Raw genomic sequence first — 72,089 nt, 5'->3', positions numbered from 1 at the left:
ATTGTGGGGCTTAGATAAGTGTGCTCGTTAAGGGCACACTTCTACTCGAGTTTCAGTTTTCTCAGCTGTACAATGTGGGCAAGGGTAGCATGAGGATTAAGATCTTCTGCATCTTTTAAAAGCATTTTATTCGTCCCAGTATTGCCCTCAGCCCCATCCCTATATTCACTGCTCAATGGCTGTGTGTTCTTTATTAATGTTTGTTAATTTTTTTCCTAGGATTCTCTGCTCCCTCCCTCCCACAGGCCTCCGTCCTCTTTATCCAGCTCATTTTTTAGATCTCGATTCAAGCATTTCATCCTCTGAGTGCCCTTATCCTACAGTCTAATCCAAGTCCCTTTATTTTACATACTGGTGGAACTGTATTTCCATTTGCTGCCAACCATTTATTTCAATATGCGTGTATATATGCATGTGTGTAACGTGTATGTGATTAATAACTGGAAAGCTCCATGAAAGCTAGCTGGGTGATTTAGGTAACCATTTGTCCATCAGAGTGCTTTCAGTCTATTTAGACCCTTAGGTTAGGGGTCATTAAAGCCTCAGGTCCTCTGTCTTGTTCCCCTTTCTAATCCTTTGCTTTACTACTAAAAATGCTCTACTACTTCTAAGTCACCTGACTCTCAATAGTGGCTGGGGCGGGGCGTTAAGTAAGGGCTGCCTTTTCAGTCTTCCTTGGGGTGCAAGGTTGTCCTCTGTTTTCCCTTTTGTTTTGTAACATCTAGTTAAATTCTCAGATCTGTTCACTATTTTGCATGTCTTTAGAGGGAATTTCCTTCTCCACCCTGTTCTGAAAGACAAGATTATTTCAGAAGAGTGTCTTAGCTTTCACTGATCTACATTTGAATACCAGTTCCATCTTTCACTGGCTGTCTTTAAGTCATCTAACTTCTCCAAGCACTGTGCATTTGTAAACCAGATGCAATTGTATGAAAACAGGAATACCAATAGCTCCCTTTATTAATTGAGATAACATAATGATCCTTGGAACATATATAAACTTTTCTAGCCAGACAGAGATGTATGGGCCGTTTTGTTAATACATGTTGTTGGCTATTTTGGATAATTTGTAAATTATTCTTCTTATTAGAAAATAACTGGATATTCTAATAGAATCAAGACAGTGTGACACACTTCTCAGTTGATTAAAACAAAAAAAAATGAACTTCTGTTTCTTAGCAGTTGTCTAATTGAGCCTCAAATCTTTGTGAATTAGTGAGGTAGCAATATTCTCCCCATGTATGGATGAGAAATTGAAGACATGGCCAGGATTACACAACAAGTTAGTGGCAAAACCTGTAATGCACTGATTTTGTGGCCAGTTGATTTATTTATCCTTGGAAACAAATCTTTTTTCCTACTCATCATTTTCAGGATTAACTTTGCTCCAAATGAGTGGGTTCTAAACCTGATCATAGAACACCATTGCATCTTGGTGGGTAATGACAAAACTTGTACCAGGAATTTCACTCATAATGTTACCTAACCAAACTTGGGTCTGCTAGCCTGCTGTGCAGCAAAGCCAGTCTACTGACACCAGGTTGAGGTGAAGGAGTCCAGCATTTACTGTAGGGCGTCAAATAGGGAGAACGGACAGCTTATGCTCAAAAGACCAGAAATCTCAGGTGGCTTTCAGGGGAGAGTTTTTTTTTTTTTAAAGCATTATATATAATTCCTTCTCTCCTTTATTTTTTATTTATTTTTTTTTGCGGTACGCGGGCCTCTCACTGTTGTGGACTCTTCCATTGTGGACACAGGCTCTGGACGCGCAGGCTCAGCGGCCATGGCTCATGGGCCCAGCCGCTCCGCGGGATGTGGGATCTTCCCGGACCGGGGCACGAACCCGTGTCCCCTGCATTGGCAGGCGGACTCTCAACCACTGCGCCACCAGGGAAGCCCTCTCCTTTATTTTTATAGGCAAAATACTTTAGATGATCCTAAAATATTTTTCCCATTTGATTTTTTATTGGAGTATAATCGCTTTACAATGGTGTGTTAGTATCTGCTTTATAACGAAGTGAATCAGTTATACATATACATATACATATATCCCCATATCTCTTCCCTCTTGTGTCTCCCTCCCTCCCTATCCCACCCTTCTAGCTGGTCACAAAGCACCCAGCTGATCTCCCTGTGCTATGCAACTCCTTCCTAGCTTTCTAAAGGGGAGGGTTTTGAAAGGCAACATTTGGGGTGAAGGTTGCAGCTCATGGACTTTCTTCTGATTGGTTGCTGGTGAGGTAACAGGGTGATGTTTTGGAAATCTGAATCATCAATCTTCTGGTTCCAACTAGTCTAGGGTCTGTGTGATTGTGGTCAGCATGTAGTCCACATCCTCCACCTGGGTGGGGTTCTTAGTTTCTGCAGAACAGCCCAAAGATATGCATCAGGTTGTTATACTGTTTAAGCTATCATTACTTTCTTGCTTGACCGCTTTTGCTTTGTTTCTCTATTCCCTCACTTCCCTAATTAGTAACTGCTTGAGTCTGCTCTTTGGAACCCATGGAAGGCCTAGAAGACTAAAGCCTTTTACTACAAAAAAGAAATGGGGGACACTGAGGGGCTTTTGTACCTGGGAGGGGCCTGCATGGTACTGCTTGGTTTCAGTCCCCCCTTTTCTCTAATACTTCTTAATCCTGAGAGGACCAGGGGCAGAATGAGAAAGAGAATAAAGCTTTGGCTAGAGAGGTTAATCATAAACTTGGCAGGGGAGCTCGGTTTTAGGGGGACTCAGTTTCAATCATAAAGTCTAATAATGATCTCCTCTGTGCGTGTGTGAGCAGGTTCAAGACTCCCATAACAATTCTTCTCTCATGTAAGAATAGAGTTCTAGCTGTGACTTCAGGAAATATGCATAATCTGAATCTAGTTCTGTTACAGTTTGGATTTGTGTAATATGGAAGAAAATAGCAACTTGTTGGCTATTTTCTGTTTTCTTTGCAGGTATCCATTGATGAAGGAATATATAGACTCCTCAGCTGGCTCTTAAAATTGTGTTCTTTTCATTACTTTATTTTGTAAATACATATTAGAAATCCCATGTAAGGTTTTAAGCCCCTAAAAATTTATTGAATGAGGACTTCCCTGGTGGCGCAGTGGTTGGGAGTCCGCTTGCCGATGCAGGGGACACGGGTTCGTTCCCTGGTCCGGAAGGATCCCATATGCCGCAGAATGGCTGGGCCCGTGAGCCATGGCCGCTGAGCCTGTGCGTCCGGAGCCTGTGCTCCGCAACGGGAGAGGCCACAATGGTGAGAGTCCCGCGTACAGCAAAAAAAAAAAAATTTATTGAATGAGAATTTTAATACTATTTTTGTAAATACAATTTAAATGATTTTAATATAATTATAAAAGTAATCACCAGAATCCCCCTCCTCCTTTTTTTTTAAAGATACACAATAGAATCAAACATTTGAAATTGGGATCATCATAGCCGTGTTGGCTATTAGTATTTTTTAAATCACCATCAGGATGGAAGTATGTTGAGTTTAGAAAAATCTACATATTTAGAACCAGAAATTCATGAAGTTCAAGAAGTTCATGAGCTAGAAATAAATCAGTGTCTTATCATGATACATGATGCTTTGTCATATGGGACTTTTTGTTTTGTCTTGAAGGAGTTTGAAAATACCAATGAAGTGAATCTTCAGGGAAACAACAAATTTCCAAGAGAGAGAAATTTAAAACAAACAAAAGCACCAGTATCTGGACATATTAAATGAGAAATTAATTTATTCATGAAAGTATTTGTGGTAGCTAAAATTTTAGCCACATAGTTTATTTGTTAAAGATATTTGTGGTCAGACTAATTCTCATCATTGATTTTAAGTATTATACTTACTTAATAAGTATATATGGTGAATGGAGTACAAAAGATTCAGTTTGAGCTTGTGTAAGTATGTTCAGATTACTCCTTAAAGAAGGCACTTTAAAATGGTTGCTAATTAAAGGTTTCTCACTTGGCTCTAACTTTCAGTATTTAAAAATAAATGTAATTATCAGTAGTTCTTGGCATGTCACAGCTTGATCTTTGGATGAAAATATTTTTATCTTCCAATTATATTTTACAAGGTGAAGTAAACAGATGATTCCATGAAAGTTCAAACATGCATTCTTTCTTAAGAAAGAATATAACACTTTCCTCATCTGATATATAGAGATACATCTACAGGACTGCATGTAACAATTCTCTACAAAGATCAGTTTTTCTAATTTTTCTCTTGAATGAGTATAAATTAGAGCATGAAAATTTCAAAACACACTTGAAAATCTATTTGATGCAATAATAGTGCCACTTTGCTTGCTTTTTTTTTGTGTGTGTGTGTGTGTGTGTGTGTGTGTTATGCAGGCCTCTCACTGTTGCGGCCTCTCCTGTTGCAGAGCACAGGCTCCGGATCAGCGGCCATTGCTCACGGGCCCAGCCGCTCCGCGGCATGTAGGATCTTCCCGCACTGGGGCACGAACCCATGTCCCCTGCATCAGCAGGCGGACTCTCAACCACTGCGCCACCACGGAAGCCCGACTTGAATGTTTTTAATGTTTCACCTTAATTTTGATATTTGTATTAGGTTACGTTAATTCACTTCCTTTCCAAGTGTACTAAGACTTTTTGTCATGGATTTATGTTGAATTTAATCAACACATTTTTTCTTTTTTTTGGATATCTTTTGAGATGAGTGTATAAATTTTTCTTTTTCACAATGATAATTATATTAAATGATATTCTAATATTAGACTAATCTTACATTTTTGAAATTTGTAATATTAGTCAGTAGTAGAGTTTTCAACTCGTATATCTATATATATTCAGTTTATATTCATAGCATGTTTGGCCTGTATTTCTGCAATTTGCCTATTCGGGTATAATTTCTAGATTAGACCTGCCTTATAAAATGAGCTGAGTTTTTAATCTCTGAAATAGGCTGTGTTATACTTAAACAATCTTTTACTTTCATCTTTCAAACTCAAAGGAAAACCAGTTGGTTTTGATACTTTGTTTTGTGGGAGATTTTAAAGTACTGATTCAATTTTTTTTATTGTTATAGGACTATTTAGATTTTAAAAAATGCATCCTTATGTCAGTTTTAATAAATTTTTTAAAATGCATTTTTCCATTTCATCTAAGTTTTCAATTATTGGCATAGTTCTTCCTAGTATTTTCTTATTACCTTTTTGAATCTGTGCGACATTTATAGATATGACTTTTTTTCAACTCTTAATATTATTTATTTGTGCTTACCTTATATTTTTTTCTTATTGACATTGACAGAGATATGTCAATTTTACCTGTATTTTCAAAGAATAAACCTTCAGCTTTGGCAATCATTTCTTGTATATATGTTTTATGTTTCATTAATTCTGTTCTTACTTAGTATAATTTCCTCTTTTACCTTCCTGGTGTCTATTTTGCGGTTCTTTGAAACATTTTCAGTTGAATACTTAATTTATTGATGTTCAACCTTTCTTCTTTTCTAATATGAGTATTTAAAACCATAAATTTCCTTCTAAGAGCCACTTCAACTAGATCTCACAAGTTTGGAGAAGTGTTTTAGTTATCATTAATATCTTAATATTTTCTAATTTCTATGTTTTCATCTTTGAACCTTGGAGCTATTTAGGGGTATTTTTAAAATTCCAAATTTAAAAGTTATTCCACTATCAGTCTGATCTGATTTTCTAACTTACCTCCATTGTGATCAGATAATGTGGTTTGTATGACACTAGTCATTTGGCAATTGTTGAGGCTTCCTTTATAGTCTATTATGTGGTCAATTTTTATAAATGTTCTGTGTTTATTGGAAAAAATTGTATTCAGTTGTTGGGTTTAATGATCTTATATTTGTTCATTAGTTCAAGTTTGTTAATTGTTTGGCTAAAATCGCCTTTATCCTTAATTTAGTCTTATTTTGTCTGCAATCTTTATTAATTGCTGGGAAAGGAATGTTAGATTACCTCACTATAGTGGTGGATTATTTTTATTTCCCTTTGGAATTCTGTCAGTTTCTTCTTCCTGTAGCTTGGAGCTCTCTTTTAGAGGTAGTGGTTTGGAACCTAAAAAAAATGGATTCCTACTTAACAATGTCAGTGATACACTTAAAAGATTATATTATATTTGGTTCAAAGTGAATTTAACATTAATTTGCTCCCAAGTAATTATCTTAGCATTTTTATAAGTGACTAAGAATATTGTACACTGTGATTTTTATTTGGGAATTAAAGTTTTCCTTCTAAATCTAAAGCTAGTGCTTATACATCCTCTAAGGGTCTCTAAGTTTATCATCTCATGAAATCCTCATAGCCTCTAGCACAGTGCTGGCTCTTTGATCTGTATCTTTAAAATACCAAAGGCTTCATTAACCATCTACTGACAGAAAGAGATAGTACACATTTCCTTGTTTGGTTATAGTAATGAAACTTTACCTGATTTGCCTCTGATTATTATATTTTGTTTCTCTAGATTTTCAACACATCATTATTTGAACCACCTCCTCCAGGATATGAAAATGTTTCAGATGTTCCACCTTTTAGTGCCTTTTCTCCACAAGGTATGCCAGAGGTAAAAATGCTGCAATAAAATAAAAATAACAAAGAGAACTTCCTTATACATACAAGCAATAATTAAAGAGGTATTAAGAAGGTTTTTGATGTAATCCAAATTCATCTTTTTTTACATTTAAGAAATAGAATTTCTTAGTAATAAAAAGGAATAAGATAAAATTTACTGCACTGAGATGGAGAAATCCAAAATGTACATTTATTTACTTTTGACAAATGCATACACCTGTGTAATTCAAACTCCATCAACATATAGAATACTACTATCACTTCAGAAAGTACTTTTAAGCCCCTTGTCAATCAACTCCACACACTCTCACGGCAATATTTCTTCTGATTTATTTTTTGCCACCTTTGATTAGTTTTGCCTATACTAGAAATTCATATAGATAGAATTGATAGCATGTAATCATTTGTGTCTATTTTCTTTCACTAAGCATAGGGTCTGTGAAATTCACATGTTTTGCATTTATCAGTAGATTGTTCCTTTTTACTGCCAAGTAATTTCCATTGTATGAAAGTACTACATATCTTACTACCACTGTATAACTTGGATTAATTTTCAAAGAACTTGAATGAGAATTTGAAATTGTTGCCATTTTCAAGTGAAGAGTATGAATATCCGTTTTAGAAAATGTTATGTGGTTTACTCAATAAAGCAGTGTGGGGGCTTCCCTGGTGGCGCAGTGGTTGAGAGTCCGCCTGCCGATGCAGGGGACTCGGGTTCGTGCCCCGGTCCGGGAGGATCCCACATGCCGCGGAGCGGCTGGGCCTGTGAGTCATGGCCGCTGAGCCTGCGCGTCCGGGGCCTGTGCTCCGCAATGGGAGAGGCCACAACAGTGACAGGCCCGTGTACCGCAAAAAAAAAAAAAAAAAAGAATAAAACAGTGTGTATAACTATCATCTAAGATTTCACAGTAAATCCCCAGATTCTAGCATTGTAGTTTCTTTTTTTATAAAAAAGTTAAATTTGAAACAGTTGAATATAATTTATTAATGTCTTTTAAAATGTTATGTCTCCTACCATAATATTTAACATTAAGTAGATTCAGTTTTGGACATACTGAGTTTGAGGTGCCTAGGATATATTCCAAGAAGTTGCTAATAGACAATTGGGCATATTGAAGTATCACTCAATAGGGAGATAAGGGCTTGACTATCATCAGGAACATGCTAAGTAAAAAATTTACATTTAGAATTGAATTTACTTACTTACTTACTTATTTATTTATTTATTTATGGAAAAAAGGAAAAATAGCTCTTATTTTTCTTTAATCTGAAGAAATGACAGAAAATGTGTTTTTATTTTGAGGTGGAGTTTACATGTAACAAAATGCACAGGTCTTGAGGTAATTCAATAAATTTTTTAAATTGCATGTATCTATATCACTCAAAATAAGATATAGGACATTTCTATGACTCCAGAAAGTTCTCTGGTGCCCCTTTCTGGTCAATTTTTACCATATCCCCCTAGAAGCAACCACTTCCTGATATCTGTCATCATTGATTAGTTTGGTTTTGAACTTCATATAAATGGAATCAGATAGTAACTATTCTTTTGTGTGTTGGTGGAAAATCAAATAACAGTCAAGCTAAGAAGAAAGAAAAGAGAATTTTATTTGAGTCAAACTGAGGATTATAACCCAGGGAACAGATTTGCAGAAGCTCTGAGAACTGTTGCATTGGTCAGGAGTTAGAGATGCAATTTTATACATTTCTGAGACAAAGAATTTCTGTGTTATATTGACAGGTTAGCATTCTACATAAAGTTGATCAAAGATGTTTTGGTCAATACAGCTCCCTGTATGGGATGAAAAAGAAATTAAAATAACCTTAAAACTACAACGTTGGTGTCTGAATAAAGCAACCATTTTTCTTAAAGGTTGATTACATCCTCCTGTTTGAGGAGGTCTGGTTAATGTACAATACAGATGCACATTGCACATTGGGAAAGGCCTACCACAAAGCGGGCATACTGTTTTTTTCCTTTCTTAGATTGATTTCCCGGTCATAGAAAAATTTATGATTTTCCCTCATCATTTGCCTTGCTGCTCTCACTCAGTACAACGATTACAGATTATTCATGTTATTGTGTGTGTTAATAGTTTCTTCCCTTTACTTGCTGAGTAGAATTCTATTATGGGACTGTTCTACAAATTGCTTATTCATTCTCCTATTTACAAATAGCTGGACTGTGTCCCATATGGGCTACCTAGATTCAGCTGCTATGAGCAATTTTGTGCAGGTCTTTTTGTGGACATATGTTTCCATCTTTCTTGGGTAAATACCTAGGAGTGTAATTGTTCTGCCATAGGGCATAATTCTGCATAACATTATTTTTCAAAGAAGTTATTTAAAGTGACTCTCTAATTATACATTCTTACAAGAATGTATGAGAGTTTCAGTTGCTCCACATTTTCGCTAACATTTGAAACTGTCTGTCTTTCTAATTGTAACAGTTCTAGTAGATGCAGTTTACGAATGTGTGTGTGTTTTAACACCTTTATTAGAGTATAATTGCTTTACAATGGTGTGTTAGTTTCTGCTTTACAACAAAATGAATCAGTTATATATATACATATGTTCCCATATATCTTCCCTCTTGTGTCTTCCTCCCTCCCACCCTCCGTATCCCACCCCTCCAGGCGGTCACAAAGCACCGAGCTGATCCCCCTGTGCTATGCGGCTGCTTCCAACTAGCTATCTACCTTAGGTTTGGTAGTGTATATATGTCCATGCCTCTCTCTCGCTTTGTCACAGCTTACTCTTACCCTTCCCGATATCCTCAAGTCCATTCTCTAGTAGGTCTGTGTCTTTATTCCTATCTTACCCCTAGGTTCTTCATGACATTTTTTTTTCTTAAATTCCATATATATGTGTTAGCATACAGTATTTGTATTTCTCTTTCTGACTTACTTTACTCTATATGACAGGCTCTAGGTCCATGCACCTCACTACAAATAACTAACTCAGTTTCGTTCCTTTCTATGACTGAGTGATATTCCATTGTATATATGTGCCACATCTGCTTTATCCATTCATCCTGTTGATGGACACTTTGGTTGCTTCCATGTCCTGGCTATTGTAAAAAGAGATGCAATGAACATTTTGGTACATGACTCTTTTTGAATTATGGTTTCCTCAGGGTATATGCCCAGTAGTGGGATTGCTGGGTCGTATGGTAGTTGTATTTGTAGTTTTTTAAGGAACCTCCTTACTGTTCTCCATAGTGGCTGTATCAATTTACATTCTCACCAACTGTGCAAGAGGGTTCCCTTTTCTCCACACCCTCTCCAGCATTTATTGTTTGTAGATTTTTTGATGATGGCCGTTGTGACTGGTGTGAGATGATATCTCAGTGTAGCTTTGATTTGCATTTCTCTAGTGATAAACGATGTTGAGCATTCTTTCATGTGTCTGCTGGCAATCTGTATATCTTCTTTGGAGAAATGTCTGTTTAGGTCTTCTGCCCATTTTTGGAGTGGGTTGTTTGTTTTTATAATGTTGAGCTGCATGAGCTGGTTGTAAATTTTGGAGATTAATCCTTTGTCAGTTGCTTCATATGCAAATATTTTTTCCGATTCCGAGTGAACCCTATATTTCTAATAATTTGTCTATCAATGCAAATTAATGATTAGATTTTAATTAGAATGTTTCAAGTATTTACACATTAAGGATAATGCTTGTTAAGGATGTGTCTATTTGTGTTCTGTACTTTTTTCCTGCTTTTGGTTACATCGGCATTCTTTCTATAATGGTAGATTTTTATCTGCGTCCCCTGTTTTATTATAACGTGATATGCTTGTACTTTTCTCTTTTCTCTTATGCTTATGTTTTTACACTTTTTTACACTCCGCTGCGACTCGCGGAGAGGGCAGGCGCGACAGGCTCCTCGCGGCTGCGGGGCTGGGGAGACGGGACATCCGGGCGTCCCCGCCCCCTTGGGCTCGCCATCGGGGTCACCGCATGCGCACGCACACGTATACGCGCGGCCCCGCGCCGGACGCAGGCCTGGCGGGACCCTCCCCCGACTCAGAGCGGGGAGGCGCGGCCCGCGGTAGGCAAAGAGCGGCGCTCGGCCCCACCACAGGGCCGGCGCAAGCCCTCCTGCGAAGGCGAGGGGCTGTGCCCCACGTGCTCTGGCAGTGGCCACCGTGACCACTGCACGCTTGAGAGGGGTAGCGGCTGGGGTCCGGTACCCCAAGGCTCCCTCTCGGACAGCTAGCGAAGGCTTTCTCACCGACGGTGAGTCATCCCCCACCCATCGACTCTCCCCTTTGGGCCCACGGAGGCGCTCCACGAGCCGCCAAGTCCACGACTGGGCGGGGGGTGGGCGGGGGGGTCTGCGGTATGGGTAAGAACACGGCCCACAGGAGAGTTCGCGGCCACAACCGGGGGCACAACCTCTCCCTCCCCCAGGCTTGTCCATCGGGCTCCGGAAGGAGGGAGCACGCCCCAGAAGCGCGACAGACCCTCTTCTCACAGGCCCCGGCCCAACACGATTATACGGTTGAATACTTTACAGCACTGAAACAGAGGAGTCCAGCTGCATGCAAAGACGTAAGTGATGAAAAAATACACCAAAAATACAGTAAAGGACATAAATACAATTGTGTTTCTTCAAGGTTATATAAAGTTTTCAAAAATGGACAGAGTTTTAATTTTATAATGTTTCCCCAAATTACTATGTGAATAGTTAGGATAAGGTCAGTCCAGGAGGCAGAAGGGGCTGTAATCTGGGCAGAAGAGCACAAGTCAGGCAGCCAGGTGCCTGGCAATGTTACATTTCTTGACCTGGGTAGTGGTTCCACTTCTGCTCACTCTATAGTTATTTGTTGAAGTGTACATATATGCTTTATAGATTTCTGTGAACACTTTATATTTCATAATTTAAAATATTTTTAAAAGTGCTCTAAAAGATTATGTCACATAGTGGTTCATAGAATCATTTGGTTTATAATGTGCTGTATGGTAGACTGTTTCCAAAACTCAGAGTATGTTTCAAATTTTTTTCATTCTAATATTGTTTATTAATGCCTTCTCCTGTTTATTTATTATTTACAATATTATACTTAGTAATACCTAAACTTTTGGGCAGTTTTAGATTTACAGAGCATTAAGCACGTGGATCAGGGAGTATTGACCCGACCCCACTCCCATGTCCCCCTATTAGTAACATCTTAATTCCCGTGATATATTGATGACAATTAATGAACCAATGTCAATATGTTATTGTCTACTAAAGGCTATCCTTAGTTCAGATTTCCTCACCTTTTACCCAACTTCCTTTTTCTGTTCCAAGATCTCATCTAAATTATCAAATTACATTTAGCTTTCATGTCTCCTTAGATTTCTCTTGGCTGTAACAGATTCTCAGACTTTCCTTGTTTTTGACCAAAAGTTTGTATAGAAACCTGACAGTCTGGGGGAATACTGGTCAGGTATATTGTAGGATGCCCCTCTATTGGAATTTGATGCTTTTCTTATGATTATCTTGGGTTTCTCTGTTTTTTTGGAGGAAGATTACGGAGGGAATTTTGTCACATTTTAATCACATCATATCAAGGACATATACTATCCAAGTAATTTATGGCTTTTTTTTTTTTTTTTGGCCACGCCTCACAGTCTGTGGGATCTTAGTTCCCTGGCCAGGGATCGAACCTGGGCCCTAGGTAGTGAAAGTGCGGAGTGCTAACCATGGACTGCCAGGGAATTCCCCGTTTATGACTCTTGATGTTGACCTGGTTAAAATGGGGTTTGGCAGGGTCCACCTCTATAAAATGACTACCCCTCCCCGAGTCCCATCACCAGTTGCCACTCTGCACCAGCTTCTCCCATGCAGGGAGCACTCTCTTCCTGTAGCAGGGAGTACTATATAATTTATTAACCAGTTCTTTCTTTATTTTATTTTTTAAGTAACAGACTTCTATTTTATTAATCATTTATACTTTTGTATATGGTTGTTTTCCCTTTTGTTTTTTGAATTGTTCTATCATTTTTATCTTTTTTTTCTTTCAAATAATTCTGAGGTATTTTGGTTTAGTTTTTACTAACTACTTGCAGACAACATAAAAATCAATAGATTTTTAGCTATTATATGGATATTGTTGTAGGTGTTATGTGGATATTCATTTTTAAATAAATATGGTGGTGGTCCCTTTTTTCGTTATTGACTTTCAATTTTATTTCATGATTGAAATAAAAGATTGATCAAGAGGGTACTCGATACATAGATTCTGTGGAATTTTTATTGAGATTTATTATGTGGTCTTAACAGTGGTAAATTTTTGTAAATGTTTTATATGTGTTGAAAAGCATTTTGCTATGTGGTTGCTGCAGGAAATATAATCGAAGTTGTTAACTTTATTGTTTATACTTTTGTAACATTATTAATTTTCTTCTGTCCTCATGTATCAGTTTCTGGAAGAATGGTGTTTGAAAAAAAAACCTCACACCATGATTACAGACATGTCAGTTTTACCTTATAATTCTCAGTTTTTGTGTTCTGTGTCTCAGTGCTATGTGTCTAGGTGCGTAAAGTGCATCATTGTAATCTTTCCCACGAGTTTTTCTTTTTCATAACTATAAGCTGCCCTTCTTTTACCTTATAAATACATTCGATATTAATTGCTGCTAGACCAGGTTTCGTTTAATAATTGCTTGGTTTGACTTTCCCACTCCTTTTATTTGCAACCTCTTAGTTCGCTGTAAGACTGGTTTAAAAACTCAAAGGGGCGCAGACAAAGTGGGCTGACCAACGAGAGCAGTTACCATTGACTGGTGCTGATCAGATTATACCTTTGCCCAGGTAGAAAGCCAGAGCCGTCAGGACATGGGTCTGCATTTGGAGGCCAGCTGCCCAGAGAACACTGTCTCTCTCTCTGGGTCCTTGAATATCTCCAACTGGAATCAGGATTTTGTTGGTAGAAGGTAGGTCACTTTATTTCTGTAATTTGTGCTTATGAGCAAAAGAGTTATTTTCCTACCAGAAGTTTTAAAAAGTGACACTGTTTATGCATATAGAGAGAGAGAGAGCGAGAGAGAGGGTACTATACATTGGGATATCCTTTCCTTGAGTTTTTATTTTTAAACTATTTTCCCACTTGTGAAGTTAATTGTTTTCTTAATATTTTCTTGGTAAGAATCACAAAAATTTTCAGGAAAAAGCACCTCATTTAGTGCACTGCGATGTAATGGGAATGAGAGGGTTTCTAGAACTGGGTAAGGAGTGTGTCAATTGGAAGGGACTTGAAAAATATGTGGGATCAAATTAGAGATTTTGATTGGATATGAGGGTATTAGATTTGGGGTGGTACTGATTGAATTGAAATTGGTGTGGGACATATATAGCCAGACTTTGAGCACAGCCTGTTTCATTCAGAGGCTGAATCCTTCAAGGAAACCATTTTCTGGGTCCTGTGTATCATCATTTGGGATTAAGATTTTAGACCGGCAGAAGGCAGGCACTTTTCTGGCCTTTTTTTTTTTTCCTTTAAAGCATAAAGATGAAAAGGATGACATTTTATGCCAGAAAGCAACTTTTTTCCCCTGGTAAAATTCACATTTATTTATGCATTTAAAGTACAAGCATTGCATGCATATCATTTTTAGATTTCTTCATTGGGGCCATGTATTTCTGTTATTAAAGGGATTAAAACCTTTTTATTCTTTCACTTTATAATTGATTGTTAACTGGTGTATGGGATCTATAGATTTTGTTTGCTAATCAGTGTCTAGAAACTTGATTGAACCCTATATTTCTTTTTTTTTTTTTAACATCTTTCTTGGAGTATAATTGCTTTAGAATGGTGTGTTAGTTTCTGCTTTATGACTAAGTGAATCAGTTATACATATGTGCCCACATCTATTCCCTCTTGCAACTGCCTCCCTCCCACCCTCCCTATCCTGCCCCTCTAGATGGTCACAAAGCACTGAGCGGATCTCCCTGTGCTTTGTGGCTGCTGCCCACTAGCTATCTATTTTACGTTTGGTAGCGTATGTATGTCCACGCCACTCTCTCACTTTGTCCCAGGTTACCCTTCCCCCTCCCATATCCTCAAGTCCATTCTCTAGTAGGTCTGCATCTTTATTCCCATCTTGCCCGTAGGTTCTTCATGACAATTTATTTTTTTTTTTTAGATTCCATATATATGTGTTAGCATACAGTATTTGTATTTCTCTTTCTGACTCACTTCACTCTATATGACAGGCTCTAGGTCCATGCACCTCACTACAAATAACTAACTCAGTTTCGTTCCTTTCTATGACTGAGTGATATTCCATTGTATATATGTGCCACATCTGCTTTATCCATTCATCCTGTTGATGGACACTTTGGTTGCTTCCATGTCCTGGCTATTGTAAAAAGAGATGCAATGAACATTTTGGTACATGACTCTTTTTGAATTATGGTTTCCTCAGGGTATATGCCCAGTAGTGGGATTGCTGGGTCGTATGGTAGTTGTATTTGTAGTTTTTTAAGGAACCTCCTTACTGTTCTCCATAGTGGCTGTATCAATTTACATTCTCACCAACTGTGCAAGAGGGTTCCCTTTTCTCCACACCCTCTCCAGCATTTATTGTTTGTAGATTTTTTGATGATGGCCGTTGTGACCGGTGTGAGATGATATCTCAGTGTAGCTTTGATTTGCATTTCTCTAATGATAAACGATGTTGAGCATTCTTTCATGTGTCTGCTGGCAATCTGTATATCTTCTTTGGAGAAATGTCTATTTAGGTCTTCTGCCCATTTATGGAGTGGGTTGTTTGTTTTTATAAAGTTGAGCTGCAAGAACTGCTTGTAAATTTTGGAGATTAATACTTTGTCGGTCGCTTCGTTTGCAAATGTTTTCTCCCTTTCCGAGTGAACCCTATATTTCTAATAATTTGTCTATCAATGCAAATTAATGATTAGATTTTAATTAGAATGTTTCAGGTTTTTACACATTAAGGATACTGCTTGTTAAGGATGTGTCTATTTGTGTTCTGTACTTTTTTCCTGGTTTTCTTTATATAGACACTCTTTCTATAATGGTAGATTTTTATTTGCGACCCCTGTTTTACTATAACGTGATATGATTGTACTTTTCTCTTTTTTCTTTTATGCTTATGTTTTTACACTTTTCATGGTCTACAAATTGCATTTTGGTTTCAGTCATTATTTCTATTGGGTGTTATGTTTTCCTTTGTAATTGTTTCAGCTTATTTCATTGTTTTTCTTTTCCTAATTTATCTTTTGGGTTAAACCATCCAATTTCTTGAGTTGAGTGCTTAACTCCTTTCTTTTCAAGCTTGCTTAATGTCCTTACTGTTCAGTTAAGTTTTAATTCCTCTTTTTCTGTCTTATGATTTGTCCTAATACTTTATTTTTAAATTTCAGCTTTATTGCTGTATAATTGACTTTTAAAAGTGTAAAATATTCGGTCAACTTTGTGGTGATTTGATATACATTGTGATAGGATTTCCCCCTCTAGTTAATTAACACATTTCCTTCATATATTTACTTTTTTTGGTAAGAACATTTAAATCCTACTCTTCTGGAAAACTTCAACTATACATCACATTGTTATCAACTATAGTCACTGTGGTTAACATTAGCTCCTGAGACTTTATTCACTGTGTACCCTTTTACCCTCCCTTCCCTGCCCTCCCCCACAACCACTTTTCTACTCTGGTTCTGTAAGTTTTACTCTTTTTTTTTTTTTTTAACATTCCACATGTAAGTGATACCATGCCATATTTGTCTTTCTCTGTCTTACTTTACTGGACATAATACCCTCCAGGACCATCCATATTGTTGCAAATGACAAAATTTCATTCTTTTTATGGCTGAGTAGTATTCCATTGTATCTATGTACCACATCTTCTGTATCCATTCAACCATCACTGGACATGTTGGTTGTTTCCATATCTTATCCATTGTGAATGTGGGAGGGCGGATATCTCCTTGATATTCTGTTTTTATTTCCTTTAGCTATATACCCAGAAGTGAGACTGCAGCATCATATGGTGGTTCTAGTTACAATTTTTGAGGAACCTCCATACTGTTTTCCATAGTATGCACCATAGCTGCACCAGTTTACATGCCTACCAAAAGAGTGTACTTTTTGCCCTTAAATTCAAACTTTGAAATTAAGATTACTATACAATTTTCTTTTACTTGACGTTAAATCAGTTTGTTCTGTCATCCACTGATTTTCAATATTTTGTACTTTCTTTAGGTTTGGCTTGGAAACTTCCATGAAGAGACTTTCTGCTACAGTGAGGTGAGAAGCCACCCATGCACTCAAGCGTGGGAATCTGGAGAGGTCTCAGGCACTTATACCCCCAACAGAGGAAACTCACAGAGCTGCAGGCTGAGGCAGGACTTGGCTCAGAGAGCCGTCTCCTCTGGGAAATACTGGATTTCTTTGGCTCCAACATGCTGACAAGAGTAGAGTCCTTCTGGTGGATTGACAAGCCTGGAGAAGATACCACCTCGTTTGTTTAAAAGTTCAAGTCTGAGTTCCTGCCTCTCAGCTCTATCAAAACTTCTTTAAAAATAAAGGAAGTATAGGGAAGAGGTTACTCCCCAGCATTCTCAGGTATCCAAAGCATACCTAAGAAGCTGGCAGTCCGTTGCTTATTCTGTTGCCGCCACGCAGTCTAAGCACTTTGGGAGCCAGAACCCAAGTTGTAAGATTACGATCGTCCACCCAACCATGGAAGAATTTGAAGATTTCAGCAAATATATTGCCATGGAGTGGCAAGGTGCACACCGAGCTGGCCTAGCCAAGGTAATTCCACCGAAAGGATGGAAAGCCAGACAGACGTATGATGATACCGATGACATCTTAATAGCCGCTCCCCTCCGGCAGGTGACCACTGGGCAGGCAGGTGTGTTTACTGAGCACCACAAAAAGAAGAAAGCCATGACCGTGAGCGAGTATCGCCGCTTAACAAACAGCGAATGACACCAGACTCCATTCTACTCTGATTTTCAGGATCTGGAGCGAAAATATTGGAAAACACGCCCCTATGATTCACCAGTATACGGTGCGGACGTCAGTGGCTCCTTATTCGATGAAAACACGAAGCAGTGGAACCTTGGACACCTGGGAACCATTCAGGACCTGCTGGAACAGGAGTGCAGAGTGGTCATCGATGGTGTCAACACCCCCTACCTGTACTTCGGCATGTGGAAGACCGCCTTCGCCTGGCACACGGAGGACATGGACCTTTACAGCATCAACTACCTGCACTTTGGGGAGCCCAAGACTTGGTACGCGGTGCCCCCGGAGCACGGCTGTCGTCTGGAATGCCTGGCCAGGGAGCTTTTCCCGGGCAGCTCACGGGGCTGTAAGGCCTTCCTGCAGCACAAGGTGGCTCTCTTCTTGGCCAAGGTCCTCAAGGACAACGGCATCCCCTTCGATCGGGTCACTCAGGAGGCTGCAGAGTTCATGGTGACGTTTCCCTATGGCTACCACTCTGGCTTCAACTGCGCGGAAGCCATCAATTTTGCCACCCAGCACTGGATCGATTATGGCAAAGTGGCCTGGGAATAGGGCTCTGCATGACCTTTGGAAAGATCTTCGTCAGAATAAGGGAGATTTCAGGTGAGCACCCTTAGGATATTAAAAATGGGTGGTTGGGTGGGGACTCTAAAAGGGACCTATAATTACCAGCTGCGAAGGGAGTTGGCTGTTAGAATAGTAACATTAAGACCAGAGCTTTGTATGGTACTGACATTGTGTGTGTGTGTGTGTGTGTGTGTGTGTGTGTGTGTGTGTGTGTGTCTTCTGTTTCCTGAAGCAATATGGAATGGAGACTTTGTTTTGTTGGAGCAGCACGGAAATAGGAAGGTGGAGAGGCTTTATCTTCCTTTCCATATCTTCATATGGATGGAACAATAAGATGAGTGTGGGCATGAAGAGGTGAGGAAGATGGGCCGTGTCCCTGGCATGCACTGTAGAGAAGAAAGGAGACTTAGGGAGGTCTGCATTGTCACCAGACTGTGAGGCCCCCTTCCCTGGCCCCTCTCCAGAGCTGCAGAAGCTTTCCTTCCTCATCATGGCAGAGAGGGTGACCCCCAGGGGAAGCTGACTCTGTCCATTATGAAGTTTTGTCCTTGGTGTGGGTAATTCCGGAAAGGTTATTACTCTGGATAGTAATAACAATTCTCTATTCAGTTCTCCTTCCCTATCACCTGCCCTGCAGCCTCTTATTTTTCTTTTAATGTGAAGTAAATAAATGTGATGCTGTTGATGTGGTTTTGTGTTGTCCCACCAGCCACAAACTCAGTCTATCCATAGACCCACTCTGTATGCGTATGTGCAAAGTTGAATCTGAAGCGTGATGTCTTTCGTAAAGCAAACTTTTCCATAGTCACTGCTTTGAGCTGTCCAGGAGTTACTTAGAGGGGAGAACTGGACTTAGAGTCAGCAAAAATGGCATTCAAACCTGCGCTTTGCTACTGTCTAGTCGTGGGACCTTCAGCCAAAAAATCACTGATTTTCTCTGAGCCAGAATTACGGTGCGAGAATTTTGTGAAGATACTGGGGATGTAAATGTGACAGGCGTGTAAGAGGTGCTCAGTTAATTTGATGTGCATCCATACACTCTCCTGGCCTCTAGGGCCAGCCCAATGCCTAGGACATCCGCCCGTATTCTTTCTCTGATGCTCAGTTCTACTGTTGTGTTCCTCAGCACACCCCCAGGCTTACACGTTAACTTTTCTTCTAATTAATAGACTTTATTTTTGCAGAGTACTTCGCAACAAAATTAAGTGGAAAATACAGAGGATTCCAACATACTCGGTCCCATGCTCCTCCACCAGCATCCACACCAGAAAGGAACTTTTGTTACAATCGAAGAACCTGCAATGACACCTCATTATCACCCAGAGTCCTTAGTTTAATTTATTCACTCTTGGTGTTGTACAGTCTATGGATTTGACCAATGTATAATGACATGTATCTACACTTATAATACCATACAGAATAGATTCATTGCCTAAACATCCTCTGTGCTCTGCCTAATCATCCACCCCTCCCCCTCCCGACAACCACTGATCATTTTACTGCTTCCATAATTTTGTCTTTTCCTCATGACTTCTTTCACGTAGTAATATGCCTTTACGTTTCCTCCACGTTAAGTGGTTTTATAGCTCATTTCCTTGTATTGGTGAATAATATTCCATTGTGTGATGTATGACCCTTTATTTATCCACTCAGGTGCTGAAGGACATCTTGGTTGCTTCTAATTTTTTCTGCAATTATGAATACAACTACTATAAACATTTGTTTGCAGGTTTTGGTGTGGTTGTAAGTTTTCAGCTCATCTGAGTAAATAGCAAGAGTGCGACTGCTGGATTGTATGGTGAGACTATATTTAATTTTGTAAGAAACTGCAAATTTTTAATTTTTTTTATTTTTATTTTTTTGTGGTATGTGGGCCTCTCACTGCTATGGCCTCTCCCGTTGCGGAGCACAGGCTCCGCACGCGCAGGCTCAGCGGCCATGGCTCACGGGCCCAGCCGCTCTGCGGCATGTAGGATCTTCCCGGACCGGGATTTGAACCTGTGTCCCCTGCATCGGCAGGCGGACTCTCAACCAGTGCGGCACCAGGGAAGCCCTGCTAATTATTTTTACCGGTAGAAAATTGATGTGTGTTTTTTTTTTTTTTTGCTCATGATCTACCGCATGTTTGCACAAAAGGTCACACATACCCATTTACAAATTCCACTCCTTGTCGTATTTGTCCTTGTTGCAGTGTTACAAAGGCAAGGTAAAGATTTCACAATCAGTCAAGAGCCAGAGGACCCAGCCTTTATTCAGACTCCTACCCCAGCTTGTTTAGTAGTCTTTCAACAAATCAGGTTTCGATGGCTCTCCATTTGCCAGTTTAGGCAAAATGAGCTCTTAGCCACATTGCACCTCTGTTAGAGTTTGCACATAACAAGTTCAGATCAGGGCAAACATAATTTGTGCTAAATAAATATTACCTATTAGCATTATTACTTAGGAGCCCAAAGTTGTAAGATGGACATTAGAACCTGTACTTAAACGTAACTCGTAGAGGTTGGAATTCGGATCTTGGGACTCCTCTAAGATTTGTATAAAGGGTCTGTTATGGATCTGTCTGACTACCTGGCCACAGTGAATTATTCGTAGAGATTAACCATTACACCAATTCAGTTTCCATGTGTATAAGGATTCCTTTCCAGATATTTGGAAATAACTTTACCATGATATTTATGTCGTTAGACTGTTACCGTATATGGGTCTTGAAGTTGCTTTTTCTCCCAATGTTTGTGTTACCTTTCATCACTTTAAATAGGAAAGCACAAACAGTTGGTAGGAATTGGCTACCGAGGTAAGTGGAATGGACACTGATGTGAGTTGAACAGATCCTGGTGAGGAGCAGCCCTTGCCCATCCCGCTCTGCTCACCAGCCGCTCAAACTGAAATGCCTCCCAAGCTCCTTGTCATTGACCTGCAGTGATTACAGGGTAATAGTGAGACCCTTCTCACGGTTGCTCAGCAAGTGGTGGGTGTTAGGGGGATAAGCAGTTTCAGGGAGGACAGAGGAAGGGCAGAACTGAGCCCTGTTGGGCATGGGTAACATGTTGGAGGTGCCACTCAATGAAAATGCAACATTTGTGTGGCCGGGTTTCTGGATTTGTCTAGGATCCTGGCATCCAGTATCCTCGTGCCCTAAATGTTCAGGTTCTTCTACCTAAAAAAGAGCTACCTTAAGTCCTGTAGACCTCAGAGAGCATCTTTTCTTTGTCCCATCTCTCAGAGAGCCTTTTCTCAAAAGCTTCACATGGTGTCTATATATTTCAGTGCCCGTTCACTCACTCTCTTATTAATTCATTCAGCACATGTTTGCTAAGCACTTACCGTGTACCAGGCACTGTTTGTGGAACTGGGGACACAACAGTGAAAAAGGCAAAGTTTCAGTTCTCCTGGAGCTTATATTCTCATTATAAAGAGAGACATAACAAGTCAAGCAGTCACAAGAGCTAGGAGAAAAAATAAAGCAGAGTAAGGGGTTAGAGAGTGACAGGACTGCTGTGTCGGAGAGGGTGGCCTCTTGGGAGTGTGGTCTTCTATTGTGTGCTGTGGACAAGGGAGCGAGAGCATCACTCTAGGCAGAGGGACAACACATGCAGATACCTGCGGTGGGGGCACCCTTAAGGGGCTCACAGATTAGCAAAGTGGCTGGAGAGCAGGAGAGAGGTGGCGGGAGCTGTGGCGGGGGGAAGGCATAAAATGTCATAACTCAGTGAATGCAAACTCCTCCCACTGTGTGATTGGGGCCATTGGTGTTTTAGGTGACCTGGGGATGGAGAAATTTGGGGGTCACAGAGTCTTTGAAAGCACGGATAATTCACAGCCATCCCTGGAAATGGCTCTATCGTTCCTACCAGATGCAAATCCTGAGAGCAGAATGTCTGTATGTTCTCGTTTCCTGCTGTACCAGCTGACATGTCACGTTTCTGACTTGTATTGCATTAGGTGGGACTTTAACAGAGCCAGCAGATCACTGACATTCACTAAGTTGACAATAGCCATCTCAGCTATGTATGAGCAGCAGCAAATCAATGCAGTCAGTATTTTGGAATTGTGCTGAGGCCCATATTCACATAATGTGGAGGGCAGTGAAGGCATCTCCTCAGGAGACTTCAGGAGAAATCCTCTGGAGAAACAGCTACCAGGTGAGATATCAGGTGTGAGAGTTGAATGGGTTATAGATTTAGAATTTGCGGCTATGCATGGGAAATCCTGGTGTCAGAGACGGATAATTTTTAGGAAAGAGCTAGGATTAAGAATTTGCAAAGAAAGAGCTCAGGATCCATTCCCTGGAGATGTCAAGGGTCTATTGCATAAGTTTCATTTTCCTGAGAAACTCCTTAGTAACCAGGTGACCTAACCTCAGCTCGCTTGTGGTATATCACCTTGACTGTACTTAACACAGGACCCTCTAGGACCCTGAGTACTTTATTACCCTATGGTTTAGCTCATGGATTGAACCAGATTACAACAGTAGATAATTATCTTTCTTGGCTTTCTCTGTTTAGTGAGGACTCAATGAATATTGTCGATTGAGTGAATGACTTGAAACCACCAATAGAAATGAAAAAAAAAGCTAGTATCATAAGAAACACCTAAAATAAATAAATAATTCCTTTTACAGCATAATTGCTTTCATGTTAATTGTCTTTTAAAATAAGATACCCAGTTCTAAGCTGGGGTTTGAAATAACTTACAGAGCCAGAGAATAAACTCTGTTTCTCTTATTCCAATATGAGACCTTCATTCATTGACTCCACAAATATTAAGCACCCTCACCGTGCCAGGCTAGTCCTACATGCTAAGGAAACATAGTATGACGTTTATGATCTGCTTGGAGACAGACAGGCAGTTAGGCAGTTTCACAACGCCACAGCTTCTTCCCAGCTACAGTAACCATAGCCAGGCTCTCCCCCAAACTGCTGGTTTTAGAGCCTCTGAAGAAAGGTATCTTTTACTGGGAACAGTCAGCCTCAAGTTCAGGGCCAAAGCCTCTTGGGGCTCTCAGAGCTGTTTCAGTCTGTTGTCGGACTCATGGCAGCTCTCTTGTTCACTTTTCTCAATCGTACCTGACAAATGGGCACAGGTCACCTTTTGGGAGAATGATGGCTGCTCCGGACATTCCTTTCTTACCAGGTGTGCAGGGGGATGGGACTGGCTTTGAATGCTCCCACTGGCTGCTTCACTCTAGGAAGTGAGTGTGGCTTGCTGTCAAATCCCTCCCTTCCTCCACTCATGACATTGATATTCCTTGGCTCCTTTAGGGAGCCTGGTCATTGCAATTCCATTTCCTGTGTTCCATTCCATTTTCCCACGATCTCCCCCCTTGCTATGGACCGAATGTGTCCTCCTAAAATTCATATGTTGACACCTTAATCTCCAGTTAGGGATTTGCAGGTGGGGCCATTGGGAAGTAATTAGATCATGAGGGTGGAGCCCTCATGAATGAGATTAATGCCCTTCTAAAAAGAGAGACGATTATCCTCTTCAGCATGTGAGGATGCAGCAAGAAGGTGGCTGTCTGTAAACTGGGAAGAGAACCCCCACCAAGAACCTGACCATGCTGGCACCCTAGTCTTGGACTTCCTGCCTCCAGAACTGTGAAAAGAAAATGGTGCTCAATCCCCCCACTGTATGGTATCTTGTGAAAGCAGCCCAAATGGATAAAGACACCCCCGTAACTGCTTGTGTGCAGTTCACACTGGCTACTCTAGGAGAAAGGTAAAAACAAGTAGGCTAGTGACAGGAAACATGGCTACCATATTATGAGGGTCTACAATGTGCCAAGAACCCTGACTCCCAATTTGTATACATCGTGCACTTTTCTATCCAGAAGCTCAGTCTGTAGAGTCGGGCAGATGGAGATTGGAAGCCCAGCTCTGCCTTTTGCTAGGGTTACTGGCAAGTGACTGAGCACTCCGAGGCCCCTGCTCCTGGGAGAGCCAGCGGGGCCCAGCACACACCCTGTGTCCAAACACAAGGGCTGCGCTCATAAAACCGTTTGACCTCGGCAGGCTGCTTCTGGACATGATAATAACAGAACTCACAACAATAGGATGGTTGTGAAGCTCAACTGACTTAATATAAGTAAGAGACTTAGAGTAGTAACTAGCTTGAGGAAAAACAAGCTATTATTTCACATCTAGTTGAAGATTTTTTTTTAAAAAGTGTGATTTCAGCACAGTGTTTGATGAAAAGCACACAAGAAAGTCTAGCTATTATTGAAGTTATTATTATTTTGTATTACTTTAATAATATTATTCATTACTATTATTATTTTCAGACATAGAGGTGACAGACGTGGGGTTGTCCCTGGTAAAGTACTTGAAAGGAGAATGACAAAGGAAAAGACTATCGCTTCTTCCTTTTTATTAACTTTTTATTTTGTTTCGGAGTATAGGTGGTCAACAATGTTGTGTTAGTTTCAGGTGCACGGCAAAGTGATTCAGTTATACATATACATGTATCCTTTTTCAAATTTTTTCCCATTTAGGTTGCTAGGTAATATTGAACAGAGTTCCCTGTGCTATGCAGTAGGTCCTTGTTGGTTATCCATTTTAAATATAGCAGTGTGTACACGTTAATCCCAAACTCCCTAACTATCCCTTCCCACCTTCCCCACAAGTAACCGTAAGTTTGTTCTCTAAGTCTGTGAGTCTGTTTCTGTTTTGTAAATATGTTCATGTGTATCAGTTTTTTAGATTCCACATATAAGCGATATCATACAATACTTGTCTTTGTCTGACTTACTTCACTCAGTATGACAATCTCTAGGTCCATCCATGTTGCTGCAAATGGCATTATTTCATTCTTTTTAATGGCTGAGTAATATTCCATTCTATATATGTACCACATCTTCTTTATCCATTCCCCTGTCGTTGGACATTTAGGTTGCTTCCATGTCTTGGCTATTGTAAACAGTGTTGCAGTGAATACTGGGGTGCATGTATCCTTTCAGACCATGTTTTTCTCTGGATATATGCCCAGTACTGTGATTGTGGTATCATATGGTTGCTCTATTTATAGGTTTTTTTTGTTTGTTTGTTTGTTTTGCGGTACGTGGGCCTCTCACTGTTTCGGCCTCTCCCGTTGCGGAGCGCAGGCTCAGCAGTCATTGCTCACGGGCCTAGCTACTCCGCGGCATGTGGGATCCTCCCGGACTGGGGCACGAACCCGTGTCCGCTGCATCGGCAGGCAGACTCTCAACCACTGCGCCACCAGGGAAGCCCCCTATTTATAGTTTTTTAAGGAATGTCCATACTGCTCTCCACAGTGGCTATACCAATTTACTTTCCCACCAACGGTGTAGGAGAGTTCCCTTTTCTCCACACCCTCTCTAGCATTTATTAAGTGTGGATTTTTTGATGATAGCCTTTCTGACTGGTGTGATGTGATATCTCACTGTAGTTTTGATTTTCATTTCTCTGATAATTAGCGATGTTGAACATGTTTTCCTGTGCCTCTTGGCAAAGGCTGTAGCTTCTTATCACTCAAAGCGTGGCCAGGATCCACAGCACGGACATCGCCTTTGACTTCGGTGAAGTTCAGGAGTTCAGACTTCGGCCGCAGACCTACGACTCAGAGTCTGCATGTTAAACTAGATCCCAGGTGAGTCAGGGGCATGTTCAAGGTGGAGAGGCACCGCTCCAGTGCGCTGGACCTCAACCTACTGGAATCACATTTGAAACACACTGATGTCTAGACCCTCCCCCCATCCTCTCACCACCCCTAAATTCCAGCTCCATTGGCTGCAGTACAAATGTTAAAACTGCTATGCAGAGATGCTTGACACCCACCCATCTAACTTTTGGTCCATGGGCAGTTAGGCTGCAGGGGTGGATGGGAGTTTAGTTTCTTCAGCAAGTGCCAGTGAGAGGGTTTGTTTTGTTTTTTTCTCGAAATGCCCAGTGGAAGGATGGAGGGACACGGAGAGAACACATTCTTCTCTCCCGCCCCTGCCATTCCCCGTCTTCATTCCAACTATGGACAGGTGACAAGGCTCTGTGCAGGCTTCTTGGCCAGTGTTTCTGTTTCTCTGGTTGCTGTTCACAGTGTCCAGCTCTGCTGGCTGGCAGTCTATCTGTCAGGCCCGTGTACCTGGGGCTTGGCTTTTCGGCGGTGGGAGTTTGTATTTCCTTGAAATGGGGTTCATCTCCTTCCTTCATCCACTCCTGCCCACTGCTCACAACACCCAGAGCCTGCTGACCTTTCCTGTGAGACCCTTGACCCCTGGTAGAAAATTCCCATTGCCACCCGGTTCAGGCCGGTTATCTAAGTGACTGTTGCTGTAAGGAGGGCGGCTCATGCCCCATCGTAAGGCCAAGGACTCTCCTGGGGGCCAGTCTACTATTGTTTTGTGGGAATGAGGGTCATGGGGTTGTCATTTACTGAATTTTCCAGAGAAGCTAACAACTTGGGATTATATGAAAAAAAAATGTTAATGTTGACAGCTAGTTAAAAAAAAAACTTCCAAGTCCTGATAGCCAAATAAAACATTTCCGGAGCTCCGACTTGCCCCCTCTTCTAAAGAGCCCATTTGGATTGCAAAGATTCCACAAGCCATGGAGGCTAATCCAAATGATCTCGCTGGACCTTTGGAGCTGCTAGAAAAGGGGAGACACCCGGAATCCCCTAAGCCACGTGGCCAAAGGTTTTTAATCCAGTGACTTGTTAGTTTGGTAGCCCCTCTGCTGAAGGCACGTCTTCCTTAGGCCTAAGCATGGCTGTTTCTGACACTCACATCTAAGACCTCTGTGTGTTCTCCTAGGGGGACAGGGGACCTCTCTGCCTGACCTGAGGCCAGATATGGTAGGAGTTGTGCAGGGCAGTTGTATTTCCCTAGGACAGCAGAATGGAACGAAAGAAAGAACGGGTTACACTCTCCAATCTTCTCCCTCCCCTCTTTTCTGCCCTCCCTGAATGACAGACAGCCGCAGCATTTGACAGAGCCCCTTGTTTAACGCTGCCACGTCTCTGCTAGTGACCGAATGTTTCTCCCTCAGTATTGTCTTTATACAAGATGATGTGACCTGTGTTTGTTGCTAATATTAGATCTGTAACAGATGTCCTCATTGTTGGGCCCTCGGTCCATGTGGAGCAGATTAATAATGCAAAGACAAAGGCCTCAAATACTCAGTGACTTTAAGAGCAGAACTTGCTGCAAGGGACAGGGGCCTTACACTGTGTTTGGCAAGGTGAGGGGATAGGCCTGTGAGAGAACAGGAATTGAGACAACAGTCTAAACGCCATTGGAATTATAGGCAGAGCTCTTGGGGTAAACGGGCGGGGAGCATAAAGCATCAAGAAGAGGCATCCGCATGTGGAGACAAAGAGTAATGTGGTTAAAATGACAGGTCATCTAGTCACCACTGGTGGACAAAATTAGGAGACAGGGGAACCAGGTAGTAAGTCTAGGGAGACAGTAGATAGTTCAGTGAACATGGCCAATGTCGTGGTTCTTTTTGCTCCTTTCCATTTTTCTCAATAAAGCCTTTTAAGACAGATCAGAGGAGGGTGGTCACATACCAAGTATCTCCTGGATCTTAGCATGGACGACTGGGACTTTCCTTTCCCCTCCCTCATCTTCTTATTGCAAGATAATTTGTGTTTTATCTTTATTTTATTGAAGTATAGTTGGTTTATCTCTACAATGTTGCATTAATTTCTTCTGGACAGAAAGGAGATTCAGCTATATATATATATATATATATATATATATATATACATATATATATATATATATATATATATATATATATACACACACACACACACACATTCTTTTTCCTATTCTTGTCCATTATGTTTTATCCCAGGATATTGAGCATAGTTCCCTGTGCTGTACAGTAGGACCTTGTTGTTGATCCATTCTATACAAAATAGTTCGCATCTGCTAATCCCAAATTCCCAAACTGTTGTGTTTTTCAATATCTGCTGGATGTGTTGGGTTTTTTTCCCCCAAATTTTTGTTTAGTTGCCTGAACCTTAGCGAAGTTACTGTTGCACAGCGAGGTGGAGGTCGCATCTCACTGTCTCGCCTGCTATACGGGCCCACACACTAGCAGGCATTGTCCTAATGAGCACTTCCTGCCCACAGTGATCCCAGCGCTAGTGCCCCGGAAGGCTACCTGAGACTTGGTCAAGGCCAGTGGATCAAGGGTTTTTCGGCCTCTGGAGGGTTGTGCTGCAAAGGTTCTGTGCTCTCTTGATTTGGAATTGAATTGTCAAGGTGAATCCTGCAGCTAACCTGTTTATAATCTGAGTTTAATCTTTCTGAAAAGAAAACCAGAGCCCTAAAAATACCTGTCTTGTAAAATCCAGATTTTTGTAATTGCATTTTTTCCCCCTAAATGAAAGACTGGCCACCTACCTGCAGTGAGACTATATGGAAGAAACAAACTAGTGTTTGCTCAGTTTTGCTATAGGTTAAGTGCTTCACATTGTTTAGCTCATTTCATTCTCATGTCCAAAATGTGACGTAGGTATTATAATTCCCATTTTACAAATGAGGGACTTAAGGCTCAGAGAGCTCAAAAAGCTTGTAAATGGCAGAGCTTAGATTTAAATGAAAGTCTCCTGATAGCCAGACCTCTGCTTTTCCCATTGATCTGCACTTCTGGAGTCCTTTTGCAATTGCCAGATGCTGTTCTATTCAGACTAAGACAGACACATATAGACAGAGATAGGACTGAATGTTTGCCTTAATATGTTTTGCAGTGTTAAAAATAAACAGCCATTATTTTAAATTCATAAGTAGTTATAATGGAATAGATACTTAGGCAAATAGATTTCTGAAATAAATGTTTAAATTTCTGTATTGAAAATCAAGATGACCTGGTAGAAAGTTGAGATTGTGAGTTCCAGGACAGCTGAGACCATGTTTTATATACTCTGTGTCTCCAGCAATTAGCCCTGAGCCTAGCCCACAGTGGGGAGGAAGGCACTCTGTCTGCTGAATGAATAAATAAGTGTCTCCTGTATCCACATCAGTATTTGGAAAAAAAGAGACCATCTGCTTAAGTCAAATGGTCCTCCTTCACCCACTGAACAGACTGTTGTCTTCAACATTACTGCCATAGACCGAGTGTTTGTCTCCCTCCAAAGTTCATGCGTTGAAACTTAAGTGATGGTATTTGGAAGTGGAGCTTTGGGGAGGTGATTATGTCATTAGAGGAGAGCCCTCATGAGAGGGATTAGTGCCTCTAGAAGGAGACCACAGAGAGCTTGCTTGCCCCTTCTGCCATGTGTGTATGTAGCAAAAAGACGGCCATCTATGAACCAGGAAGTTGGTTCTCACCAGACACTCTGCTTGCCCCTTGATCTTTGACTTCCCGGCCTCCAGAACAGTGAGAAATAAATGCTTGTTTCTAAGCCACTGTGATATTTTGTTATATCATCCTGAAAGGACCATGAAAATACTAAATAATTTTAACAGGGGTTAGGCAAGAGAGCCAAGCCAAGCAGTTTATCCATATCTGGAGAAGGTGGATTTTGTTCATCTTGCTTCATGAGAACCTCCATTTCCTGTTTGTATTCCAAAATGACTCAGGGCCTTGGTGATCTGTGAACAACTAGTGAAAATGAAATACTCCTCTGAGTTTTTAAAAAATGTATATTTACGAAACCTACAGTGGTTTCCAAACTTCAACTGAATTTAATACTATTTGCTTTGAAAACGAATTTCATTTTCCCTCTTGTAAGTTTTTCTGTATAAAATTTTATATTCACAAAAGTAACAATAATTTTACTTACCTGTGGTGCAAAGGCAGTTATTGAGCTTTTCTCAGTCTTTCATCATCCTTTGCGTATGTTCACACACTGTGATCATACCATGCATAAGTTTTTTATTCTACTTTTCTAATTATTCTTTCTATTATAAACATATTGATAGAACTTCATTTTCCTTTGTTCCTGGCAATTAAAAAAAACTTTCATAATACAAAGGCAATATATGTTGAAGTTCAAAACAGAATGTTCTGCTTTCTCCTGTTGACAGTCGGATACATTTTAAAGGGGACACACAATCAGCAAGAAACAAAAGGCCAGGGAAGCTCCTTTTGATCCCCTGCCTAAATATATAATATTCACTCATGTCTGCGTGTCTGCCATCTGAATAAACTCCTTTTGGGGCCCAGAGTTGAGCTGAATTAATGTTGGTCGGGGAGGCTTAGGAGTTGCTTATAGAACCAGTCTCCAAGGTGCACTAGAGCATCACTGGAAATTTGCTGGTATTTAAAAAATGTGTTTATTGCAACTTCTCTTATGGAAAGCGGGGTCTACAATTGGAAAACAAGACTTTCATTAGTCACTTGGGGAATGGTAGTCCAAGGATCACTATCCTCTTAAGAAGAGCAGTTGGTTAACTTAGGGCTTTGGATTTGTTCCCTGCTATATGCAGGTTTGGGGTGAGAGCTGGATTTCTGAGCCTCATTGTCAGAGCTCCTACTTCTCTGCTGTGTCTCAGAGTACCAGTCGCTCTAATAAATGATTAGGAAAAGAATGTTGACCTAAAGAGGCATCAAACTTTTACCTGTCCAAGGTATCCACATCTCAGTAGGTCTCAATTATATCACCTTTCTGAGATCTTGGCTAAGATAAAGGGATGGGTACCAGGTGCTGCCACCAACTCCAGGCCAAGTATTAAGAGCATCTTCTTTCTTTCCTGGGAAATGGGTCAGTCATGTTATCATTTGCCATTGCTATCTGGGACATTGGTTTAAAATTGAGGTATATATTTTGGCTCTGATGAAGTTAAAAGAGCTATATATATTTTATATCTCTATCATCTATTAAATATTCATTTAGTACTGTTTATGTGCTATGTATTTTTCTAAGCTCTTTGTATCCTGAATTTCATCACATCTAAGATGCCACTGATTATAAGCTACACCATTATTTTTCCTACCACTGAGGCAACTAAACTCTGCTATGCTATTGACTGTAAATTGCACCTCAATTTCAGACATGTTAAAATGTGAAAAATGCATGGCTTAGAATTAATGAAACATGGTATATTAATGCATGTTGTCTTAATTAAAACAACTCTAGGAGGTAGGTTCTATCACTATCCTGATTTTGTAGATGAGGAAACTGAGGCATAGATAGGTTCTACAATATGCCCAGGAGCACACTGCATTTGCACCCAGACAGTCTAACTCCAGGGCCCAGCTCATAACCACTACACTGTTCTCCCTGCAGATAAGGAAAGCCGAAAAAAGAAAGTTTCAGAAAAGTTATTTTAAATATTTCTCTGCATGAGGAGACTCAAAGTTATTCCTGTCTGCAGTTGTCCCCTAACATCTGGATCTATATCCAAAAGCTGAGCAATCCGGAAGTGCTCAGGAGTTCTATGGACCATATGTCCATTTTAGTGCAAGGTCATGGGGTGAGAGTGTGCATGTGGACACATGGCTGCTTCTGTGAGGACTGAGGTTGTCTAGTATTACTTCTAGACATCATCCAAGGTTTAGCTTTGCCAGAAAGAAGACACTTCTGCCCACAGTTTCAGGAGAGCGTGATTCAGCCTCCTGTTGGCTTGGGTGTCAACCACCCCTTTTGACTCTGAGGCCTTCTGCTTCTCACTTGAGGGTTGAGCCTGGTGTCCTTTCTTAGGTTTAGTCATGATGAGGAAAATGAATCAGGCATCCTCACCCAAATAGCACCTACTCCTCAGCCTCCTTGCCTCTCCTCATAATGCAAATATGGTTAATTTCCTCACTACCTGTCAATTTCATACAAGAGTTTGACAATCAACAGAGAGGAGTGACAAAGAAGTAGCTTCAGGAACCTAGAAATTTAATCATTCTAGGTTACAAGCCACAGTTTCAACATATCTCATCATTAAGTATGATTTTACACCATTGCTGCTGTTTTTTCAGAGCTACTTCTCCCCAGATCAGCTTCAGCGACCTTTCTCTGCCCTCATAGCACATAGCTCTCTTAAAGAGCACTTCTCACACTGTATCGAAACTTCTTGTCTGTCTGTCTGTCTGTCTTCCCTACCTACTTCAGGTTCTGAGGTACCAAGTTCTGTATCTGTGTTGCCCTGGGCTAGAGGTGACACAGCCTGAAGTCTACGTTACAGAACTCACTGGTGGCGTGAAAGTTCCCCAGCGTTGTCCTTCCCTGTCTCAGGCAGAGCATCAGTTAACTTCTGCTTTCTTTTCTGGTTACCCATGGAGCCCTGCGAGGTGCTGGCCTGAGAGCAGCGACCAGGTCTAAGCTCGTTCCTCCCTGGATACTCGGCATCTAGCTGGTGCTTATGGTAGATGTTTTAAAAACATTTTGATAATGAATGGACTAGAGCCAAGAGACTCCAAGTGAAATTTCATGGAAGGGTTTTTCTCCCTTTCTTTTATTCATTTATTTAATCCCTGTATTGAATACTTACTGTATAGCAGGCACTATGTATATATATGAGGGGGAAGGTAGCAATTAGATACAGGGGAAATACTGGGATTAATAGACACAATCAGGGAGTTCCCTGGTGGTCCAGTGATTAGGACTCCGTGCTTCCACTGTAGGGGCCTGGGTTTGATCCCTGTCAGGGAACTAAGGTCCCAAATGCTGCAAAAAAAAAGAGGCACAATCAGAAAGGGCCCTTAACATCACGTAGGTCAGGAGGAGGTTAAGGGGTGAGTGAGGACATGCTTGTTAGGAAGATGGATGAGTTGAGGACCTAATGTTTGGCTGCATTGTGTTTAAAAAAAAAAAAAAAGGAAAAGGTAAATGAAAGAGTTGAAGGGATGGGAATACAAGGTGAAAATTCCAGGCCAAGCGAAGTATTTTATGATGTAAAGTCTCAGGACAAGAGAGAGCACTGTCTGTGGCAGAAACTGTAAAAAGTTGAATAGTACTGCTCAGAGCAAAGACAGCCAGGTGGCACAGGCCAGAGGTGAGGCCCAAGAGGAAGGGATCAGATCTCAGTGGTGTTGGGGGTCAGGGAGGTAGCAGGGTTTCATCCTAAGGCACATGGAGAGTGATTGACGGGCTGTAAGAGTAGGATGATGTCATCAGATTTATTTTAGGAAGTCACTCCAGCTGCAGAATGGATTGGCGGGGATGAAGGGATTCAAAACTGGGTATGAGAGAAGAGGTGGTGAGGACTGCAGGGCTGGAGAAGGGTCTAGTTTGACTCCTGTCTTCAAACAGCTTGGAAAAGAATCAACCAAACCACTGAAATCCAAGTAGAATGTCATTTTATTCCACATCAGCCATTATTCGTCCCCTTCAGGTCTTTGCTGACAGCTATTGACACATGTTGGATTGGCATGGGTGTGAGTGCTGAGACCTAAGAGGATCTGGTTAGAAACCTCGTCCGCAGGAGAAGAGAGTCAGTGGCAAAGAAAAGGGACCAGAGGTGACCAAATGGAGACAGTGAATTATGGCTCATAAAGATGCTGGGAAAGACAGGCTTCCCCTAGAATGAGCTGTCAGTAAAAACTTTAATTAGATCAAGGTACTCCCATGACGTACTGTGTTCTAGAATCTTGGGGTGAGGACATTTGTAATTTGCAAAAGTAAACTCAATATCATCATATAACTTCCCTTTGGAAAGCAGGCAAACAAAAAGAAGCTTTCTTGTTTGTACTATAAAGTAAAAGGAACTAAAGTAGACAAAATCAGCCTGGCTGTGGGATGTGCAAATGTTCTGTGTTATGTGCGTGTTGGTCACTGACAGGGGTCTGGGGAAAAAGTAGAATTTGCCGAAGAGGGTGGGGGAGTAGTGGCAGAGATAGTTATGCTTATCAAAGCGGGGGGGGGGGGGGGCAGGGATCAAGAAAGTTTGAAAAACAGTGAATTAAAATCATATAAGGGCTTTAGTCATAAAAACTGAGAATTTATTTATATATTCTGCATTTTTTCAAATACAACATAATTATCAAATTTGACATCTGTTACTCCAGACTCTGTGGTAGCCAATGGGACCCAGAGACTAAGAAGGGCCCACCCTGTCCCCCAAAGTACATAATCTAGTAGAGAAGACAGAGGAATGATTAATACCCTTACATGACAAGTAGCATAATAGAGCATGTATAAAGAACATGAGAAAGAGAGGGATTGATTTCTAGTTGTTTAATTGTGTTTAGAGTTGACAACATGAATCGACATTGGGGAACATGTATAATCCTAGATAGTAATAAAAATATTAAAAAATCCCATGGAAATCCTAATCCTCACATCCTCGCATGGAGGATGTGGCAGAGGTGTACAAGGGTAAGGATGACCTGGCTGAGGGACAAGTACCACATGACCAGGTCATCAACTCGAGATCAAAGGGGACTCCAAGTCAGGTTGTTACTGTGACATCACAGTGTATGTGTCTTTTTTTTGTTTTTTTAATTAAGAAATAAATTTAGGTTTCATTTCAGGGGCCAAACATAGTCAACCTTTTCAGGTATTGAAGCCTCCAAGGAATTGGTTCTTAAGCTCCAAAATGTGCTCTTCTGACAATTTCTCTCCTATTTTATAGGCTCACCTCATGGATTTGCTGTGACTTAGAGGAAAGGCCAGGCTTAGGAAACAGACGGACCTGGCTCAAATCTGGCTCAGGACTCACTGATTATGCCATCTTGGACAAGCATCTGAACGCTCTGGTCCAGTTCCCCACGTGGCACACTGAGGAAATAAGATTAAATAATAAGATGTGAGTGAAGGCACCCTAGTAGGCAATCTGCTTCTGTCTCTACCACCACCCCAGGAAAGGTACCATCTCTCATCTGGATCTTTATCAATGTTTGTCTTCATTTATTCTGGGCCACTCCAGTCTGTCCATTTCTGCATGGAAAACAAATGTGATTGTGTCTCTGACGTTGAAAGATCAAAAGCCTTAACATGATTTATATAATATTTCTTTCCAAACTGCAGGACATGAGCCATTAGTGGGTCATAGAAACAACTTTGTGGGTTACCAGCAGCATATTTTTTAAAGGGGAACAAAATAGAACACAGCAGAAATACTAGATTGCAGTGTCAATTTTAAGCATAAGGATTGTTACATGAAGCTTGTTTTCACAATATGGGTCCGGGTTTTAGTATTTTCTGAGAGAAGAAATAAGTGCACCTGTGAAATAAAAATAGGACAATGGTGGGGGGCAGGTAAGGAAGCTATGTACACTTGAAAAAGCTAAGGGGACAGAAATGAACTGTTAAATATTAAAAGTTTTATAGGAGAAATGAAAAAGACAATAGAAGTAGGTTTACAAGATAAGGATGAGAGAAAATTTCAGAAGATAAAGCATAGTGATAAGGGGATAGAAAGTTGGAAGAAGAAAAGACACAAGAATTGGAGGTCCAGTCCATGAGGTCTGATATCCAAATACAGGAGAAAATGTACAGAGGGAAAAACTAGAGGAAGTTGTCAAAGAAGGAACTAAAAAGTTTTCATAAAACTAAAGCATAAGAATTTTGAGATGGAAGAAATTTAAGAGCACTGGGACAAAGGAAAGCTCCTATAAACTAATAGAGAGGAAGACAACAAACTAGGACTAGGAATCATACTTACATCTCCCTTATTCCTCATACCATACACGCAAAACAATAAAAAAAAGTTAATAAAACAAACCAAAAACCCCAGTTAGAATTAAAGGTATAACTAAAATCCAAATTAAAAGTACAACTACCATAGAAAGAGAAAAAACCCCATAAGATAATATTTATCTGTCTCTGGATGGGCAAATAACTTTCTAACTTTCTAAACATAAAGGCCATGAAAGGCATTACAAAGGAAAAGACCCACTCAACATTTTAATATACTAAACTGAAATATGTGCCAAAACCATTTAAAATTAAAATTAAATGTAAATTGAAGAAATGGCAAACTGGGAAAGCACTATGAACAGATTAAACAAAGGGTTTAACATGTAAAGTATTCACATAAGCAATTTGTAAAATGTTCATATACTGTGTAAAATATGCGAAATAGTCACATAATATATAAAATGTTGATGTCAGTAGATGAGAAAAAACACTAGAACCATATTAGAGAAAAATGGGCAAAGGATATGAAGCAATACAAATGGCTAGATTCACTGAAGACGAAAAAGTCAATCTTAGTTGTAATTTAAGAAGTATAAATTAAAGCTTGAGCTACAGTTTTTCACCAAAATTTTTCACAATTATTTTCTTAACAAATTATTAAAGATTGTTTTTCAGAGTAAAGTTAATGGTGAGGATGTAAATGGTGAGGATGTGATATGTTTCCGGAAAGGTTTGGCGATACATTATAAGTATTTTTAATGTTTAAATCTTGCAATGCAGAAATTCCATTTCTAGATATCTAATCCAAGGCATTTCATTATTTAATGTTTTACCAAATATACTGATCTAGGTACTGAAGTATAGGATATTTATATGGGATTAGTAATACTTGTGGAAAAGTAAAAAACAAAATAACTGTCCAATAATAGGGGGAACGTTGAGTCACTTATCTCCATCAAATAGAATTTATTTTGCCATCAAATAATATGGGTATAATTATTTTCAATAAACGGTAAGTAGACTTTCTAACTTGGGAGGAAATTTATTAAACACAGCATTTAGATATTGGCTGTCAGCAGAAACAATGGCTAAGGTCTGAGGCATTCTGTCAACAATCCTCATTTGAAATAATAGCTTTGAAATATGCACGGAACGTAAAAGACAAGAAGGCTTTCCTGCTGTCCTGAAATTGTTGAGCAATCTGTACAATAAGCAAACTGGACAATGGCCAGTGAGAGGATTTATTAAACTGACTTCACTTCTTACCTTCCCCAGTTTAAAACACCCACGCAAACGCGCGCGCGCGCACACACACATACACACACACACACACACACACAGACACACACACACACAGACACACACACACACACACACAGACACACACACCAGGAAAGCTTGGAGGAATTATTTTTGAAAGACTCCGAATTTCCAGAAGTCCATCAAGTCTAATCATTCTGCTAAAAATACTTTTCTTCAATTGTCGGAATTGTCAAGTTTCCTTAGATGAAGAATTTCTGTGTTACTGGGGATACCGTGCATAAGGGTAAAATGGAAGACTAACTGAAACGAAAGGGTACTTATTCTCAACTAGTACCTGTGGCTCCAATTGAAAGCCATGGAGGCGGTTTCACAGTAAAAGCAACCATCTGAGACCCATAGAGAAGACATTTGTCTGGAGCACTGAATGATCACCGGAATTGTAATCGGCAAATTCTGAGTTTTGATTTGCACAAAGAGTTACACTTACAAAATCACAGTGTTTCCTTTCGATGCTCAATATCTGAAGACTAATGTGTATCTAGATTATTTATTTTATATACATGGTAGCCCGGCATCATTCCTCCTAGGATCCTTAGAAATGTAAAAAGGAAATAATTTCGTTTATAAAACAAATACAGGGGACTTCCCTGGCAGTCCAGCGGTTAGTACTCATTGCTTCCACTGCAGGGGGACGAGTTTGATCCCTGGTCAGGGAAATAAGATCACACATGCCACGTGCAAAACCAAAAAATAAGAAAAGCAAAAACTCAACTCAAGGCTTGTTTTCATTGTCTATTAATAATTCAATAAGAAATGAGGGCCTGTTTGTTATTCGTAATCAGCATTTTATTGTTTATTAGAGGAAAGACCCTTAGCATGGTGTTTAAATTTTTGACATAATTTTCCTTCTAAATTGTTTCACTCTTCTCTTTTCACTTCTTTAGAGGAAGTTTTCATATAGAATGAAGAATTTGATTATATTTTTATATAGTTTTAAATAAAATCATTGTAGAAGAATTGTTAAGATTATAAATTAGGGTGAGATGGGCAGATTATCACATGATACAGATGAGCAGTACTTGTAGATCCTCAGGGTCTAGCTTGAGTGGTGACAGCTGTAAGTAGGAGAGGAAGGCAGGTGGATCCTTGGCTCCTTATATAAGGAAGGAGAGCCCAGGAAGCCTCCCTGGGGTATACAGATGTCCCTGGGGCCTCACAGTAGACTGTCATGGGATCTCCTGACATCAGCGGCTCTATGTCTAGGGAGAGGGAGATGTAATAGCCAATGGTAACTAGGATACTGTATTACCATCCTTAGAAAAGAAGATTTCTAAAGGAAGAAGTTAATTTCAGGATAAAGATGATCATTTTGTACTAAACAAGTTGATTTTCAGGGGCCCAGTGGCCAGTCAAGAAGGAAAAGCAAATCAGAAGCGCAGGAGAAAGTCAGTGCTATTCGAGAAAGCTATGGCACTAAATAATATCTTCAAAGAGAGAGAGAGAGTGTGATACTAAAGAATGCCGTGAACATAAAAAGGAAATTTAAGGGGAAAAATAAAAAGTTGAGAGATGAGAATTGAGCTTTGAAATAAGACTGCATTTGTATAGTAGGAAAAGAAGTGGAACCAAGGAGAAAGAAAAGAACCGAAGAAGACTATCAGTGCCCTGGAGGTCGGAGACATTTTAGGAGGAAGGAGGTGTGCCATGAATCAGTGATGTAGAGAGATAAAGTCTAACCCATGGAGCAGCACTTGGGAGACAATGTGATGATTTACAGAGATGAATTTCAGTGGAGAAGTGGGGTCAGAATCAGAAAACAAGAGAGATGAGGAAATGTTTTTGTCAAGGTGGATTATTTTTGCTTATGTTTTCACATGTTGGGTATTGAAATGAAGGTAAGAGAATGGATGCAGCTTAAATCAGGAAACAGACTGATGACTGATGATTTAACTCTTTACAGAGGTGATAGTGATCATTTAATTGAGCATAGTTTTGGAATGCATGTGAGGTGTCTATTTAAGGAGTTTAAATGGCACGATTAGCTCTGGAGAGGGAGAGTATCTTCTCTTCCCCTGAGACAGGAGAGTAGGAAGAAAGATGGGGTGTAACCAAGAGGAGAGAGACTGCAGTGTGTGCCAAATGATTTTCGTTACTTATTTTTTTAATAAACATTTTTGGAGTGTGCAGTACATGAAGTACCAAGATCCCTTGGAAAATATGATGATGAAAAAGGCCTAGAGAATGCTCTCAAAGTAGTTTTATATGGAAGATAAGTCAAGTACAAAAATAACTGTAGGGATTGAGAACACAAGCTATTAACTTAAATATAAATTTTTCTATACCTCAGTTTCTTCCTCCATAAAATGGTAATAATGATAGTACCACCTATGTTTCAAGCATTCCATTCTCTTTCTAGCTTACATTTCCGTGTGTTTTAATAGAAGTATTTGACCTAATGGAGACATTCAGCCCGTGAATCAAACACACTTTCATTCTCCATCATTGCCCTCATGTTCTCATTTCCTTTTTTACCCAGGATAAATTTACTGGCCCATCATTTTAATCACTCTCTTATCCCTCCATCCAATCCATCAAGACACTTGTTCCTCTCTCCTTGAGATACACATGGCTGGAAAACCCTAACCCTGATGAAACCTTACTATTTGCTTTCTTCCCATCTTCTGAGTCCCCTTCTGCATGGAGGAAAATTCCACAAAGTCATACAATATGAGTTCAGGAAACACATCCAGACCAAGGCACACATAGGCTCTGCATTTCTTCAGCATCTACATGGAGAGGCATCCCATGTTGAGGAGGGCTTTGTTGTCGTGGAGGCCCCTTCCCCATTGCTCTTCCTTCATATAGGGCTTTGATGACAGCCACTTTATTAGGAAAGGGACCTTCAGACTGCTTGGGGAATTAAGCTGCCTAGATATCATGCCAGCCATTTACAGGAGCTGTCTGGGAAAGCCAGCAGCCCTGTACGTTAGGAGGCACCTGGGGACCTTGGGCCCTTTTGGATGCTATAGCCCTCCAGTCATGGAAGGAGTCTAGGCTAGCCTACTGTTTAGGCATCCTAGGATGAAAATATAGGGTCATTTTTGAACAATGCTTCTCCTTTATAACAATCTGTCCCCAAGACCCTTGAGTGCTCCTCAGGTGTTTCTGGAATAGGAAGAGAGAGATTATTTGACTTCCACGCAATTTTTAGAGGCTAAGTTAACTGCATTTGTCACACTCCCTCAGGGATGAGCTAGATTGTCAACCACTTCCCCTCCCCACCATTTATTACCAATACATTCTATAGAGACCTCGAGATTGTTTCTTTTATCCTTTGACATTAAAGTTGGAAAAGGAGAAGAGTGCATTGATCCTCCGTTACCTATCTTCTGCATATTCCACGGTGCATGAGGCTCCAGGGCAGAGGTACAAAGAGCTACTACTGCTCACTCAAAGGGCCCCTGCCATCAGTATTCCGGTCTGCAGCAAACATTCGTTTGATGCACTCTTCAAAAGCTACCAGCAGGGGTCACATAGAGCAAGCCCTTCCTTGGTTATATTTTTTGTCCCTGATCCCAGACGCAAAGGATAAAGGTTTTATGTTTAAGCCAAATTGTGGTGGCCTCTTTGGAGAGAGGGGTATTAGAGGATTGGGCCCCAGCCCCAGCTTCCTCTTGTCTTGAATGGACCCCAGATAAGTATAGGGACCTCTGGCATCTCTTGCAGACCATAGGAGATGTGGGGAGTTTCTATTACTTGGAACAGTGGCAGGCCAGCTGATCTTTCTTAGCCTTATTGGGGAGACTACAGGGTGAGGAAGGTTCAATGCCTTTGTTCCCTAAAGGCAGTTGAGCTCTTCGTCACGGATTTCTTTAGCATGGTTTTCTTCTCCTCTCCCTGGTTCTTGTGCTGACCAGATACTAGTGGTGTTTAATGCCCTGACCACTGTGCTACCTCCTCCCATTCTGGCAGCTTTCCCAGGGAAAACCCTCTGTACCTAAAAGGATCCTGAAATTTTTATAACCTTTCGATCTCATATATTTTCTTGCAAGAAATCTTAAAGAAAATATTTCAGGCAAAATACCTGTGTTTTGTGGGCTGATAACATTAAAAATGAGGCCTTTTACTAGACAGTTGGAAGAGCTGATTGCATTCAATTGTGTGGAATAAGGAATGATGGAGTTAGGGTAGGGCTGATTTGAGTAGAATCTGGAAGAGATACATGGGTACTGCCCATCAGTTCAAGTTTCATTTGGAAATCTTTTCTTGAGAGAGTACCTGTTTTCTTGGAAGGAAAATTGTCTCTTCTTTTATCCAAAGCAAGAATATCACAGGAGACTTCACTGAGAAGTTGATGTTTGGGCTGAGGCTTGAGAGATGCCTGGGTGCAAAGACCATCAGACAAGAGTATACCGGCCTTTTTTGAGACACAGCCAGGAATGTGTTTGGAAGGAGAGAGCAAGGAGCAGGGTAGAAAGGGGTGAGATCAAGAGGTGATGGTGGGCCAGATCACTTAGGGACTCTTAGGACATTCAAAGGATTCTAAGAGGGGTGGAATAGGTGTGCTTGAAGTTTGAAGACAGGGGAAACAAAGAATATTTGAACGGTGGAAATGAGGGGGGCTTAACAGGATTAGGAAACAGTATTAAGGGAGCACGTGAAATTGGGTTAATGAGATAGTTTGCTTTGTTTGTTTTTTCTTTTTTTATTTGTACACATATTTTCTGTCCTAAAATTATTACTATTACATATGCTCCATAGAGTTCAAGTTGAACATGGAGTATACATAGTGAAATTTATTTTTGACATTGTTTTCAATATGTTTTTGTTTTCACACACACACACACTGTAGTTTATTTTTACAAGAGATAAATAAACTGACAGAAAGCATTGTAAATGGATGAACACAAGAAAAGCAACAATGATTGCAATTACCAAACACGAAACACACTCATACTATGTCATAATAGTGACATTCAGTCCAGTAATCTTCCCCTGTAACAGCTCCTTTACTTTGCAGTGAAAATTGACTTGTATATTTTTTGCCTCTGAGTCCTTGTGGGATTTTTTTTTTTTAAACAGAAAGTCACAAAAATTATAATCATCCTCATCAGTTCTCTCATTCACATGTAATTAATTTTTTTTTCTTCTTGATATTTTGTAAGGCAGTGTTATGAATTCATCAGTTTGCCATTAGAGTTCTGAAAATGCTCATTCGTTCAGTTCCACAGTATAGTCAGTTACCAAAAACCTGTACTTGTCAAAGTGTTTTCCATGAATTCCTTGAAAATGAAACCCTTTTATAGGAACATTTTTGCAAAAGCATCACAGTACACGCAGTACTCTTTGTAAATGACAAAAGACTTAAAAATGACCACGGTTAAAGATTTGATGAAAGTTCATAATAATGCAATTGACAAGGAAATTTAGTTATTTCTGAAATATACATTTCAAAGTAATAACTAGTATTATGACTTATAACATTATACCAGAACATATAAGATATTTAGAAGTTTCATGTAATGTCTGAAACATTTAATGTATTTCCATACAAATAACCTAAAGAAAGTTTAGTATTAGCTGTTTTCATGTGTTTTTTTATACTGCAGGTTATTAGTCATCAATTTTATGCACATCAGTGTATACATGTCAATCCCAATCGCCCAATTCAGCACACCACCATCCCCACCCCACTGCAGTTTTCCCCAGTTGGCATCCATACATTTGTTCTCTACATCTGTGTCTGAACTTCTGCCCTGCAAAGTGGTTCATCTGTACCATTTTTCTAGGTTCCTCATACATGTGTTAATATACGATATTTGTTTTTCTCTTTCAAATAACTTCACTCTGTATGACAATCTCTAGATCCACCCACGTCTCAACAAATCACGCAATTTCGGTCTTTTTTATGGCTCACTAATATTCCATTGTTTATATGTACCATGATTTCTTTATCCATTCGTCTGTCAATGGGCATTTAGGTTACTTCCATGACCTGGTTATTGTAAATAGTGTTGCAATGAACATTGGGGTGCATGGGTCTTTTAGAATTATGGTTTTCTCTGGGTATATGCTCACTCATGAGATTGCTGGATCATATAGTAATTCTATTTTTAGTTTTTTAAGGAACCTCCATACTGTTCTCCATAGTGGCTCTATCAACTTACATTTCTACCAACAGTGCAAGAGGGTTCCCTTTTCTCCACACCCTCTCTAGCATTTGTTGTTTGTAGATTTTCTGATGATGCCTGTTCTAACTGGTGTGAGGTGATACCTCATTGTAGTTTTGATTTGCATTTTTCTAATAATTAGTGATGTTGAGAAGCTTTTCATGTTGATGCATCTCTTTTTCCTAACTTTAATGAGAATGTTACATTTGTTTCACTGTTAAGAATGATCCTTGCTATTTTTTACCTTGAAATTCTTTTATCTTACAAAACAAGTTTCTCTTGATGCTTTGCAAGTAAGAATTGTAAAATCATGAATGGATTTGGCATTTCATCAAATGCTTTTTTGGTACCTATAAGATGATGGTATTTTTCATTTACTTTGTTAATATTCTGAATTATATCATTAAATTTTCCAATGTTGAATCATCCTTCCTTTCTATTTGGTCATGATGTATTATTCTTTTATTATATTGCTGTATTTCTTTGGATAACATTCCATTTTATGTTTTCATCTATGCTTATAAATAAAGATGGCCTGTAGCTTTATTTTTTTATTTTCCTTTTTCGTTTTGTTATCAGAGGTAAGAATAGCCTCATCTGAGTAGCTTTCCAACTTTTTCTATACTGAGACAATTTGCACAATAAGAGTTAACTGTTTCTTTCAACTTTTCTAGATTCACATATAAAATGATGTGTCTCCTGGACTTTCAGGGGTCATACTTTGAAACAGCTTCTTATACTGGGGTATTATTCAAGCTTTCTGGTGTTTCTTGGATCCATTTTGGTTATGTTTCCTCTCCAGAAAATTATTCTTTTCTCTTATCTTTTGAAAATCTTGCTGTCACGTTTCTCCTAAGATTCTCTTTTGAGATCTTAAAAGTTCTTTCGTGCACTGTTTCATTCCTAGTGGTTTATTTTCCCCTTCTTTCTTAGGCTCAGTTATGCCCATGTTTTATTGCTATCATTAATTTCTTCCAAGAGTACTTTTGGTCATCAGTGTTTGGTGTTGTATGTGTTTTCTTTCATTAACTTTGTCTTTATTCTTAGTTATTTTTTACTCCTACCCCTTCTTTCTCTTCTTCTATTTTATAGCTTCTTCAATTGAATGTTTAGTTCATATATTTTCAATCACCCTTGCTTTTCCTTTTGGTACGATGAAAGATACCTGTATCCTTTAATGCTTTTCACCCTAAACTATATTGTAAAATGTATTTAAATAATTTAAATAAATTAAAAAAATATTTCACAGAAATTTGTAAATATCATCATAACTTGATGATTTATGACAATGAACCATTCTGATGGCTGTGTAACCAGCACCTGGCTTCAGGATAGAATATTCACATTATTCTAGAGACTTCCTCACACCCCCACTCACAACCTCTCTCTCTCACAAAGGTAACCGCTGGTCTGACTTCTAACATAGATTACATTGCCTCCTTTTTCTCTTTATATAAATGGAAGCAAAGAATAGGTATTCTTTTGAGTCTGGATAATTTTGCTCAGTATTCTGTTTATAGAATTATTCTTATATTTTCATGTAGTTCTTGTTTATCTTCATTGCTGTATTGTATTCCATTGTATGAATATACTATAGTGTACTTAACCATTCTAATGTTGACTGGCATTTGAGCTGTTTCCAGTGTTTGGCTACTGAAATAATGTTGTTCTGAACATTCTTGGACTTGACTTTCATTGCACAGACATACGAATATCCTAGGCATGAATCATAGCACATGGGTAAGTTCAATTTTAGTGGATACTGTCCAAATAGTTTTTCAAAGTGAATGTAATGATTTCCATTCTCCTTACTAGAGTACAGGAATTTCCACTGTTCACAACAACACCATTTCTTGTACTGTCAATCTTATGAAATTTTAGCCTTTCTTTGAATATGCAATTATATTCCATGGTGGTGTGTTATTTGTAGTTCCCTAGTAACTATCTCCAAACATTAGTTTGCAACCTGTCTGTATTGTATTTTTTCTTAGGTTTTGTTTCCAATACTGCCCTGAAGACACGACATTTGGGATACCCACCCAGGGCTGGGTGGTGATTCACTAGAGCTCAAGAGACCAGAGCCAAGTGTCAACCAAGGACATCACAGACTTGCAGGCTCAGCCAGCATCAGTCCTGAGCAAGGCTTCTGCCCAGCGTGGAGTCCCCTGTAGAATCAGCAAGCCTAAGAAATATTATCAACTCATTGCACTAAAGTCTACTGGGGGTTCCTGCTGATATACTCCAACCCATTTTTGAAATAGTAGTGTTTACCAGCATCCTCACCTATCCAGAACATAAGTAAAAACTTGGGAGTTTCTTGCTTATTAATGAAAGCTATGAAGTCTAAGTCCAACTGGTCCCAGAACCCAAGTTGTAGCATAATGGTATTTCGTCCAACCAAAGAAGAGTTTAATGATTTCAATAAATACATTGCTTATATGGAATCCCAAGGGGCACACCGAGCAGGCCTGGCTAAGATCATTCCACCCCAGGACTGGAAAGCCAGAGAGACCTATGATGACATCGATGACATCTTAATAGCCGCTCCCCTCCAGCAGGTGATTTCTGGGCAGGCAGGTGTGTTTACTCAGCACCACAAAAAGAAGAAAGCCGTGACCGTGAGCGAGTATCGCCACTTAACAAACAGTGAAACACACCAGACTCCATTCTACTCTAATTTTGAGGATCTGGAGCGAAAATATTGGAAAACACGCCCCTATGGTTCACCAGTATATGGTGCGGACGTCAGTGGCTCCTTATTCGATGAAAACACAATGCAGTGGCGCCTTGGACACCTGGGAACCATTCAGGACCTGCTGGAACAGGAGTGCGGAGTGGTCATCGAGGGCGTCAACACCCCCTACCTTTACTTCGGCATGTGGAAGACCGCCTTCGCCTGGCACGTGGAGGACATGGAACTTTACAGCATCAACTACCTGCACTTTGGGGAGCCCAAGACTTGGTACGCGGTGCCCCTGGAGCACGGCCGGCGCCTGGAACGCCTGGCCAGGGAGCTTTTCCCGGGCAGCTCGTGGGGCTGTAAGGCCTTCCTGCAGCACAAGGTGGCTCTCATCTCGCCCACGGTCCTCAAGGACAACAGCATTCCCTTCGGTCGGGTCACTCAGGAGGCTGGAGAGTTCATAGTGACGTTTCCCTATGGCTACCACTCTGGCTTCAACCATGGTTTTAACTGCGCAGAAGCCATCAATTTCGCCTACCTGCGCTGAATCGATTATGGCAAAGTGGCATCGCAGTGCAGCTGTGGGGAGGCCCAGGTCGCCTTCTCCATGGACGCCTTCGTGCACATCCTGCAACCGGAGCGCTACGAGCTGTGGAAACGTGGGCAGGACCAGACCGTGGTGGACCACACGCAGCCCACGGAGCCCAGCAGCCAGTTCCTGAACGCCTGGAGGGAGGTCCGCGCACCTGGGGCACCCACGCTCCGCCGGAGGCACGGTCCGTCCTGCAGCGCCACGCACTGCCGTCCACCAGTGGCCGCCTGCCATGGGACCCGCTGTAGAGCCCCTGTGGATCCTGCGTCCCCGACCCCCTTGCCGGCCCGGGGTTCTTGCTCTGCTGCCCAGTTCGGGGCTGCGGCTGCCTACAGCTCCGCGGAGCCTGGCCTGACTCCGCCGCTGACCGCAGGTCCATCTGCTGCAGATCTCCCCCTACCTGGACGATACGGTCCTCGTCATCGTCCTTGGGAAGAGGGGACTCAGGATCCGACTGTCCGGGCCCGGACTAAGAGGCGCCTCTCCTTAGACACAACACACCCATCTCTGGACTTAGAAGCTCAGCTCCCGTTTGCTGGCGATCCCTTGATGGACAACCCTGCATTGCTGAGCCCATGGCTGCAGCATCCTTCTAAGCCTTCCGGGTGCTGTTGCGCCCCTGATCTTCAACCCTTGGGTCCTCCATTGGATCCCGAAAATCCGATGCACCCTGGCCCATGCCTGCCATCTCTGGAAGGTATTACATCCAGTGTCCTTGACAGCCTCTCTTTGATTCCTCCCAACGTTCCTGGGACTGTGAGAGTGTTTCCCAGGGACGATGCTGGGAACTGCAGGGCCCCCGTGAACTTCTGTGAGATTTTAAGTTTGGACCACTCTTATGCCTCTAAGAGTCTTGTCCCAGCTGTAGAGACCAGTCTCCCGCACACCCTTGACTGTGATCCCCTGGGGCTAAAGCTAGAGGCACCTGCATCTCTTGAGTCCTGCGAGGAATTCCTCACCAATGCATGGTATTCAATCTGTGAGCTCATGACGACTGAAGACTTTGCTAAATGTGACTTTATCTGACCCTCCACCCCAGAAACCACAGAAGCTCCCAGCCAAGCAACAATCTGGGCTGGGCCTGTCCTCAGTGGAGATGCTTTTATCTCCTAGAAATGACACATTTCTCAAGCTGCCAGATGCTTTCTACCATGACAGCCAGGGCTCCTAGCAGCCTCTGAAGTGGACCTTCCCACGAGGACAGCTGCCATAGAATGTTGTACCTCTCAGGTATTCTCATCCCGCTGCTGAACTTTGATGGGCCTTTGGCTTCTGCCTTGGCGTGGATGGTATGGACACTGCTTGCTTCTGATGGCAGGGAATGGTCCAAACGTGGGGCTGCCTGAGCCCCTGGACACCAGCCGTGTACCTTGTTGCTTCATCTTCTGGGCCCTGCAGACTAAGGACACTGCATAGTGGCCATCTTGCACCCCTCCTAAGGCACTGTAGCTGTACAGGCAAAAGAGCCTGCATTTTCCACCACTTCTTTCTCTTCACCACAGACCATAAAAAGCTATAGTAGCAAGTTCACAGTGTGCTTCCAGCCTTATGCATTCCAGTAAGATTTTTTCTTTTAATTGCCCATCTTCGTACAGCCTAGAAATATCGTCTTTTTTTTTTTTTTAAATAAATGTATTTATTTTTGGTTGCATTGGGTCTTTGTTGCTGCGTGTGGGCATTCTATAGCTGTGGCGAGCAGGGGGGCTACTCTTCATTGTGGTGCGTGGGCTTATTGCAGTGGCTTCTCGTTGCAGAGCATGAGCTCTAGGCACACAGGTTTCGGTAGTTGTGGCACGTGGGCTTAGTAGTTGTGGTTCGTGGGCTCTAGAGCGCAGGCTCAGTAGTTGTGGTGCACGGGCTTAGTTGCTCCGTGGCATGTGGAATCTTCCCAGACCAGGGATCGAACCCGTGTCCCCTTCACTGGCAGGCGGATTCCCAACCACTGCACCACCAGGGAAGCCATGGAACGTGCATTTTCAGACGCAGAAGACTGACTGATTGACAACTGTAAAACAAACAGACGCAGAAGGCCCATGCGAGGCAGTGCAACACGACCAAAGCAGGATATTCCTTGTTTTTGATAAAGCAACCCTTTAAAATAGGAACTTTCTGGAGACACTGTGAAATGAATTTTCCTTGTAAAATTATCATCCATCTTTCACACGTTCGATAAATATGTGCAATCTATCTACGATCCCCAGATGTGACGGCTCCATCAGAAAAAAAAATAAATAACGGTACCAGGTGCCATTCCTGGGCCTTGTCCCAAGGCAGCCAGTGGAAGAGTCTATTTTATTCTCTTCTCCCCTCATTAAACAGTAACAGCGGCAGAGAAGGAGAGCATTTGGATTTGAACAAATAGCATCCAATACCTAATATGCGAAGCAACTCTTTCAAGCGTTAGATCTTGTCTGATCAGGAGGATCAGGAGGGCTTATTTTTCTGAAGACGGTTGGCAGCACGATCCCCTGTCGTCACCATCCCAACGCTTACGAGAATGCGTCATTATCCAGTCAGCAACTGGGGGGGTGCTCTCAGCTGGGTTCTTCATCACCGCCTGGCGGAAGCTGTTATCCACATAGGACACCATCTGCCCCCGCGGCCCGGGCCAGGGTGTCTCTGCGCCCTCGGCCGCCGCCTCTGCCCTGCGTGCTCCGCCCGCCCGCCTCGGCCCAATCAGCCAAATCTCGGCGGCAGCGGGTCGGCGGGGCGAGGGTCGCGCGGCGCCCGGCGGCCGGGAGCTCCTGCTTCCTCCGCCAACTTCGCTCCGCGCGGCTGGGAACGCTCCCTCCGGACCCTGGCTCTACACGCCTCCCCGGCTTCTCTCGGGGACTGCGGCTGTGGCTCCTCCCGGCCCCAGCGGGCCGGAGTTATTTTTAGAGAGTTCGGTGAGAAGGTAGGATGCGGGGGTGGGGGGCACCAGCCTCCCGCTCCTCAGCGCGGAGGATCGCCCCCTCCTCCCGGGACTCGCGGCGCCGCCCGGTGCCCCAGGGAAGCACTCGGGCACCGCGGCTGCCGTCTGAGGACGGGCTCAGGTCCGGGCGCCGCGAAGTCGGGTCGCCTCGGCCGCCGTTCCCGCCGCGCCGAGGCTACGTCTACTGCGTTCGGCCAAGCCCTCCTTCAGAATTCAGAGAAACATCTTGATGGTCATGTCTACACGTCAAACTTCTCACATTGTCAAACAGCTAGATATTGTGATTGCTTATTTCTTTACTGAAGGAAATCGTCTCTGTGGGAGAAAAGAATATTCCAGTCAAAATCAGTTTTTAAATTCCTATAAAGGTTTCCTAACCAAGAGTCATCCACCTCTCCAACAGTTTTCCTTCTGCATATAAGAAAATCAGTTTTGTTGTGGTGTTAGTTTCTTCCAAATAGCTTGCACATCTGGAGTTTCATTCATTCATTTCATTCATTTATAGCTCCAGGCGGTGTGTCCTAATTGGTCTGAAAAATCAATCAGTAATAGTACCAGCCAGTGATTGACTTAAAAGAGCATAGTTAATTAAACTTTTCTACTTTCATTATTTCATTTAAGTGTCACAACCATTCTATCAGGATTTCTTGTTCAAAATTACCCTGCTGGTAAATGTGGGAGCCAGAAATCACACTTTTGACCAAATTAAAATCCACAAGTCATAAGTTTCCAAGATGAGACAAAATGCAAGCAGCATGTTCTCTAAGTAACTATGATAATTGAGTCAACAAGCATTTTCTGGTAAATTTACAGTTCAAGGAACAATCTATCAGCTTGGGGATGTAATGGCTAATAAAACAGCATCCTTATAAGAGATAATAAAAAATTTTAAAAAAACACGATTGTAAAAACGAAGAAATGTACACAATGCCAGTTCGTCTGTCCCTCACCCATGATCTAGAAAATGCCTTTATTGCAACTCACTGATTAAAATGCATGAAAATGTGCATATACAAGACACAGTCACAAACTAAATATTCTCCTTTGATATCCTTTATCTCAAACAGAAATCACCATTAAAACTCAATTTCTGAATATATGAGTTAATAGGATTAATCTTTATAAAAGTGGGTCAGATTTCAGTCTTCTTATATGAGTATAGTAAGTTTTAAAATTTGTCATCCTACCTTTATTATTGACATCCTTGTATTTAAAAACAAAAAGTTAAGGAGAAGGGATTATTCTAAGTTCTTTGGAACTGTTATCAAGAAGTCCTTCCCATTGTGAAATGATGTAACTCTCATGTAATGAAAATCAACACCAGAAAACAAATAACGCTTTTAAACTTTTATTTTGTAAAAAATATTTATTTGATCTGAATTTCTATACCACATGAATGGTCACTCTAATTTCTGATACTTATGCACAATTACAAATGTCACTTTTCTGTAGACACATTCATTATTGCTTGCTCTAAGTCAGAGGTTTCTGAAGGGTCATTTACCAACACTCAAAAACAATTTTTTTCTCAGATAATTTACTGCACTATCTACTTATCTTTTGCCAAATATTCTCTAACATACACACATATTACCACTTGTAATACATTTATATGAGTAGAACAAGATGCTCCTAACCCATTCGTAGGATCTACACTAAGTAAAAAATTACCCGATCCCTGGAAACTACTTTCTGAGTCCTTATAATCTATATAAACAACCAAGGAATTCATAGATAATAGACCTAAAATCATCAAATTATTCCAAAAATATATAGCAAGACAAGATGGCAAAATAATTCATAAAAATGGTTGAAAGAATGTAGTAATTTTTAAAATTTGACAAATGAGAGCATTCCATAGAAACTACCTCAGTTTGCTGATAAATTAAGATTATTATATTATTGTTTGTTTTGGGAAAGTAGCATGGACTCCTCTTATGTAAACTGTGTATTTACCTAAGGAATATATATATGTAGTCTTATCAATGCCTGCTGGGGAAGTAATAATGTGAAGTCAGCTCAAGATCAAGGCTTCCAAGTTTGGTAATGGAAGCTTTCAGAAGTCACTGTAGTCGGTGAGCTCCAAACACCATCACTCTGTTCTGAAGAAGAATGAATTTGGCTCCTTGAATCTCCTTATATTGAGTCCTTGAAGACCACACCCACTTCTTTCAAGTGAGTGCATTTCAGAGGTCTTTGGATGGGTGTTACTATGGGTAATTAGATCTCTTAAAATCAGAGGGAAAGATCTATTTAACACCCTGGCTAATCTTCATAAACACATCTCCCCAAACATCATCTCATCAAGAGACACAGATTTTACAACAAACCCACCCATGAATGCCACCTGTATATCTAAATTTCTGGACATCAAGGACTTTTACAACTTACAAAAAAGCTAGAACACATTGTTTCATCAGTTAGTGACTTTAGAAAACCTGTTGGAAAAGTCGGAAATGTTTTACCTGAGGTTTGTTTATATTCTGTATTGGAGGATGCGCTTTATTGATTGATTTATTTTTGTATTTCAGTGTAAGACTTTAACGTAACAGCATTTTTGGCCACCAGAATGGAGATTTCTCCTGTCCCTCACACTCCATATCAAGCCCCCCAAGGCCTCCCAGCGAGAGCAGAACAGGAGATTCTCTGCCTGGCGCTCCTTATGCCAGCTAAGGGGGAACAGTAGAGAAAGGATGAGATGGCCAGTTCAGCGACCCTCTGGGCCAAGGGAAGGGAAGAGGAGTTGTACTCATGTATGGGGTTTATATCGACTTATGTCTCAGTCCATTTAGTTCTCTGTTTATGCGGGGAGTTATTTGCCACCTTGAGCAAACCTCCATCCTATTTACCACTGGTTCCAAATATTCTTCGTGCAGTCACGGAAAACCAAACTGTGGATTCTGAAGAATCAGCTCAGAGCTTGGCACAGCGTTCTTAGAGCACTGCCTTGGCTATGCAGAAACCCTTGGGTCCAGCAACAGTCTGAGCTGGATGAGAGATGGAGGGAGGGAGCCCCATTTTCCAGGATGTCCCACTTTGTGCATATGCATGATTCCCCTAAGAGGTCACCATTCCTCTGCTTCCTTTGAGGTCTGGGAGTTTTCCTGGGTTTAGCTATTAAGGGATAGGGCAGGAGGTGCCTTTTGGTTCTGGGGCCATAGGACAGGGCCTCAGCAGGAGGAGACCCAGCTGAGCAGGTAACTATTCATGGGACAGAGTGTGGGCAAAATGGATTGTTACCCTTTGGAAGCAGCAAGTTCCCCAGTTCTCCTGACCCTCCAACATCACTGCATGGAGTCAGTAAAATGGGCAAGGTGTGGACTATGGGAATTCGGAAGGAAGGGAAGTGAGAGCCTAGTAGTTGTGGGGATGGGGGCAGAGCACTTTTTCTGTCAAGGTCGCTGAACAGAACATTCTTCCATCTTTTTTTTTTTTTTTAAATATGTTTATTTATTTGGCTGTGCCGGGTCTTAGTTGCAGCATGTGAGATCTAGTTCCCTGACCAGGGATCGATCCTGGGGCCCCAGCCTTGGGAGCGTGGAGTCTTGGCCACTGGACCACCAAGGAAGTCCTTCCTTCTTAAATTCAGAGAAAAAAAGCAGTGATGGGTGGAAGAGTTGCCTGTGTCCTGGGCAGTAGAGCATTTCTCTGGTCTTCTCCAGATATACCCAATCCAATCCTACAGGTAGAGGAGTCTGCACATTTTTTTACCTCCTAGAATTTCTCCTATCAGGAACTCCCAAATTCCCCACCTGAACCGGGGGCTGCTGAGCTTTTCCTCCCTGGATTGCTTTCCCCCAGGTGAACCATGTCAGCACCATGACAAGGCCCAACAACTATAAATATCAACCAGCCTTCCATGTCTCTATGAAGTTAAATGTTTGCCAAAGTGTGAGGATAAGAATATTTATTAGCAGTTTGCTAGCCGTAGTTAGACATTTTAAATATTTGACATGTGGTAGGTGGACCTCTATTTGTACTCTTGCTCTGACCTCATAAATATTTTTATTTTTTAAAAAATATTTTGTATTTTAAAAAATCTTGGTAAAGTATGACAGTCAGAGGAACCAGCTGGGGGTGCCCTGTACAAGTCGTCAAGTGGAGCTTTCCTTTGACACCCACCTCTTCCCATTCTAATGCCTGCTCCCCGTCCAGCTTCTTTGAAAATTGCTTTTGTCTTCTGTAACTACTGATGAAATAAAATTTCTATTTTAAGGCAGGACAAGAGAAATTAAACATAAATTTCCCTTTCAGTGTCTGTTTAGGCCTCCTCTCTCCACAATGTGCAGTGTGCATCTGCATTACACATTAACCAGAGCTTCTGATGCTTCTTACTCACCTCTTCATAATTTTAAGTGTGATCATTTAAGATTAGAGTGTAGTGAATTCATAATTTTCAGGAAGTGAAGATCTAAAATTTTGCATATGGTGGTAATAGGATGTGTTCCTAGTACATTTGAACTTATCACTTGATGTGGTTCAGTGCAGGCCACCCCAAAATGTGCCACTTTGACATATTGGTTATACTTAAGAGACAACGAAGAAGGACACGCTGAACCTTCATTGTCCCCCTGAAAGCAGGAAATAAATCTCCCATACAAAAGGTATCCTCCTGTTAACAGAATGTAAAAAGATATTCTAATCACCAAAGATAGGAAACTGAAAGCTAAAGGCTGCATAAACAAACTTATTTTACTAATTTAATACCCTAAGACAAAACTTCTTTGTTTTGTCAAATTTTCACAAATGTATTGTTTCTTTGTCTAAAAGGTATAAAAGCTGCCTACTTGGGTCACTTCTCTGAGTCTCATTTTTCTATGAGCTCCCATACATATGAATTAAATTTGTTTTTCTCCAGTTGATCTGCCATATGTCCATTTAATTATTAGAGCAGCCAAAGAACCTAGAAGAGAAGAAAGAAAAATTTTTCCTCCCCACACACCCATTAACAAGATACGTGATGAATTAACTATGACTTGAGTCTGCTATGCTATGAAGTAATTCCCGGGGCACATAAAGCCTGATCATCACTGAGGTAGAGCAAAGGGAAGAAAAAAACAAATGGTAAGTGCTGATGCCTGATCATTCAAATCTTCCACCTTGAGGTGAGTAGGGGATGTGTAGGGATGTGTGAAGAATTTTAAACCACTGATTCTCAAACTTGCCAGAGCGTTGGAATCATCTGAGGAGTTTTGGAAAACTGCGATGCCTGTGTCCCATCAGAGAAGTTCTGATGTAATGTTCCGGGGCATAGCTTAAAATTGGGGAGTTTTAGAAACTCCCCAGGTGATTCTAACGTGCAGTCAAGTTTGAGAACCATTGTCCAGATTTAAACCTAAAATGTTCCTCCGTTTCTATATGTACATTCACCATTCCACAGTTTTTGAAATTAGATTACTCAGAAGTTGATATATTGATAGATAATATGTTATTGATTAAACAGAGTTCCATATGTACCTATATATGGCATGGTCTGGCACAATATTTCTTTGATTATACATCTAATTTCACCTGGCACACATATGCATTATTCTTTTTGAGTTGAAAATGTGGCCCCGTCCTGCCTGTGTTGCCAGATTGGCATTGACAGTAGCGTGTCTATTAAAGCTGTCTAACTTTCATGTACTGGGATCCTGACTCATTAAAATCAATAATTTTCATGACTCTCAGAGAGAGGGCTAGGTAGCATTGGTGCTTAAATCTTTGTCCTACCACCTGAGAAGCAGATTTTGCTGTCTGAGAGTAGGATACTGGTCACTGTAAACTTTGCTAAATATCCAATTTAACCTTAATTTTTAAAGTGTACTTATGTTGAAATGTGCTGAATAAGAATGAGAATTCTATCAGAATATAAGGCCACTGCTTCTAGGTTTCATCCCATTCCTGCTATGTCCCCTTACTGAATTAAGTAATTTAGTTGACCTCCTTTGTCTATTGAAGGCCAAGTATGTGCCCAGGATACCATATGTTTCTCTCCATTTCTCTCATCAAATTGGTGGATGCTTAGATGCTTGGATACTACTAGACTGAAAATACTAAGAAGGTAAGGACAGTATTTTTTTAATTACTATATTCCCACTATCTTACACATGCTTAAAACATAGAATACTATAAAGATGTGGTGAATGAATGGATAAATAAATGAAAGAGCAAATATAAACAATATTTTTCTGGCATTAACAAAGTTTTGCAAAATACAGGTAACATAATAGAACTGAAAATAATAAATCATAATGTCAACAAAATGTAAGAAATAAACTGATTTCCAGATTCGTAGGCCGAGGAAATTCTATTATTTTGAGATTTGAAATGTCTATACTGTAATTTTATTATATAGGTTGGATTTTGAGATTTCCTCAGGATGGCAAATATATGTTAGTGGAAGATAAATATTCCTAGTGATGGGAAACAGAAAACAAGACTTAGAATGAGACAGTCAGGATTTATTTGTATTGATTTATTTTTATTTTTAAAATTTTTATAGGAGTATAGTGATTTACAATGTTGTGTTAGTTTCAGGTGTACAGCAAATTGAATCAGTTATGCATATACATATATCCACTCTTTTTTAGATTCTTTTCCCATATAGGCCATTACAGAGTATTGAGTAGAGTTCCCCGTGCTGCACAGTAGGCCCTTATTAGTTATCTATGTTATATATAGTAGTGTGTATATGTCAATCCCAATCTCCCAATTTATCCCTCCCACCCACTTACCCCCTGGTAACCATAAGTTTGTTTTCTACATCTGTAACTCTATTTCTGTTTTGTAGATAAGTTCATTTGTTCCCTTCTTTTAGATTCCACATATATGCGGTATCACATGATATTTGTCTTTCATGAGACAGGATTTAAATAGGCATATATATAAAATCACTTAGCATTAGGTGATATAAACATCATGCACTGACAAAAACAAAACAGATTTGCATTTGAAAGAGTAACACACATGATTGAGAATTCACATTTCTAGAAATAGAATGATACATATCCCTGTAAGAAAGAAGAAAAAGAAACTGAATAAAGAAGGAAACAAAGAAAAGAAAGAAACCAAGAAAGAAAAACAAAGAAAATACCTTGGTGTATGGTCACGGGATAAATGATGACTGAAATGTGAAAAAATTGCATAAACTGTAATGTGCTAAATTCCATGAAACTGGGAGTTCACTTCTTTCAGATACTCAGGGCAAGGGAAAATCTCTCAAATGAGTTAGGGGGCAGGCTGATTTGCTCTAACAAAGACTGTGACTCAGAGGCTGTTTTTCTTTTTTCTTTCTTTTTTTTAGCGGGGGCTGCCCTGAGTGGCATGCGGGATCTTAGTACCCTGACCAAGGATGGAACACTGAAGTGGAAGAGGACCACCAGGGAAGTCCCCAGAGGCTGTTTTTCTTTCACGTGTCCGTTCATATATAACAGGTAATCAAGAGGAAGATTGATATCTTCAATAACTGGCTTTTTTCTAAGTGCACAAAAAAGAGCTTATCGATGCCATCTCTTAGCCATCCTGAGAAAATATCCTGAGCAAGGGGGTCTAAGTGTAAGAAAATAATGTACTGTGTTCCAAAGCAGTTGTGTTTCCACCCTATTGGGTCAAGATTAGGCACATGACACACCAAGCTTCAAAACTTATCTGGAAGTGCTGGATGCACATTAAAAGCTCTTGTTGGTTTGGTTTGGTTTGGTTTAGAAGACAAAAATTCAATGACAGGAACAGCAGAAGAAATATACATGAGGTTATGTTCCATGAAAATAAACTGATCTTCAACAAGAACGATGTCATAGTGTTCTGGGTTAGAACCAGGAATGAGTTCTCCAGAAGAGTAAACTCTGCTTTTCACCATCGTCAAGATGTCGAGTGTTTACCTTTTCAGCATCTGGCTCCTAAGGGTCATGGACAAGGAATATCTACTTATCTTTGAATCTCTGAAATAGAAGACTGAGTCAGAATTGATTCTCCAAATTTGGAAATACTTATCAGAAATGTGCCCTTATTCTGTCCATCTATATTACCTAGCTTTCATAGAACACGTTCTCTCTACTCTTCTCCCCTGTTTCATGTAGCCCTTCATTAACTAACAAATTTCTTTATCAGCTTCTTTTGACAAACTTCATCTCTCCAGGTGATCTCAGATTGTATAATTTTACTTTATTTGCTTTCAACTCATCACTTCTTTCCATTTCCACCTAAAATTCCTGAGTGCTTTCTGTTGACACTCAAATTTCAGTGAGCAACAGTCATTACACCTTGAATTTCATAAGCTTAATTTTGCCCCTTTTCAAAGAAAGTTTTATACCTAATATTCTTCTTATTTAGTTTGCATTTAGTTGTACATACTGGCAGAATAAGCTACTATGGGCCTTTGGACTTGTCTTTGATTAGAAGGTGAGGAAAATGTGTAATGGATACATTTTCTTAGTTATAGTGTTAAGAATTTCTTATTCTAAAGACATTTCTACATCTTTCAGTTTTGATGACCTTTATTAGAATTAATGTCATCTGGGTCATATTTACAATTGAGTAATGAAATCAAGGTGAGACCACTGGGAACACTGCCAGTTAAACCCATCATGTGAGTCTTCTCATCCCCAGAAGAGGTTATTTATTTATTTAGCTGGTCACTTTCTTTTTCTTTTTTTGTGTCAGAGATTTTTCAAAAGAAGATTCTTCAAAAAAAAAAAATTATTCAGAGAAGATTATCGATGGAAATAAAAAGACTGATACAGAAAATTCAGCATATGTGTAGTTTAAAAAGGGAGATAAACATGTAAAACAGGGAATGTATAAAGTGAGAAGAGAACATGGCCCACGATAAATTCCTGGGAAAGCTATAATTTTAAAGAAACATTAAGGAAAATGAGAGGAATAATGGCAAAATAAAGGAAATAAATGGTACTTTGAAAGCATAGACTGAGTGCTTACCATGTGAGCTCGATTTTACCAGCACCATATAGTTGACCTTTATCACTGCAGCTAAAGATACTAAGAATTAGCGGAGATGACTGCCCAGGTTCTCCTCCTGTCGGCTTTCCTTTGATTCCTTGCTAGTGACTAAGGATTCAAGATTATGTTAAATATAGTTCCTGTTAGTAGATAATGAAAAATGCAGAAAATATGATTTTCATCCCCAGCTCAACTCCTGATGTGTGATTTTGGTCAAATTTCCTCATATCTCTTTGATATTTTATTATATTTTTTAAACATTTTATCTCTTAATTGTCTATCTTTTTATAAGATTTAATTTCTGTTCACCTAAAACATTTGTCTTTTAGAGCATGAAAACTTTCAAACTTTGGGGGACTCTGAATTGTACAAGCATGCCGCTGCTTTAAAGGGAAGGGCTTAATTTTATTGTTTTCTTACTAGAGAAAATCGTAAGGAAATACCTTTTTTTTAAAAGATAGGAAGAAAATCTACAAAAAACTGGAAGAAGAGAGACTTGTTGCTATGTGGAAAGGAGATTAGTAGCAATTGTTTCCTTCAATCCCATTTTAGGAAAAGCATCATTCACTCTGTGTTACTTTATCTGCAGCCACGAGGAATTCTTCCTATGTGAGTTTCTCCCCTCACCGATGGTTCATTTCCAAGATACCTGGGAAACATCCACAATTAACCTGAATTAACATAATCCTTTTAAGTAGACAAATCACATTTACTGAAAGGAAGCAGGCTGTAAAAATCAAAAAAGGATGATGAAGAAAAATTTGTCTGATTTGTAGAGCCTTGTGCTTGGAAGATCAGCACAGTTTCTAGAGAGTTAGAGTCCAGGGAAGCTTCTCATATGGAGTGAAGGAACCATTGCCTCAGTAAATGTTCAGACTAATCTGACATAATTTCTCAACAATTCTGTAGTAACATTGTTCTTCATTAACCAGGTAAAAACATACCATAGAGTCTATTATTCCCCTCAACATCCTATCCTTGAGCGCAAATCTGTAATTCTGTATATATCAAAAAGTGTGTCTTTTTTTAGGAAATGTGTGGCTGGACTGTATAACTATTTTTTTTTTGTATTTCTCTTCCATATTATTATTTATTTGTTTATATGTTTATATTCTTATAAGCAAGTTTTCCACTATCCTCTGTGTTACTGCCTTACATGCTCTAGATTTTATGCACAACCTTAGGAATCAGTTAGCATATCTATATAAACTACTTTATGGATCTTATTGTCAATGAAAATTCAATTAACAGTCAAGGTAAGGGAAAAAAAGAGCATTTTACTCAAGCCAAACTGAGGAGTATAACCCAGGAGACAGACTCTCAGGGGCTCTGAGAACTATTCCACCTGTTAGAAATGGAAGGAACAGTCACATAACTTTTCAAGACAAAGGGATCATACATCCAAATGACATATTGATATTTTATATAAAGTTCACCAAAGATATACAGTCCAGGTAACTCATACAAAGTTAGCAGCAAGTCGTTATGATCCCTTACAGAGTTGAGAAAGAATGTTCTTCTTCAAGAAGTTACATTGCCAACATTAGAGGAAAGGGAAGCAAAGGATCTTTATGCTCGAGTGGGCACCCCCATGTTTGAGGAGGTCTAGTTAGTGTGGAATGCAGATGCACACTGCACATGAGGGAGGGAGAGAGGAGGCCCAGACAAACACAGGAAGGGAATTTTATGTTTAAATTTTCTTGTCATACCTAAAAATACAAATATTATTTCATCATTATCAATGTCTCATCTACTTTTTTCCATCAACTAGTGCAGTGGATTCAAATGGGGGTGATTTTTTCTTTCAGAGGGTTATTGTTGATATGTGGAAAAATTTTTGTTTGTCACAATTGGAAGTTACCATTGATATTTCAAGAGTAGAGACCAAGGATTCTGCTAAACATCCTACAAGGCAGACCTACAAGAAAGAAAAAACCAGTCCCAACTGTCAATTGTTCTGATGTTGAAGAAGCCCTGAACTAGAAAATCTTAATATAGATGAATAGTAAGACTTTTAATTAGCCAGTAACAGGAAAGAACAGGCAGGAATAAATGGAAAGCTAAGAATGAAAATAAAATGTTGTCGGTCTAAGATTTATATGGGATTCCCTGCAATCACTCTAGATGATTAAATTCATATCTACTAGCAAACAATATTTTGACTTGGAATTTTGTCACTGTGATTTGAGACTTTCTGCCTTTCAATCTGTAAACATATTTTCAATACTGTGAATAGTACATCTGAATACATTCCTTGATTATTTTGTTGCTTATTTATTAACACTTGTTTTAGGTACTGAGGAGTAGCCATGAACAAGACAGACATCATACCTACCCTTATGAAGGCTATAGTCAGGGAGCAAGGAACTGAATAAATGCTACAGGAATTGTAGTTAAAATTCAGGTCAGTGTATGAAAGGGGAAAAAGGGGAGTATATTAAAGGAATATAAAATGAAGTATAAACTTAGGCTAGTGTAAGGGAGTGGCATTTGAAGACAGACTTGAAGGGTAAATAGGGTGGGGTAGGTGGAGATCCTGTGGTGGGAACGAGGTCAGGTACAGGACCTAGAGGAAGACTAGAAGGACCAGAACAGATCACCACATTCCCCTATTCTTCGTCACTATGGATCAGTTTTAGAAGATTCCACACTACAGAACCACACACCATCAGGGAATCTTAGATCTAGGGAAAGGAACAGGATTTTATTGAGCATGGCTAATTTTCAGGTAGTTTGGCATCTTGCATCAGAATTTGGATGTAGTGATGCTCGCTGCCTGCTGATTCCAATGTACTGCATCTTCCTTCTTTGTCCAGAGTCAGGAAACCTGTATCCAATGGAAAAGACTTTTTGCACTTATAGATTTTAGAAACAAAGACTCTTTCTCAAAATGAAGGCTTTATAGAGCCTTGAGCATAATAATGTATCACCCAAAGAATTTCAATTAACTTTATCACCCAGCCATTGGATACAAGTTCCATAAAGGCAGGTATGCTGCAGCATTTTCTTCATAGCTTTGTCATTGCTACCTAAGTCTGTACCTGGCACTCAGTAAAGAGAGGGTTTAATCATCATTATGATCGTAATATCCTTTTTAAAAAGATATTTAATTTACTTATTTTGTTGTGACAGGTCTTAGTTGTGGCTCGCTGGGTCCTTAGTTGTGGCATGCCCACTCTTATTTGGGGCATGAGTGTGGGACCTAGTTCCCTGACCAGGGATCAAAGCTGGGCCCCCTTCATTGGGAGCATGGAGTCTTAACCACTGTGCCACCAGGGAAGTCCTGATTGTAATATCCTTTTAATCTCTTGGCTGTACCATCCTCCAGCTCTCTAAGTGCTTGCACAGACATCACTCACCCAGCATTCTTCAGCAGCCTCTTCAGTGGAACGGTGTCTGTGAGCCCTGCTCCTGACTTTGAGAGCAGACCAAACAGAGCAAGCTCTTGTTGGCTTCACAGAAGATCTTCTTTGTCTCCTTATGGGTCCCACACGTATGTTCCTTAGAGTTCAGGAATTGCCTGAGATTTGCTTTTCTGACAATGGACACCAGATTCTTCAGAAGAAAATTGGTTTTGAGGTTTGTCTGCTCTGATCGTTGTCTGCACACTGGGCAACTGGCAGGGTCTTCAGCTTGCTCCCAGAAAAGACAAAGACAGGACCTACAGAAGCTGTGTCCACAACCTATGGTGAGTGGGTCTAGAAGGTAATTCAGGCACACGAGGCAGGTGAGCTCTTTCTGGAAGGCTTCTGGGATGTCTGAGTCCATTTTTCTAAGGGAAGGAAATCAGGAGTTTATTCCTCTTCCCCCAACACAAAAGAGGCCCAAGGACCAAGAGGACTTGGTGTCAGCCTGCAACCTCCTGAGTGTGGAGGCCGAGAACCCTCCGGGTGGTGGGATCTGAGTACACACGGCCACTGGTCCTGCTCAGCAAAGGGATGCTGCAGCTGATGGAGTGTAAGTTGCAGGAAGTCCACCCATTGCTGACTCTCTGTGGACAGATAGTTGAGAACTGGCATGGGAACCCCATCCAGAAAGAGTCTCTGTGTGTCTTCTACCTGGTGCTCCAGGTTACCCACTACCTGAGTACCGGGCAGGTAAAGCGCGTGAAGCTGTGCCTGAAGCAGCTGCCGCAGTGCCTCCACACCATCTCCATACTGCACATGAGAAGATAGTGCCCAGCAACCACACCAACCTCTTCCACTGGCTGCCCAAGGGACACATGTGCTTGCTTGTCTACCTGGTGACTGTGATGCACTCCATGCAAGCCGGCTACTTAGAGAAAGTGCAGAAGTCCACAGACAAGGCCCTCATGTAGCTGGAGAAGCTCCAGGTGCTCTACTGCAGCCCCATCCTGTCCTCCTTCCAAGTAATCCTGCTTGAGCACATCATCACGTGCAGGCTCGTGACAGGACATAAGGCCACTGCATGCAGGAGGTGTCCCAGGTCTGTCAGCTGTGTCAGCAACCCCCCTGGCTCTGCTCCAACCACTCAGCATACACTGCCGGGCTTGTATTGTGTCTCTGTCAACTGCATGGACAATGCTAAAGCCCAGTTCACCACAGCTTTGCAGCTCACCAGTCACCAGGAGCTGTGGGCCTTCATGGTGACCAACCTGGTGAGTGTGTATATAAGGGAAGGACGTAGACACCAAGAGGTACTATTCAGTTTGTCGGAGAGGATCAGTGCAGACCACAGCTTCCCTGTCAGCTCGCACTGCCGGCTAACGGCAGCTTTCCAAGTGCTTAGGCTCTTCATCTTCCAGGGACGCTATGAGGAGGCCAGTCGCACTTTACATCATGTTTGTCTCTGCGTATTTCTTGAAGCCTTTCTTTGTTTCTAGGGCATTTTGTACATAGAACAGTTGAAATAAGAACCTCAAAACTTACCGTCTGTCCTGATGTTAAGGTGCGTTTAGTGACCACTCTGTTATCTATGTATATGTAAAGTTAAGGATAAGTTCTTAAGTGTACAGTTAAAAATTCAGTACTTGATATTTAATATTCCACTCTAGCTTTATGGAAGCCAACCCGTGTGTACGTGCATGCATGTGTGTGTGCGGGCTTTGACACTCCCCTTCACTGCAGCATCTTTCCATTACATAAAGCTGTTGTAAATACCTTCCTGTGAGTCCAGATTCAGAGCCTCACAGTTTCTCAATCATAAGAACTTAAGACAGCCAGCAAGGGAGGTCCCAGGGAGACATTACAGCTAGTGTCATACAGCTAAGTGTTTACAAAAAACAGATAAATAAAACTCCAAACTTTAAGCACAAAGGAGTGTGAGGGGGTAGCAGAAAGATTCCTGTTGGCAGGTAAATTATTGAAAGCTGGTCAGACCCCTCGTGTGCGCCTCCCACTTCGTCCTATCGGCAGTGGGGCCCTCAGGGTCTAAGGTTCTGGAGGCGCTGGTCCAGGGGTGCCAGGTTCCGTCACAGACGCATAGCTGCCTTCCCCTGTTGGGTCCTCACAGTTGCCCGTGGGTGAGGCCAGGGTCCTCCCACTGGGGTAAGCACTCCCAGTTCCAGTTATTGGGAACGCAGGCAGGGAAATCGGAAAGGGCCACTGGGCACAGTGGGTAAATTTGTTGGTTGTATTGTCTTTGTTTCCTTAAAGGGTTTTTAATAAGCATGTTTGGCATACTTTTAATGGGTTTGTAACGTTTTTTATATATATATATATATATATACACATATATATATGTGTGTGTGTATATATATATATATATATATATATATATATATATATATATATATATATATTTGTGTGTGTGTGTGTGTGGTACCCGGGCCTCTCACTGTTGTGGCCATTCCCGTTGTGGAGCACAGGCTCCAGACACGCAGGCTCAGCGGCCATGGCTCACAGGCCCAGCCGCTCCACGGCATGTGGGATCTTCCCGGACCGGGGCACGAATCCGAGTCCCCTGCATCGGCAGGCGGACTCTCAACCATTGTGCCACCAGGGAAGCCCACTGTCTTATATTTTTAGCAGCCTGTATCTTCAGCTGGTGCTTTTAATCAAGAGAAAAAAATTTTTGTAAATGCAAAACATTGTTTAAAAGACATAGCCATAGAACATAGCTTCTCGTTTGTGGATCTCTTTTCCTGTATATTCAAAGTAAAATAACTTTCGGGAACCATCAAAAAATAAAATAGGGACCTCCCTGGTGGTCCAGTGGTTAAGAATCCTTCTTCCAACTCAGGGGATGCAGGTTTGATCCTTGGCTGAAATGTTGAATGTATTTGGAAAACCGTGTTGCAAATTATACAATTTGCTTCCTTGCTCAACATGAAATCTGTAAAATTAGTGCCAAAGACATGATTGTTTTTATTTCAAATGTCAGATAATACAGGAAGCTCTTGCTACTAAGATGCAGTAAGTTGTTGTTTTTTTGTTTTTTTCTTTTTCTGCAGTACGCGGGCCTCTCACTCTTGTAGCCTTTCCCATTGCCAAGCACAGGCTCCGGACACGCAGGCTCAGTGGCCATGGCTGATGGGCCCAGCCGCTCCACGGCATGTGGGATCTTCCCAGACCAGGGCACGAACCCGTGTCCCCTTTATCAGCAGGTGGACTCTCAACCACTGCGCCACCAGGGAAGCCCTAGGATCTAGTAAGGTTTATAACGTATGCTAGATAGTAAATTTAATTAACCAGTATTGAAAAACTTATCATAATATATTCAGAAAGTATATTTAGTGGTGGAATTACAATGGTGAATATACAATTCAGTGTGGGACAGCAACATTTAAATCAAAAACCAATGCTCTATTGTATGATGGTAAAATGGGAACAGACAATGTTCCCTGTCCTACCATCTCATCCTTCGTGGCCTAGGTGATGATCCTAAGTTAAATTAAAATAATATAAAACAATAATGTAAGACCACCTTGATTGCAATACACACAATCACCCTCACACTTGTAGTATCTACACTAACAGAGCCTCCAACACACAGATGCACTTTTCCAAGATAATTAAAAATCAATTGGGCTCAAGCTCAATGTGTGTAATCTAATCAGTTTTTGACGTCCACCTTCAAATCCTGAAACTTTAAACTTATAGATTCTAGTCCCTAACGTTTATTGCAAAGCTCCTTTCCAATAAGATAATTGTTTTGCCTATTTATTAATTTATTCAGGCAAAGATTTGTTCAGTGCCCCTCATGAGGCACTTCCATTCTTTAGGTCTTTTCCCTTATATTATTGTAAAAGTAAGGGACCTGCAAATTCTGGGTTCTCTAAGAAAAGAAGACTTATCCCTGTCTCCAGGGCCAGTGGAGATTTCTCTGTCAAATCGGTTTTCACCCTGAGGGTGAATTGATGTGTAGGACAGAGTAGATCATGAGGAAGGAGGAGAAAGTTGGGGGCTGACGTGGGTCTGGTTGGTGACCAGGTCTGTCCATGCTGTGTAAGCCCTGGGTTCCTGTACTGGTATCAGGAAGTGGGAAGCACACGCCCACACTTTGGTGAGTTGAGCAAGCTCACAATACACATGAACAGCCACGTCACATATTCCAGACAAATGTCTGTAAGGCAAGCTTTTATTGTCAGGAAGATGGAAGACACCAACAAAAGTTTGCATTTGACATTATCTTTATAAAAAATAGCAATAAAAGGAGATTCGATTACAGTAGAAAGAGCCTAAAGACAATGAAGTAACCTTGATTTGCTGCAGCTGAGAAGGGTTCCCTCAGAGAAGGAGTCCTGAGCATCCAGTCAGGGTCCTGACTTAGCCCTGCTCACGTGTGGCCAGTGCAAATGAAAGGCCTGACAGGGAAAGTGAACAGGCCATCCTCGTACCTCCAAAGGAGGGAGCGCCTGGCAACGTCCACAAAACCCATACTCCCACTGTCAAAATCAAGGAACACGCCAACCCTGCCCTGAGGTTTCCCTGTGTACCGAGGAGTGTTTGGGATGGTGGTCCAGAGACGGTAATGATGACCCTCCTTCACACACACAAGGAGAAAGTTGTCCCTGTTGGATTCCTTCAGTATGCCATCATCCTTCCTTGTCCAGGAATCCTTACAGATGCCTACAGCCCAGTCCCAAGAGCCATCCACATCCACCTGCCAGTACTGTTTGTCAGAGGTGAAGCCCCGGGATCCCCATGCAGCAAAATACTGTGATGTTCTGCCATCCAAAGACACATAGAGGCTGTTACGCTCATACTTCAAACTTCTTGCATCATCAAACAGCCTGATGTGCTGTCTGCTTACTTCATTATGGAATGAAATTGTTACTGTGGAGAGATGAGAGAATACTCCAGTCAAAATCAATGTTAAAAAAAAAATTATGTCTATGAGAGAAGAGGGTCCACTTAGGGTCTCACTGGGAGAAAAAAAAAAAAAAACCTTAAGGTTATTAGAAGTGCAGTTCTAACTGGAAACATTGGATTCAAATGTTGCCAGGATATCTGCTGAGGAAACAGATAACTAGTTAGCATGGAAAACACTTTCTAAAAATTCAGAGATTATACAGGATAGGGAGGTCATGGCTACTTCTGGCTGGGTACTTTTCCTGACATCTAAAAGACTGGACACCAGGCACTGATCACCTCCAAGACCATGACAATATAACTCACCTCCACCTCCACTACCACTGCTCAGGGGAAAAAAAATACGTTGTAGAGTAGAGAACTGGTGATCATTCTAGCATCTCAGTTAAGTTAGCAAATGGGCACTGCAGAAACAAAGCCTAAGGATGGCTTCTTAAAAGTGGTTTCCTTGTAGGAATTTCCGCCTTTGATATGTGGTTCCAACGTGAGGCCTAGTCTTCCACTTCCTGCTACGTTACCCTCCAGAGTTAGGTTCATCATGAAGCTCTATGTGGCTCATCAACCACCGATTTGCTTCCTTGTTGTTGTTCACAAATCCTGGTCTCTGCATCTAATTTTTGTGGCTTATATATATTTTCTGATTATATCAATGGAAAAAAACACATCATACATTCAATTGCCAACAAACTTTCAAGCAAAAATGTTTTTGACCTCTAAGTAACTGCACTTAGACCCTGAAATTGGAATATCCTGGATTAATAACCCGTTTTCTAGAATTCAGTGAACAACTGACATTGTATGTGATGCTATTTCTAGGGCTCAAGGAGCCATTTTTGGATCATGTCCTTTTTTACATTATAGAAATTATTTATCAGATTTATAAGTAATTTATAAGGCCTGAATCACATCTATCCCTGCACCAGCCTGCGTGTATTTTGTAAGGATTTTAATGACCCTGTGACTGCACATGTCTATACATGCCTATTTGCAGGCTGTTCTATACAAGGTGAGAGATGAAGAGGGAAAGATTGTCTGTGGAAACATTATTGAAGGACCTTGCAGGGTGGACACACCGATGGGGTGACACTCACCTCGGAAGCGGTTGAGCCAGTCCATCAGCCCAGTGATGGGTCGTGCACGCAGTTCTGGCAGCAGAGGCTGAGGCATGTGCAGCTGTGCTGACTCGCTCCTGTAAGGAGGAAGATGTGGTTAAACTTTCTGCTGGCCAGGACTTCTTAACCACAGCCTTTAAGAAAAAGTCAGCATCCTTCAGCTCAACTCTCTTATCAAAATCCTTTTCTCCACAATCATGGGATGGGATCATGCCATTCTTAGGAAATTTTTTCTCACTTTAATTCACGACGTGATTTCACCCCCATTTCTCGGAGATACTTGCCTCTCTCACCTAATGCCTGGGAAGTACTAGTCCTTGCACTTCAGTGTGTTTATGATTTTGAAATTTAAATCAGAAAAAAACTGGCCTTTTAGAAACTTCTGCATTGAGCTGTACAGCACATACCTCTCTAAGCCACAGGAGCAAACTTCTGATGCTCAGTTCTGATTCAAACGGAACAGGAAATCATACTCAGCAAAACAGGCACCACACATGCACACACAAGCAATGTAGTATTATCTAGTAAGTTATGTGTTCCCTTTGTTAAATGCAGCTTGATCTCTTTCACAGCGCCCTGGTCAGCATCACAAGATTAGACTTACCATTTCACTTTGTCTCCCAATTCCTGTCAAAAATAAAATTAAAAATATAAGATTTGACTTCTTCATAAATAGCCAACCAGGATTTGGTTTGGGGAATACTTCAGAAGAGATCTAATCACCACCACAAGAAAACAGTCTGGAAAATCCGTTTTCCTTTTTCTCCCTAAAGAAAATTCTGGCACGATGTGTTGAAAGTATCTAAATTCTTAATAAATTAACAAACCTGAGGGTGAAAGAGAAAGAGCAAGAGAGAGAGAGAGAGTGAGAGAGAGTGAGAGAAAGGACAAACGTAGTGATTGTGCATTGCTGCAACCCTCAGCTCTCTGTAAATTCGTCTTTCCTAGGGCTTGTCCAAAAGGGTAATATGCCCCTCCAAAAAGGCAACTCAAACCTAGGATATCCCAACAGGAGGTGGAAATATATGAGCTTTTGACAAGTTTCTCCCATTGCCCAGCTGGAGATCAAAAAACTGAATGACAATACATAAGTTGTTCCTTTCTGGTTTTGACAGAAGCAAGCTACAAAAGGAGATTTTGAGAAGGGAATATTCCTGGGGAGTCTCCATAATAACAATTCTGTAAAGCTTGCTCAATCATGGTTTGGATGAGTTGCATTTCATCTATAATATTTCCAACTAGGAGAGACTCCCACCTTAGGATGCAAGAGATGAATAAATATCCCCCTGGTACCATTTAATGGTCATTGAAGGTGTGAGCTTCAGATAAAATATTTTCAGTCCTCAGTTCTTACCTGGAGCAGCTCCACATCTGGTTTATAGGACATTTTCATGAGCTCTTTGTATATTACTTTGAGGTCTGTCTTCTTTCCACTCATTTCCTCTTGTCTTTTTCTGATTTGCTTACAAATCTTTTGGCTTTCTTTTATAATACTCCCTAAGTAGTAATTTTTTCCTCCTGAAGAAATGGAGTTACCATCTGATAAGTTTTCCTAATCATGTCTCCATATCGATACACGTAGAACTGTTGTGAGATGGATTTCAACCGCATTTAGTTTGCTCTGATTCATGTTCTCTCCCAAGAAGCTACATCCATCCCAAATTCGTATCTTCTAAGAAATCAATTTATTCCTCTTTCCTTCACTTATTTTTCATTGTTTTTAACTACATCAAGAGCCAAAGCCACCCTTTCCTCAAACCACTTTCATCAAATTCATGAGTTCCTGAAACATCTGGAGAAAATCTTTTCATGGATCATTTCTTTCATATGCCTGCTTTCAAATCTGAAAGACCCCATGCAAGCAATTGAAATGTATGGGTGATTCATACATCATATGCAGTATCCTCATCTCAATGTTAATAAGTAAATTCGTTTCTCATCTCAATCCTCCCCAACTCCACAGCCCGAGTTTCTCTCTGAGCAGCCATGTTCCATTTTACTCTCAGGGTTAGTATCCTCAGGAAAGATCTTCCTAAGAATCTCACCTACTGTCCTCAAACAGGTGCCAATGCCCATAGCCCTTTCTTTCTGCCCTCCTTTTTTCTATAAACAGGTTCTGTCCTCCCTCTAAGGCCACAGCCTCCTTCCCATATTGTTTGGAAGGTCATTCATCCTCATTGCATTGCATATTCCCTCTCAGTATTGATGGATTCACTCTCTCACTCTCCATCTCTGTCTTTCTCCTTGTTCCTTTTCTCCCTGAGGTTTTTCTTTAACATGTCACATTTTCTCCTACTTGAACTAATATCACTCTCTAGCTAGTGAGCTGTCGCTTTTCACGATGACAGGCACACCCCTTAAATTCCTGTTCATGTCTCCTTTGTATCACCTGGGCTCATGTACTAATCAGACTGAAGTACTTGTGGTTCCCAATGATATGCCCTTTACTTTCTGGAATGTATGACTTACAGAAATCTGTGCCTGAAATAACCCACGGATTTTTAAACACCCACTTGATCTTCAGACGTGGGATTGATCTTAAACATGAGAAGTTTTCCCTGGGATCCCGAATCATGGGCATGGAATCGTCCACATCACTCCATGTGCCTCCACCTTAGCACCTGTGGCACATTCTTCTAGTGGATTTTTGTTGTGGTTACTGATCCATTAGATTCTAAAAAACCCAAGAGGCGGGTTTTGTGGGTTCAAATGGTACATAGACAATGTTTTTAAATGGTGTTCAACCCATTCTCAGAATTTCATGGCACATGATGATTTCACCTCAAATTATTCAGGGATAAGTTTCTAGCATGTCTGCCTCAACTTGTTTCAAAGAGAAATACATTCTCATACTTACCATCCAAGGGTCAGTTCCTCTGCCATTTTTCTTGAAACTTCTTTCAATTTATTGGATCTTTTCCCATAAAGATCTCATTTCATTTGCCAGCTTCTCCTGTAAAATAATTGAATTTTAACACCAGAAAAAAAATAGATTGAGGTTTCAGACCCCAGACGATGGAGTGTACCCAGGGATGTCAGGTACAGGACCTAGAGGAAGACTGGAAGGACCGGAACAGATCACCACATTCCCCTATTCTTGCTCGCTATGGATCAGTTTTAGAAGATTCCACACTACAGAACCACATACCATCAGGGAATCTTAGATCTAGGGAAAGGAACAGGGTATTATTGAGCATGGCTAATTTTCAGGTAGTTTGGCATCTAGCAGTAGAATTTGGATGTAGTGATGCTCGCTGCCTGCTAATTCCAATGTACTGCATCTTCCTTCTTTGTCCAGAGTCCAGGAAACCTGTATCCAATGGAAAAGACTTTTTGCACTTGTAGATTTTAGAGACAAAGACTCTTTCTCAAAATGAAGGCTTTATAGAGCCTTGAGCATAATAGTTTATCATCCAAATAATTTCAATTAACTTTATCACCCAGACATTGGATACAAGTTCCATAAAGGCAGGTATGCTGCAGCATTTTCTTCATAGCTTTGTCATTGCTAACTAGGTGTGTACCTGGCACTCAGTAAAGAGAGGGTTTAATCATCATTATGATCATAATATCCTTTTTTAAAAAATATTTAATTTACTTATTTTGTTGTGACAGGTCTTAGTTGTGGCTCGCTGGGTCCTTAGTTGTGGCATGTGCACTCTTATTTGGGGCATTCATGTGGGATGTAGTTCCCTGACCAGGGATCGAAGCTGGGCCCCCTTCATTGGGAGCATGGAGTCTTAACCACTGTGCCACCAGGGAAGTCCTGATTGTAATATCTTAGCTGTACCATCCTCCAGCTCTCTAAGTGCTTGCACAGACATCACTCACCCAGCATTCCTCAGCAGCCTCTTCAGTGGAACGGTGTCTGTGAGCCCTGTGCTCCTGACTTTGAGAGCAGACCAAACAGAGCAAGCTCTTGTTGGCTTCACAGAAGATCTTCTTTGTCTCCTTATGGGTCCCACACGTATGTCCCTCAGAGTTCAGGAATTGCCCGAGATTTGCTTTTCTGGCATTGGACACCAGATTCTTCAGAAGAAAATTGGTTTTGAGATTTGTCTGCTCTGATTGTTGCCTGCACACTGGGCATTTGGCAGGGTCTTCAACTTGCCCCCAGAGAAGACAGAGACAGGACCTACAGAAGCTGTGTCCACAGCCTATGGTGACTGGGTCTAGAAGGTAATTCAGGCACACGAGGCAGGTGAACTCTTTCTGGAAGGCTTCTGGGATGTCTAAGTCCATGTTTCTAAGGGAAGGAAATCAGGAGTTTATTCCTCTACCCCAAAGACAAAAAAGGCCCAAGGAATATCAAACACAGATTGTCACTGAATCATACACTGCTTTAGGAAGGATTTTTCATTTGACACAAATGGAAAACTGAGACACAGAGAGAACTCTCAAGAGCTGCAGAAAATTTTCTCAGCTGCCAAACCAACACAACTTCTTGCCCTCTTTCCCTACCTAAAGGAGAAGCTCAGGTTTGTTGAGATCTTATTTTCCTCTAGATAACATGAGCCCAGGAGTTTGATCTAATTTATAGCTCTGTGTGGTGGGTCCTGA

General features: G+C 40.9%; 3 protein-coding genes and 1 pseudogene across 3 annotated transcripts; 3 read left to right on the top strand and 1 right to left on the bottom strand.

Moving 5' to 3' along the window:
- Positions 1-17,096: 17,096 nt before the first annotated feature.
- LOC101282712 (lysine-specific demethylase 4D-like) lies at positions 17,097-34,675 on the top strand (the record flags this gene model as incomplete). The annotated part of the gene is given in 3 exon segments (XM_049713837.1): positions 17,097-18,146; positions 22,053-22,252; positions 34,579-34,675. A coding segment is annotated over 1 exon segment (999 nt), but the record flags the coding sequence as incomplete, so codon positions are not given.
- A 10,670-nt stretch (positions 34,676-45,345) lies between these two features.
- Positions 45,346-47,316, top strand: LOC101282211 (lysine-specific demethylase 4D-like). The gene is given in 1 exon segment (XM_049714090.1): positions 45,346-47,316. A coding segment is annotated over 1 exon segment (1,971 nt).
- Positions 47,317-61,898: 14,582 nt separating this feature from the next.
- Positions 61,899-62,987, top strand: LOC125965235 (MAU2 chromatid cohesion factor homolog; annotated as a pseudogene).
- A 2,894-nt stretch (positions 62,988-65,881) lies between these two features.
- On the bottom strand, positions 65,882-71,771 carry LOC101281962 (tripartite motif-containing protein 43-like). Its single transcript, XM_049713836.1, has 5 exons — positions 71,361-71,771; positions 70,441-70,482; positions 68,134-68,156; positions 67,509-67,606; positions 65,882-66,381 (listed from the first exon to the last, which is right to left on the bottom strand). The coding sequence occupies exons 1-5, from the start codon at positions 71,769-71,771 to the stop codon at positions 65,882-65,884; spliced, it is 1,074 nt and encodes a 357-aa protein (XP_049569793.1).
- Positions 71,772-72,089: the final 318 nt, after the last annotated feature.

Source organism: Orcinus orca, chromosome 8 (genome assembly GCF_937001465.1).
Source record: "Orcinus orca chromosome 8, mOrcOrc1.1, whole genome shotgun sequence".
NCBI lineage: Eukaryota > Metazoa > Chordata > Mammalia > Artiodactyla > Delphinidae > Orcinus > Orcinus orca.
Note: the sequence above shows the minus strand (reverse complement) of the source record. Positions and strands in the feature narration are given on the sequence as shown.

Bases quoted from the DNA above. Each gene is read 5' to 3' on its own strand.
- LOC101281962 (XM_049713836.1), bottom strand. From the start codon at position 71,771: ATGGACTTAGACATCCCAGAAGCCTTCCAGAAAGAGTTCACCTGCCTC. The intron at 70,483-71,360 runs GTGAGTGATGTC...ATTATTTTACAG, and splicing joins AGGCTGCTGAGGAATGCTGG to GAGAAGCTGGCAAATGAAAT. The intron at 66,382-67,508 runs GTGAGTGTCACC...ATCTCTCCACAG, and splicing joins CTGGCTCAACCGCTTCCGAG to TAACAATTTCATTCCATAAT.